The sequence below is a fragment of the Alnus glutinosa genome, chromosome 1 (genome assembly GCF_958979055.1).
Source record: "Alnus glutinosa chromosome 1, dhAlnGlut1.1, whole genome shotgun sequence".
Classification (NCBI taxonomy): domain Eukaryota; kingdom Viridiplantae; phylum Streptophyta; class Magnoliopsida; order Fagales; family Betulaceae; genus Alnus; species Alnus glutinosa.
The window spans coordinates 24353852-24425940 of record NC_084886.1 but is presented as its reverse complement, the minus strand read 5'-3'; the positions used below and the strand labels follow the sequence as shown (position 1 = coordinate 24425940).

Here is a 72089-nt window from a genome sequence, read left to right as displayed (position 1 = left end):
CTTAGGGCAAAGAGTGAGCACACTCACACATCAAGATCGATGCATTCTCTCCCCTACAGCGCCTGCTCACAAAGATTGTTTTACACAATCTATAGCTCACAGGTCGTAGGAGTGAGCTAGTACTGAAGAGGGCTACATTTCTTTATGCCCTGGTCATGAGGATGCCATTTTGTCTCTGCAAGCACATTCTGCAGACTATGCTTGAGATGAGAGACGAGCACTCTACAGGTCTTCCTTTTGCATGCCTTGTCACGAAGATCTGTCTCCATTCTGTGACGGATATTGCTGAGACTTAGCCCAAGGTGACAGTTTAGGATCCTCTTAGGAGCTAGACTCTCATGAAGTCTAATGCTCAACTTGGATTTGAGGGTCAAGGCGAAGCACCTTAGCCTCTTCCAGTAGAGGGTGATCAGCATGCAGCTGCCTCCTCCTCTCAGACTGCTCCACCTGCTCCATCTTATGATGCTAGCTTTCATTAGATGATGGATATTTTGCGTTCTCTTCAGCGAGAGGTCAGCATTATCGGTGTCAGAGTTGAGCAGTGCTAGATTGACATCAAGGAGTGCCTCTAGCACCATCATCCACAGAATGATGATGAGGATTGAGTGTTGTTGTCACTCATGTTTGTTGTTTTCTTGGCTCTTGTTTGAGACAATTTACTTTTATTCTAGTTATTTTAAATATTAGTAATTTCGCTACAATGGATTTTATATACTCTGTTTACCCTTGTCCTTTTGAGACAACAAGGGGGAGTATTTTTTAACTGTGGTTTTTCTATACTCTATTTACCCTTTGTCCTTTAGAGACAAAAAGGGGGAGTATTTTTATTTTTCGACGAGGATTGTATTTTTAAACAGGTCAAGTGATTTTTGTCCCAAAATGACCAAAGTGGGAGTTTGTTAGTTTTATTGGCTTTATTCTGTTGACAAATTTCAGTGTCACAAGCTTCAAGAAGGCAATTTCAGAGTTCTAGGAAGATTCTGTGAAGTTTCCAACTCAGCCAAAGTCAGATCCCTTGTTCCTGTCCGGACGGCCTAATGAAGCTTCCAGACGCTCTTCTGTGTCAAGAAGATTCTGAGCAGCTCAGCGTGCATCCATCCAGACGTCAGGGCAACACATCCAAACACTCTTCAGTGTTCGAGAAGGATCCATATTTCCTTTACAAACACGGATCAGGAAAGACAATTTGCAACTGTCCGGATGCTAGGGCAACATCGTCCAAACACGGCCCTAATATGGAAATGCGTAAAGCGTGTTATGGAAAGGCGGTTGCACAGTTCATCATCCGAACACTCTATGACTCCGTCCGAACGCTGCTTAGAGAAATTCAAATCAGTGGCGATTTAGGTCTTCTAAGCCTATAAATAGAGGCCTCTAGGCATGTATTATTTATAGAATTCGGTATTGAATTCTCTAGAGCTTAGAGAGAGTGTTTAGGTAGAAATTGTAAAGATTTGCTAGCTCTCTAAGTGCTGCCCAGTGTTTGGTTCTTGTTCGTGCGAAGTCTAGCTTAAGGAAGAGCCTTAAGCTAAAAGAATCTATTGACGACCCCTTCAGGTAGGAGACCTGGTTGAGAAGCATTCACGTAGGGTTACATGTCAGAGTGCAAGGTACGATCGCTGCATGAAGGTTATGAGAGTGTTACTGCTTTGTTACTAGCTTTGTCTTCTGAATAGTGGAATTCCTGGGTTTGGCTGTCCTGGAGTGATTTTTCTTTTAATTGAGTTTCCACTTCGTTAACAAAATATCTGTCTTCTTTAAATTCCGCATTTAGATATTTTGTTACTCATTGTTCACACACACACAGTAAATTAGGAGTCTATTTATTTTTCAGTGGTTATCACCACAAACCTATAATGTAATCAAGTGAGTCAACTGCCTTCAATAATATAATAAAATACAGATTTATTTAACTATACACGATGCAACAATATGATGTAATGACAGATTCATATGCACAGTCTCATTTATTAGTACAGTCTTGCTTATTTAGAGATGTTGTGAGCCTCTAACTCATAATACCCTCTTATCATTATAGATGTTGGAGCCTCTAACTCGTTATACGGTCTTATCATTTATAGATTCCGTGGGGCCTCTAACCATCTCCGGTCTTATCATTTATAGCAGTAAAATATGCAATGAGATTTTATCAACAGGCTCTCAATTCATAACAGTAATATATGCAACGTCCCAAACAATTCGTATACAATTAAACAAAGAACAAATCACCATATTATGGAAACCAGTATCACTCTCAGTAAGTATTTTAAAAATACTTACAGTTTTTGGCTTCAAAGAGAGATCCACATAAATGATAACTGCACAATTATATACATGCAACAATGAATCAACATATTAATATTGTTCTCAACTTCCAACTTGATTATGACCGCATATAAAATAGACCGATTATATGTCCACATATTTTTATGCGGGCATTATTACGGCATATACTTAATTAATACCTAAAATACCCTCTAAGTAAAATAGACATCATAAGAACTGTGTATATTTTATATACAATATAAAATTGCAATAGCTATATATACATTTTGTTATCAAATAAAGCGGATATCATGACTGCTATAATAGTTATTTATAAAATAGACATAGTGACCTCATTAATATAAATAATGAGTATAGTATTTTTAAAATAAACGGATGGCACAACGGCACAAATAATCATATTTCTCATTTTATCTTTTTATAAAATTTGGCAGAATAACAGTATTAATATATCAAATGCCTAATAGTATTTAAAAGTATTTGAACAGTGCAACAACGCTTTTATAAAACATTTCTTTTTACTCGGGCATCATAACGGTATGTTTTATAAATTAAATACGCCACTTGAAAAACCCTGTTTAAAACACAACTTTAAACATTAGATAACTTATTAACTTTAAATAATCTAATAACTATAACCATATAAAATAAATAACCAAAGTCTTATTTAGAAACTTACCCAAAATATCTCAAGATGAGATATTTAAAAGCACTCCAAACACACACAAATAGGTTCGGCCAAGAGAGACAGAGCTGAGAGGATCCTTTTCTTTTTCTTTTTTTCTTTTTCTTTCCGTTTACTGCTAACCTGAGAGTGAGATAGAGAGAAGAAAGTGATCTTACTTTTCATTTCTTTTCCCTCCAACTGACTGAATACCCAGAGAGAAGAAAGGATAGTTTTGAGAGCACTTTTCCTTTCCTTTTTCTATGCTGGCCGAGCAAGATAAGAGCAAAAAGGGAGAGAGTGTTCTGGTGAGTTTCTGCAGAAAACATAAATAGAGAAGAGACGCAGATTCTTTTTTTTTTTTTTTTTTTTTTTGGCTTAGCCGAGAAATTCAACAAAGAAGAAAGGAAGGCTTGAAGCTTTCTTCTTTCTTTCTGGGTTGCTGTGAACCAAGAGAGAGAATAGTTTAGAGAGCTTACTTTCTGGAATTATAGAGAAACAGAGAATTCAGAAGTAGGAGAAGAGAAGTGCATAGAAACCATGAAGGGAGCCTCTCTATTTATAGAATACTCGGACAATTTGGATTGATTGTAGTGGGAACTCATCCAATGGCTGGGGAAGACTCCTTGCTCAGTAAGTTGGAGGTCTGATGCGCTGAATAGATGAGTCATGAATATAATCATGACTTTGCAAATATCTTGGACAGCTGGTGCGAGAATCTGTAGAACAATGGTGATCGATCGGTAGGAACTAGAGCTCAAGCGACATGTCGATCTATCGTCGGTCTTGGCGATCGAGCGTTTATTCAATCGATCGATGGTTTTTTAGGATCAAGCGCCCTCGCATGAGCTTCTATCTCTATTGTATTCTACTGCTTAAGGTTTATTAAACCCGTCTAGTGAAATAGATCAATAAATATATCTCAAATGAATTTTCAATCTAATAAATATTCATATAAAATACTGATGAATATTTATTCCATAAATATTCATATTGTTTTATTACTATTACTAGGTCTAAAATTCTATTTTAAGACATTCTATTTTATGCCTTAAAATCTGGGGGCACTACATTCCTCCCATTTAACGGAATTTCGTCCTCCAAATTCGTAAACTATGCTTCGCATAAAGTTTACACTAAAAGAAAACTTAACTTCTAAGTTTTTGCTTAGTGACACACATTTTAAGTATAGTCTCTGATTACTGAACATAAGCTATTCTAACCTTGATTAAAAAATATCTCCTGAGAGAAAATGATATCTTTTAGATAACATGATCTGCATAATGTTTGTGGGTATCATTCCTTGCAAACCCTCACAAGACTTCACTCGTCCACTAAGGAGTCTTAGGGTTTAAATGGCTTGTTGCATACGTTAAATGCAATCGTATATCTCACGAAAGACGGATTTATCTTATTGTTTTTCATTTTATTTTTAGTTTTATATTGTTAAGAGACTAGCAATATGTAAGTTTGGTGGTGTGATAAGTGTTGAATGTTACACATTCAAGCCCCTTAATTTACATATGTTAATCTCTTAATCTTGTTATAGTTTGATGTTTTGTATTATTTTTGTGTTTTCTTATATTTTACAGGTTTTGAAAGAAAATCCATCAAATTCCAATATTAGAACGAAGTCGGCAAACTCACTTTTGGAAAGATTTAACTCCAAATCAATTTTTAATTTAAGAAAAGAGAAGTCAGGAAGATCCGTTATTTTTGTTGCATGTCAAATTGGTTGGATGGTTATTGGACATTTCTTGACATACAGGTTACTTGGATCAGATTTGGACATTTCTTGACATACAAATTACTTGGATGAGATACCAGTCTGATTTGCATGTAAGATTGGTTGGATGGTTATTGGACATTTCTTGACACACCACAGATGTCAAATATTGATATACATACATATCTCAAACTACAATTCATTTCATAAGTGCAACATAAGCAATCAACAGTATGGTAAACCATGACAACAATAAAGCATACATCAAAAATTTCTCCCTTGCCCTGTAGATGTCATTTTCCTTCTCTAGACACTTGATGATTTCCATGTATTTATCATCCCCCTTCTGCACTTGATTAACCTTTTCCATGCAACTGTCATTTTCATTCTCCAGTTCTTTAATTCTTGCCATGCATCTGTCATTTTCATCCTCCAGGTCATTAACCTTCTTCGTAATGTCAGCTAAGACCTCCACACCCCTTGCACAAGTTGGTTTGTCCAGCCATCTGAAAAATTGGCATGCAGCTTTTGTCTGTATGTTGAAGTATAACAAGGCAGTCAGTAAGAACTCACCCAAAACTACTCAGTAAGAAACCACCCAAAACTACTCACTCTTGAATCGTATTTGGCGCAACCCCAAAATCTTCTTCCAAGGTTTTCCAAAACTACTCAGTAAGAAATCACCCAAAACTACTCACTCTTGAATCGTATCATATTCTATCACATTGTTTTCATTAACTAAGACTTGTTTGATCTTATGGGCAAAGAGGTGAGGTAAACCGTTTATGAACTTTTCCTTTCAAAACGGTTGGTTACTATCATCTCTTAGCATGACTCTAGAGAGGAATACATGATCTTTAAGTAACCAACCGTTTTGGAAGGAAAAGTTCATAAACGGTTTACCTCACCTCTTTGCCCATAAGATCAAACAAGTCTTAGTTAATCAAAACAATGTGATAGAATATGATAATCTCACTTACAGGAATGTCATAAGTGCTATCCCAAAAGAAGGTCTTAAGATGTGTTTAGATATGAAAATATCGAACCAAGCCAATAAGGATAAGAAAAAAGCTAAGTATGACATGGGTAATTTATGTGAGTAGTATGGTCTACCCTCGGTAGCACCATCAAAGAAGCATAAGAAGTCTCGTAAGCATGAAGAATATAGAAAGCATAAGAAACGGTTTAAAAGATTCAAGAAAAGAAGCTTTGAACCAAATGATTTCTATAAGAAAGAAAAGAGGAAACCTAAGAAAGGAAGATTTAAGAACAACAAACAAGGTTGTTATAAGTGTGGTAAGTCAGGTCACTTTGCAAAGGATTGCAAAGCTAAGGAAACCATTAAGTCCCTAAAAGTCTCTAACGAAGAAAAGGAAAATTTAATAAGAATGTTAGAGATAAAAGACACTGAACCCAGTGACTATGAGTCTGAAGTAAGTTCAAGTGAAAGCAGCTACTGCTCTTGCAATAGTGATAAGTCTAAATATGGTCCCAACATAAGTTTCGGTTGTAATGACACTTGTTGTAAAACAATTGGTGTTATGACCAAAGAAGAAGAGCAAGAAGAATTGTTTCTTGATCTTATAAGTAAAATTGAGAATCCTGAGTTAAAAAGACAATACTTGGAAAAATTAAGAAAACTTCTCACAAAAAGAGAGGTCAATAAGTCTAAAAGTCTTGAAGTAAGCTTAAGTAACACACTTAAAAGATTTGATAAACCCAAGGAACAAATCACAATAAAAGATTTGCAAAGTTAATCAAATTAAGTCTGAGATTAAAATACTTAAGAAAGAAAATCAAGAGTTAAAACAAGATGTTAACTTCTTAAAAATTGAGCACAAGCTTAAGTCAGCCGCTAGCAGTCAAAGTGATAGCGAAGCCGAACCTGAGCCTAAGCCTGAAGACACCACCTCACAATTTGAAGAAAATTGTATAAGTCTGATTAACCAAATCCATATTAGGAAATGGTATTCAAAGGTTAAGATTAAGATACAAGATTTTGAGTTATCTGTAGTTGTATTGATTGATACAGGTCCAGATCTAAACTGTATACAAGAAGGACTAGTTCCTACAAAGTATTACAATAAGTCAAAAGAAACTTTGCCCTGCCAATGATAGCAAGATGCAAATTACTTTTGAAATAAGCAAAGCCCATGTCTGTCAAGACAATGTTTGTTTTAAAACAACATTTGTCCTGATTAAGAATATGACTGATAAAGTCATACTAGGTTTACCTTTCATTACTCTGTTGTATCTTTTTACGACAGACCATGATGGTTTAATTACCTATCCCATGGATGAAAAGGTCAAGTTTAAGTTTTTGGCAAAGCCAGAACGAAGCCAATTGAATGCTTACAAAAGCAATTCAATCACTAAGTTTGTTAACCTTATCAAATCAAAGACTCAGCAGATAGAGTTTTTACAAGAAGAGATTAAGGTTAAAAGAATTTAAGAACAATTAAGTCAAAAGGTCCTTCAACAAAAGATTCAACTCTTTGAAGATAGGATCGAAGATCTCCCTACTGCCTTTTGGCATAGGAAGAAGCACACAGTAAGCCTTCCTTATGTCAAGGGTTTTGACGAAGGAAGAATTACCACTAAGGCAAGGCCCATTCAAATGAGCCAAGAAGTCACGGAATTTTGTCGTAACGAAATAGATGACCTATTATGCAAATAATTTGTAAGAGTAAATCCCCCTGGTCCTGTTCAGCCTTTTATGTTCAGAAGAATGCTGAACTTGAGAGAGGAGCCCCAAGATTAGTTATTAACTATAAGCCCCTCAACAAAGTCCTGGAATAGATCAAGTATCCAATTCCAAATAAGAGAGACCTAATCAATAGGTTAAGCGGATCTATGATCTTCTCTAAGTTTGACATGAAAGGTGGATTTCAGCAAATCCAGATTCATGAGAAGGATAAGTATAAGACAGCATTTACCATGCCCTTTGGACAATACGAATGGAACGTAATTCCCTTTGGTCTTAAGAATGCCCCAAGTGAGTTCCAGAATATCATTCTCAGTCCCCTAAGTCAATACTCTATATTTTGGAAATGTTTGGGTTTGTTTTCAAACACTTTAAATAAATCATTATTCAAACATGATGTTATTATCTCTGAATTCTGGATTATTACTAACATTTACATTTTTCTGGATAAAATGACTCCTCCTAAGTTTCTTTCCTCAACTGAGAAAGGAAAAGCTAAGCTAACTAAGTTAAGTAAACATGCAGAATTTCCACCAGAAATTCAAAATCCTAAGCACCTTGCTCCAGCGAAGAAAGGGAAAGCTAAGGTGAATGAGTATGCAGAATATCCAGCGGAGAGTCTGCAGAAAGTTTCCCAACAAATTGAGTTTCCTAATCAGGTACTTAATCTGGAAAATCCGAAGCGCCTGACTCCAGCGGAGAAGGGGAAAGCTAAGGTGAATGAGTATGATGAACCTCCAGTGGAGATTCAACAGAAAGTTCCACAACAAATTGAGTTCTTCAATCTGGAAAAGACTAATAGTATTATCCTGAAAGAAGTTCTTCAAACTTCAACCAAATATTCAAAGGGTGATCTCACAAATTACCCTCTTCATATTCAAATACTATTAGATAATTTAACTCAAGCTTTCTTAAAGCATCATAAGAATCTTCATGATAAGTCCATGAAAGCTACTGAGTATCATTTAATCTGTAATAAGATTTTGTCACAATCTATTGCTTCCGCTAACTATCAGCCAGCGGCAAAGATCGTTAATTGGATTCGATCTCCCACTGAGATCTACCAGATCCAAAGGATCAACCCTAAGGTAATGGGAAAAATCCGACAAAAGGTTCTCGACCTTCCTAGCGAGATCCAAAACTTAATTTTCACAAGTCCATCATACACTGAATACTTTGACAGGTGGATTTAGAGAATGATGTTAATCACCAATGGCAAAGACCTTGAGTACAAGAAAGTTTATGGAGCAAAGACTCTCAGAGTTTTTGAGCCCCATTGTGAGTTTCCAGGGTTAATCTATGTCTCTGACAAAGAATATGGTCTTTCGAGACAACGATGGGATGGTGACTAGGAACATTTTGAGATCGGATGTCCTGAATTGGGAGCACAGCTCTTCAAAGAAGGATTTCTATCTTATTATCCAGTTAAGCACCTAGAAGAATTACGTGACTTCCCCACAATAATCCGTAGTACTGTTAAGAGTATCCTAGATGAGCAACTCAGAAGAAAGCTGAATACCAACAGCCCTATTGTCTTAAGGATCTGGAGCACAATTCCAGAATTTGACCTAGAAAACTTCATGGAAGTTAAGCCTGCCAAACATTGCATTCTCATTAACCCATCAGCCAATGATTATGCTGTTGAATTAAGAATGGCCAGAATCCCTTTAAAGTTTGAAGATCCTCTAAGTGTCATGAATCTCTGGAGAATTGTGAAGAAATGATTCATGGTTAATGCTGTTCATGAGTTATCAAACAGACCAGTCCTAGCAAAAAATAATAGGATAATTATTTTTGGCGAAGATATGTCTGTCCTAGGAACCTGGGGACAACTCCTCAGATTAAGTGACTATGGTACAGCAATGGAAGATGGTGGAGTAAAACAGATAAAGACCCTAAAGATCTGATTGATCATAGCATTCTCTCAGGATCTGAAGGAACGTGGCATCTAGAATAATGCACCACATGTCAAGAATGGGGACATGATTCATGTGATTATGAAAAAGCTTGGGAACCAATATCACCTGATCCTTATGATCCCTTTGATGATGATTACATTGATGATTGAGTCACTTTTAAGTCAACAATGCATTAAGAAGGTTAAAAAGGAGCCTCTACAGTTCAACAGTGCCCACTCCCGTCGGCACAAGTTGACAAAAGTGAAGAGTGTTTTGTCGACCACTCAACAAAGTATTATTCATGAATCGTGATTTTTTCACTATTCACCAAAGTTTCACCCTGCTTTCGGTGCATTTTACCTAAAGTAAAAGCAAAAGAAATCTGCTTTCAAGCTACTTTCGGTGCGCGCCTGACAGCACTAAGCCTGCTGGCATCCTGTGATTCTAGCAACCAAGTCATCCTCTCAAGTCTATTTAAGAAGCAGAAGTCTGAAGTTGAAGGCAGAGCTGGTTACGCAAAGTTAGAATCCCACTACTCTTGTAAATCATAACTTGCCTCTCATAAGCCAAACACTTGTAATGTTTCATTCCAATGTTTCTAAGCCTAAGCTTGTAATTGTCAGAACATCTCTGGCCTAAGTTCATTTGTAAGTTTTCATTCAAGCTTATTTTGAATTTAAGCATTACTTTGAAGTTTATTCATGATCTTTGAGTATTCTGTTATTTTATACTCTGATTTTGAATTTGAAGTCTGTATGCTTATTACTATGTTCACATATGCTCACCACTTCTCTGTCCACTCCACCATCACTACTTCTTACTTTTAAGTACACTCTGCTTCCGCCCCCTTTTATATATATATATATATATATATATATATGATTTATTATCTAAATCCAAACTAAACAAATTTAAACAACATGGGTGAAGAACCAACCTTCTCTAAACCACGGGAAACTTCATTCCCTTTAGAATTTCGTAGGCAACTTGATGCCATCTCGTCCGGTAGTTTGAACGGAGGAACAGCTGGTATCGTCCACGAGGAGCTAAAATCGGCCTGATCTGCTGCAAATTTGGCATTTGGTTTGGGGAGAAACAATCGTACCAAAGCTGGTTAGGATTCGACGATTTTCAGCATTTTGGGGGAATGACGGCGGAAGAACAGCAGGTATCATCCAAGGGAAGCTAAATTCAGCATGATCTGCTGCAGATTCTAACTTAGGGTTGGGGAGGAACGGTCAACCGGAGCACTGGAGCTAGTTACGATTGGTTTTGCATTTTGGGGGAAATGGCCGATGAAGACGCGCGTTGGGGTTAACTTATGTGTCTTTTTTTCTCAATTGTATGGAATTGATTTTACACATAAGAAAAATGAGATGGTGAGCGGGACAGGTGTCGTGATATTAGGAGTGTTAAGTGGCGTTGATATGGCAGTCCGTTAAAATTTAGAAGGAAAAATAGACGAAGGTACCAAATCCGTCTTTTTATAAAATCGAGGTATCATTTATGATACAAACTAAAATTAAAATATCAAAATATAAAATTTTTAAATCACATGTACCAAATATAAGTTTAACCTTATATTTTTGAATTGCTAGCGAATTTCTGTCCAAAGTTTTGTATTAGTAAGTCTCTCCCTAGCCGATTTGACAGATTAGACCGTTGATGTTGGATTTCATTAAAAAGGTGTATCTTTTGAAGATTGCATGGGGACCAATGTTTGAGGAGTCGGGCAAAGGACTAAAGGGTGGTTTTGGTTTGTCCTCTTGCAATGGTTTTTCAAGCCTATCTATTTTTCTGCCACACAAAGTGTGTCGGCCATGTGGTCTGCTAGTCAAGGCCACCCATCACTTTCCAAAGCCAAAGTCTATATATGTTTCTCTGTTCAATAAATGATCATCATGCCCCCCTTCACATGGGCCACATGGCCAGGTGCTTGCCTCAGCAGTGCCCCTGGGCTGGGCTGGGCTGGGTTGGGCTTAGTGCAATGCCTAAAAATGGCTCTGCTGTACGTGGTCCCCCCTGCATGCCTTAAAAAAGATAATTTACTTTTTATTCCAAAAAAAGTAGAGTCAAATCTAAATTTTCTTGGAATCTGACATCATGCGCTTCGCGTGGTTTACGAGTCCCACCAAATTTTTTCTTTTTTTCAATCCCGTGAGGCTTTGTCTGAGCCTCCACCCTCCAGGCTTCAACACAATCTTAATCAAATCTTCAATGTGGACCAACTCTCACGACTTCATTCCACCAAAGTGATAAGTCATAACAAATAACCGTCTCATGGCTCACCCTCTTTACTTTCTCGCTTTCTGCCAATAATTTTGTTACATCCTCTGGGATCGATGGTCATTCATCTTCGAATCAGTAAATGTTTAGATAAATTTAATTATAAGTTTCTTTATATATATCGGTTTTATAAAGTTTCATGCCGTGCAAACAAGTTTGTTGGGAATAAGCACACTCTCACCAGCCCATCTGAAAACGATCAGGTCTCAAGACCAGCATCAACCTATGGAGAATTGTGGACTTTAAACCAAGACAATCCTAGGAAATAAACATCCAAACTAGTCATCCCCGAAAAAAGTTATTTTTGTGAATACGTGACATGAGGTACATTCCGATTTAGTCCTGAGAATGCAAACATTATGGGACTGAGATTCAATTCATTCAGCCAAGGCTCGGGAAGTAGGTCTCGGGAGCTCAGATATCAGTGTCATCCTAGGAAATTCGAATTAGAAGTTACAATTCGGGTCAAATTAAAAATCCTTGAAGATCGAGGACCAAATCTCTGAAGATCCAGAACCAAAACTAATCCATGAAGATCTGGACCTTATCTTGTGTTTGATAAGGAATTCAAGTCCAAATCAAACTCTCATGGCACTCTTAGATTAAATTGGAGCAGGAGATCTAATTTAGGTTAGCATCTACCTCTTAGCCTATAAATAAGCTCTTATACTAGGTATAAACTGAAACTGAATATTTTATTAATTGAACCTACTTTTCTCTTAAAATTGGCTTAGACATCGGAGTGAGATCTTTGAAAGAGTCTCTTAATTTGAGTTGTTTTGCAGTGTTCTTGAAAACATAAAAAGCATAGAACAACATGCCGTTCACTATACCAAAAACTATCCTAACAAAGTTTATCTCCCCCATTGATGATTTAAAAATGAGGAAATATATAATAGCGATTGAGCCATAAATTGTCAATAAGGATAAAAATCAAGGTTGAAATTGAGGGCATCGGATGCTCTCTTACCCTCATAGTCAAGGAGGAGGCCCTGCCAACATGATTTCTCAAACCTAACGAAGCAAAGATACGATATGCATATATTCTACTACAGACAAGACCAGCTTGGGTTTCTCTTCAGCTTTTGTCATTTTTGAAGGTTGTTACGTACGTACACACAATTAATCCTTTGACTAGCTCCCCAACTCCTCTCTTTGTTTCCTTCAAAGGGAACCATGCATTAACATTTCCTAAACAAAAATTAAATCTATTGCTTAGTAAAACACATTGAAATGATATGATTTATATTGCTGAAATAATTTTTATATTTTATATTTTTTTTTATTGAGAATGGCACGTGTCATTATATAATTGGACCTGATGTGGCACACTAATAAAATCCGTCAAAATTTTAGACGAAAATCGATAGTAAAGGCTTACTTGTTATTTTTACATACCACAATTAATATGAACTCTCAAACATTATTATACCACGTAAATCAAGCTTATTGCAAATCAGTATAACCTTATTTTTATGCCCTAGCTAGGTGTACCAATAGATTGCAGATATATACGATTCCCATTCTTGATTAGTGGATGTTGGTGATTTTCACTTTGTCTTAATTTTATAATTAGGATAGATATCATTCTACTTAGCACTTGATTATATTTTAATGTAATCGTTGATAATTAATGTGCCAAATCTTAATTGTTTTATAAATGACAAATTAAAACACGATCGCGTTGCTAGTCAACAAGGTATCCATATATCTTCGTACCAAAATGCATGCAGTGGGTCCTTCCATGAGTGGAAATGGCAAGTTTTGGACAAGGAAAGGAGATGCTTAATATTCACGAATAAAACATTTACAAAGTAGAATTAATGCATGCACAGAGACAGAGCCATGAATTTTTAATTTTGGGATCGATCGAGTCAAAGAATATTGTTGTGAGGAGAAGGGATCGGAACAGATCGATTTGGGAGACAATTTGAAAGTTGTAGAGAATAGAGAAAGCAGACGGCCCAAGAAGCTAGGGAGAGTTGAAGAAAGTAAGGGGGAAAATAATTTTTTATCTTTTCAAATTTTTTAAGAGATAGAATGATTTTTTATTTTTTATTTTTTTAGATTTTTTATAAACAACAATGGGATTTTTCTTAAATTTTTGGGAGAGCCAAGTAGGGTATTTTCATATTTTTAGAGAAGGATAGGGGATTTTTCAAATTTTTGAGAGGGCTATCATGAAGGTCAAGGATTATTTTATTTTCTAATTTTTTAAGAAATTAAATGACTTGTTTAGATTTTTAGAAAAGATAGCGAAAATTTTCTTAAACTTTTGGAACAATCAAATGGAACATTTTTTTATTTTTTTTATTTTTGGTGAAAGACAGTTGGGTTTTTAAAATTATTTTAAGGGGTGCATTAATACTATTTTTGAAGTTGATTGCATATACGACTTTAATGAAGGAATCCCATAATAAAAGCTCTAAGCATGATGGCAATTGATGTTTACATGCAAATGTATGTATAATGTATGAATATATGTGACTCCAAATTGTGGGGAGAGGAAGCTAATTAGTATCAGAGCACAGACGTGCGTACTTGTGCAAAAAAACATTACAAAAAGATTTAGGTGCAAGTATTTTTTATAAATTTCATTAAATTCTAAATATAGGTCTTATAGTTTGTTTAGATTTGTGATTTCAAATAGTACGATTTGAAAAAATAATTTTTAAAAACACAGTTAAGTATTTAGCAAAATCGTAATTTAGCCTTTAAAATTCTGCATTTGAAAAAAAAAAAAAAAAAAAAAAAAAACCAACTTGTCTGCGATTTGAAAAATAGTTTTTTGCGTTTTCAAATCACAATTTTTTAAAAATGCAATTCCACAACGGTTTATTTTATGTGATTTGGTTTAAAATTACATTTTTTTTGTCTGCGAAATCGCAATTTCAAACATACCCTTAATCTTTACAATTTTTTTCTTTTCTTTAAAAAAATAAAATAAAAAGTATTTTAATAATTTTAACATCCATTCGTTAAAATTTAACTGAAAAACCTCCTAATCTCACTCATGCAAGTGGGTGCTTAAAATTACAGCATACTGTACAAAAGGGCTAGCATTGAGCTCGTACGTTAATGTCTAGACATATATATACTACCTGTGGGATTTTGTGACTTGTGCACTGTAGTTGCTAATCATGTTAAGTGTTCGTTTGAATTTGCGATTTTAAAATGTGCAATTTGAAAATAGTAATTTTAAAATGTATAATTTGAAAAAGTAGTTTTTAAAAACGTAATAAGCGTTTGGCAAAATTGTTATTTGACCTTTAAAATTGTAGGTTAACCTTTTAAAATTTTACGTTTTTAAAAAAGCACCACATTGCCTGCGATTTGAAAAAATAATTTTTTACATTTTCAAATCGTATTTTTTAAAAACACAATTTTTAAACCGTGTAATTTCTACAATTTGATTTAAGATCATATTTTTATCTATGAAACTACAATTTCATATATATATATATATATATATATATATATAATGCATTAGAGTAGAGAAACGCGTTAAGCAGGAAAGGATTAAGAAAATGTAGAGCATACCTAACTCATTAGTCAAAGCGGAATAATATCAATCGTATTGATTGTGATAAGATTCTCGACACCCAGAGTTGAGATTTCACCCACCAGTACTGCCTGCGCAAATCAAATCGGGTCAACTTTGTAATGCTCGTCTGAGAGAAAAAGATAAATAAAAAATAAAAAATTATTGAATAAATTAGAAATATAAACAGTACTATCTTAATTAATTAATAATGGAATTCATCTGTGGAACCCCCTCTATCTGTCTAATTTGTTACATCTTTAATTGGGCTGCCGTGCTTGTGTAGGCCAAGGCCAGTCTGAATATTATCCTCATTATGTTTTGCATCAATTATTAATTTTTTTTTAATGTCCACACAAAAGAGGAGGAAGAATTTAAACTAGTGACATCCGCTTCATGAGACGTAGTCTCCAACCAATTGAGCTACCCCTTAGGAACATATCAATTACTAATTATTAAACTAGATGATACTCTCACAAAATAAGACCCAGTTATTAGCCATTGTCACGATGATAAAAGCGAAATTTAAAATATTTTAAGTTTTTTGTTTTTTCATTTTTTATATTACATCAATAATTTTTTGTTACTATTCAAATAAAAAACTTATTACAAAACAAAATTTTTTCACTTTTATGTACAAAAGAATACAAACTTCTTTCAACTTTATATCATATTAATCACATGTTATTACCATTAAAGAAAATTTACTCCTAAAAAATAGGGATAACTTCACTTAAGTACTGAACTATCAGCATATTTGACTTGAGGGTACTTAATTTCAAAACGTCTCAAATTAGAATATTTGATTTTTCAAATGTCTCAATTACAGGTACTCTGTTAGGTAGGATTTGCTATTAAATCCTGCCAAAATTTTCAAAATACTCATCATTTTTTTTAAGAAAAAAATTTGTTAGGATTTAAAGTGTTGGTAAGAATTTAATGAAATTTACAAAAATATCCATACCTGAATCTTTTAAAATTTTTATAAAAAAATTACTACGATTTATGGCTATGTTTGGTAACCTCTCTCCCCACCTCCACTTTTCTTTAAAAAACAAAAGTAAACTTTAAAATAATCCATTTTTTTTTTTTCACTTTTTATATCACACCAATCATTTTTTTTATTACTTTGTAAACAAAAAATCCACTAAAAAAAAATAAATTTTCCTTGCAAAAATTCATAGCTTATTTTCACTTTATATCACATAAATCACTTTCTTACTACTATTAAAAAAAATCACCTAAAAAATCTTTAAAAAACACATCCTATGAGACTGGCATGCAACTTGACATCTCATCATGTTAGAATTATAAGAACGTCACCCATAAAATGTCTGGAAGGTAATAATTGTAATTGTGACATAATTAGGAAAATGAAATAAAGCAAATATAACACTAAGTATTTTTAAAAGTTCAAGAATAAAATGAATTGGTAGTTCATGAATAAAATTATATATGTGTGTATATCAAGATCAAAATCCTACCTTGACCTTGTTATACTCTTCACTTTTTAGGAGCTTCATGTGCCCCATTGTATGGGGATAGTGCCATCTAGTTTTGGCAATAGGTTGAGAAAGTTAAGAAAAGAGGTAAAATTGGCACCGTTTGATAAACAAGTCCGTCAATTTCCTTTTTTTCACTTCTTCTAAAAAAAAAAGCCAACTTCAAAATATTTGAACTTTTTTTTTATTTTTTTTATATCACCTCAATATTATTTTTATTACTATTCAAATAATAAAATCCAGTATAAAACAAAACTTTTTCACTTTTTTATACCAAAAATTATAAACTTTTTTCTACTTTATATCACATTAATCACTTTTGATTACTATTCAAAAAATATTCTTCCTAAAAAATATTTACCAAACCGAGCCTTCAAATGCATGCAACTGTCAAATTAACCATGTAGTATATATTATGAACCGACCGACCGGTTCATGTACACAATATGATTTTCTTATGCAAATCCTTTAACTACTAACCAACAAAAAGGGGATTCTTATCAAAAAAAAATAAAATAAAATAAAACAAAACAAAACAAAACAAAAAGGGGACTATTTAATTTATCGGAAAATACATACATGCATACTCTCTTAAATTACGAGGCAATCCGTAATGTTGCTCAAAACTTTTAATTAAATTAATATTTCTTTCAAACTATGAAAATTATAATGTAACTCTTTAATTTTTATCCAAAATAACAAAAATATCAATTATAAAAAGTTTAGAAAAAAAAAATCAGGAAAACATAAAAAATAAATAAATGGTGACCCACGTCAGCCGAGGTGGGTTTTTCACAGTGGGTTTTTTTTTTAATTTATTTTCTAATGCTATTTATCTTTTTAAGAAATTTTAAGAATTTTTTTTTTTTTTGTGGGACACAAAGATTACATTGCAATTTTTTAATTGATAGTTTGAAAGTACATTAGAAATTACCTGATATTTGCAAAAAAAAAAAAAAAAAAACTTTTAATCACATATGTTTGCTTTATTAATATTCTCCTCTCTTCACGGGTGTCCTTTTTATTTTATTTTTTGTAGGTATCCATTTTATTTGAGTAGACAGTGAATAATCTCCCATTCTGGGCAGACATGTACTTACGCTGCTGATGCCCTAGATGGTCTTTTCATCTCACAATTTTGTCATCCGTATCAGCATGCATGAGGGGGGTGACCGTAACCAAATTCCCGGGGGGGCAAAGCTATTCCTGGCTATTATTCATCCCCTCATGACTGTCCTATCGTATTCATTTCACTGTTTAACGTAACCTACAAAACAAAATGCTCCGTACGTTTCGCTTTATTTGTACACGTGTGGATGAATTTTCTGGAGTTTGAAACATTAGAGATTTAGAGCCCAACCTCAAATCTAAAACATAAAACAATTTGTTGAGAATGGGCTCGCTTTTATAATTCGGGCTAGTCCAACAACACAACAAGCTGCAATTTTGGTGCCTATATTAATCTTTTGACCTTGCTTTTAGGGGTCCAAAACAAGATCCTACTGATTAAATTGACTTAGGCCCATTTTTAATTTAAGGATGATGGTGGATGGATAGTGGGGTTTGTATTAAATTGACTTAGGCCCACAATGGCAGGTGGGCCTTATAAGTGCCCTCTCACACTCGTATGTTCAAATTGCTAATAATACGGGCAGACAATTGCACTGAATCTCAATTTTTACCCCGAATGCTTTCTATTTTCACACACTTTCTTCATCCGCAACTTTGCTTCGCCGTCTCTCTCTTCCTCGTAATTCTTAAGATTATATGAAAAGTAATACTAGAAACCACATTTTTATCCCACAGTATTGACCTGACAGTCTCAATCAACTCTTGATTTTTTTTTTTTAGTTTTTTTTTATTAATATTTTTATGTTGTGAAAAAAAGTTGATATTTATACGTTAATATGATTGAGTGAAAATATAATTTCATACAAACCAAATGCAGAAAAATGATTTTAACTGAAAGCATTTTCCTAAAAAATTATTTTAGCTGAAGATATTTTTCCAACATAAAATATTTTACTCTGAATTTCGAACAAACGAGGTTTTATTTAAGAGTAATGCTACACATCATCCCCTTGTCCTCCTTTTGTCCTCCCAAATTTGATGTGGCTCTTAAAATCACCATTGAATTTATGATAGATTATTATTGAATTTTAATCCAATGGTGATTTTAAGAGCCACATCAATTTTGGGAGGATAAAAGGAGGACAAGAGGATGATGTGTAGCATTACTCTTTATTTAAACATGGAAGAACATACGTCTTTTTCTTAAATTTTTAAACATATTAAGAGGAAAAAAAAAAACTATTTTTCTTTGTTTAAAAGAACTCAATGATTTACAAAACAAAATTTAAGGATATAACAATAATAGATTATATAAAATATAAGTATGTATATTAATTATATTACACATATCTTATACGTAAATTATAAGTATACTACTATACTACTATATAAGTATATTAACTTATATAAATATGTAGCATGTAACTTAGTTATTTATGCCTACATATCAAGTAAACTATAGACTATAGTTGTATACTAATTACTTGTCTACATAAGTAATTAACCTATATAAATATATAATATGTGGTTATTAGTGCAAACATATTAACTTTTTACGTATTATGCTGCAATAATTATTGTAGAATATGTACTTATGTACAATGGTGGAGCTACTATAATACTCCAAAATAATATAAATAAATAAAACGAATATTCGCTTTAACCACATTTATAAAAACTAACACTCGTTATTATTACTTTTAGAAAGAAGAAAACCCAATGAACGTCTTAAAACAATCTATTTTTCCAAATCTAAATAATTTACACTTTCATACACTAGCCGAACTTTCGATGTCTTTCTAGACCGTTCAATGATTACCCTAGCCGAACATTCAATATCCCATTAGAATAATCGAGCTGTCATTTCTTTTACGAACGTTTAGCATCCCACTGGAACTTTTGAGCTATCGTTTTCCCGAACATTCGATCACACCTGAAAAACACGTTAACTTCTCCGTCATCTCAGCCAACCTTATCCTTTCCCCCACACCTATAAATACCACACCATGACGCTCAACCTTCATTCTTACACTTCAACAAACCTTAGACTTAGCGAGAGAGAAAATGTGTAATGCCCCAAGAAATTAATTAACTGGCAATTAACTTCACGTTTCATCTCCCAGTCCAATTCTACAAAGAATAAGACTCAGAGATCTACTACTCCTCGAAAGGAGAATACTGCACAGCGCAAACATAAAAGATTTTACCAACATTGAATACAACCAAAGTATCTAGCAAGAGTCATCACATTAACTGGAATCACACTATAAATATCGTCGATATAAAAGGTCAATATTAAACCTTAATACACAATCAAGCCTCAAATGCTAAGCCTACAACATTACCCTAAAGTACTAATTACCATGAATGATCTTTAGAATTCTGCAGTCAGTCCTCAAGTTTAACCGGATCGATATCACTACGTCGAACCGCCGCAACTGCTACAAGGTCCATCTCAAATCCAACATTTAAAGGTAGTCCCAAAATAAAACAGCATATGTTTCATAGGTGGAAAAGATACAAGCATAAGTCTATGACTTAATAAGTAATAATACACATGATGACAAGTTATCATGTGGTGAACTCAGTTATTTATAAATCACATTCAGCAATGTAAGATCACAGTTTATCATATGACAGTGTCATCATGGATGCAGTATAGATATAATATATGCTATAATACGATAATCATATCATAGCTCAACATCATATGGTCTACCTAGGGCTTTAACCCCTTATTAACATACCATTTTGAGTTTGTGATTTATCATGCATGGGGTAATTAGATTTCCCAATAAATTATGAACTTGTCCTTATTTTTCACGTTTTATCACATTGATGTGGGTTATTATGTTTTTATAGAGTAATTATGAGCCTTGGCTAAGCTAGAATATGGTATGGTTAAAAGTTTTGAGTTTTTCATGTATTCTAGTACCTATCGAATGTTCACTGTTTTGACTGAACGCTCAGTTTAATGTTTGACAGTGACCAAAAATGGATTATTAGGTTTTAATGATAAATTAGAATACCTAGATTGTTATTTGGGTTTTTACATGGATGGGTTATAACTCTTAATGTATTATGTTTAATATTAGGATATGTTTAATTCACAGTAGCGAGAGCTCAAGATATTCGATTTTGTGTATGAACAATTAAGGTAAGTAAATGTTTACATAACAGATTTTACTTTAATGTGCAATATGTTAAAGGCCTGAGCATGTTTTACTTTTCAAAATAATATATCATGAGTCTACTGATTTCATAACATGTTTAGACTACTTCAAATGAATAAATGCTTATATATGATTTTCCTAAAGTAAATGAAAACTATTTGTCTAGTACACCAGTTCATACGGTATAGGCTTACTATTATACGGGCTTGACCTTATGGTCAAGGGATTTACCTTTTTGTTTGGCCTTGTACCTAATGGTTGTTTGTGACCGACGCACTATGTACAGATGGAGTCGTCATTACGGCTTTGCTAGTAGCATGGGTGACTCGAGGTTGGACTCGGTTAGGTTGCTAGTATATGACGGTATGCGGCAATATTCAAGGCACCGCTATTTTACTATGGGTCCCACGGGACAGTGCACACCTATCAAAAAGGGGTTAAAGGCTTGTATAGACCATATTAAGGGAGGAAAGCTATGATTATATATATTAAACATTAGTAATTGTTATTGAGAATATGTCAACCCTCTTCAAAATAAACCTAAATTTTTAGATGATATATTAACGAAGACAACACATACAATTTTATGAAAAATTCATGTCTAATAAATTGAGTATTAGTCACTTAGGTTTCACTGCATAAACCGGCTCTGTAATAATTTAGTTATCAAGTCTTAGACTAACGTAATTACTTATTTTCTACTATAAAACACCTAGGTGTTATGCAGTCTAGTAGGTTGTAAGGAGGCAGAATGAGAAATTCGCTAGGACGAAGATGCCAAGTGAATGGCTCGCATTGTCAGGTGAGTTTAGTTAATAGTTATCTGTTATTGTGATAGAAATGTATGTTTGGAAGCTTTGAGTCTATAATTGACGATACATGTTATGTTTTCAAGATTTATTATTAGAAATGTTAGATTATTTGATTCCGCTTTCCGCTATAGTATACTCTGATAATTAGTGTAGCATGTGTGGATTCAGTCAATTACCAATTAATTGATTTGATGACATAATGAGTAACATTTCAAGTTAAATAAATATAATTATTTAATTTTGAGGGCGTTACAGTGTGGTATCAGAGCGTTCGGCTTTATCGACCACAAAAGATTATTTGAAAATAGGAATTGATTTAGTGGTCTAAATATATAAAGACTATAGCATATGATAGATTTAGGGCTTTTAGGTGTTATGACTTGATTGATGAGGTGTAGGCTAAGTAACAACCTATGTTTGATTCTAGTAGAAATAAGTTTGGCGAGTATTTGGGTATGAGCTTACCAACCACTAAATTGCAGTTGTTTGATTCTGCTGCAAAAGTAGATTCGCGACCGGTGCAAGCATAAGGTAATTTTTTGGGATTGGTTGTTAGCATACAGACCATATACACCAAGCCATAAGCCCCTTCTTGTGCCACGCAAGTTCGAGTGCATGATAAAGATTCATAGCTAGCAACCTAAGGACGTATCATATGGAAAAAACATCGAAGTTGAAATTGTTGGAGGAGGACACCAAAAAAAGGAGGAAAGCATAGAAAAGGACTTCAATGATGACACTACGCCAGCAAAGTGGAAGCGTCGCAATGTAATTGCAGTAAGAGATTTCCCATCAATTATTGGGAAACACAATCCAAGCCTTAGCCCTGAAAGAAGGCATAAGATAGCAGCCCACATGTCTTGTGTGGCAAATAAGTATGCAGAGATGGGACAAAACGAGATACAATTGTTGAAGGCTAGAGCACTTCGAGAGGGGACACGTTGCCAGAAGACAGTTTTTCTCCTAAGTATTGAGAAGGATTATGTTGCAATGATCAAAGAGGAAGATGATTCGTCCGAGGACTCTATTAAGGATGATGCTGTTGGGACTGGTATCCAAAACTCTAATTGCATTAATGTTGTTTTTCTATAAATTGTATAATATTGAACATTGAACATATATATTATTACTTTACACGTACATATATGTTTGAATATTTCATATGATATACATATAAGGTTCCTAAGTTATATTGTATTTGACTAAGGTGTGAGTAATAAGATTATCACACATAAAAGGTCATAGTCATAAGTCCTTGTAATTTATAAAAGATTGTTCGTAATCAAAATAGAATTGAAAAATCCATCTAAGAAAATTTTCTGGAATCAATATTCTGCTACGCAAAATTTAATTAGCGCATTATCCCCCACACACATCCTCCAAAGAGGAAATCTGAAATCCCTAGGGTGTTTTGGTCTTTTAACTCCTTTCAAGGATTGTTATTGTCTAATGCTTTGTTTGTTTCGGCGTAAAATGATTTCGACGAAATCATTTTCAGAAAAAATGATTTTCTCGAAAATATTTTTCGGTGTTTGGTTCGCACGAAAAAATTACGAAATGCAAAAATAAGAGTTTGATAATTGTCGCCAGAATCCGACAACGTCCGGTCGCCGTTGCCGGATTCCGGCGAAAAAGTTTGACCGGATCCGGCCAAAATGGCCGGATTCAGGCCGGAATCTTCCGAATCAATGGCCGGATCCGTCCAGATCCTGCCGGATCCCGGCCGTTTGGACAGATCCGGCTGGATCAATAGCCGGATCCGTCCAGATTCGGCCGGATCCCGGCCGTTTTGGCCAGATCTGGCCGGATCCGTCCAGATCCGGCCGGATCAATACCCGGATCCGTCCAGATCCGACCGGCTTGGCCGGAATCCGGCGATATCCCGGGCGGAATTTGGTTTGCCAGTGCCGGATTCTGGTACCGGCAGAATTCCGGCTGCCTGATTCCTGCACCGGCAGAATTCCAGTGGCCTGATTCCGGCGCCGGCGGGTTTCCGGCGACTGGATGTTGTCGGACTCCGGCGCCGACTTGATCCCGATGACCGACAATTGCTAAATTTTAACGATCGGATATCAAACATGCGTGTAAGGACAAAGAGCTTAATTTCGGAAAACGATTTACGGTTTTAAAAATCGTAAATCGTTTTCCAAAAATTAAAGAAGCTTTTACGGTCAAACCGAAAATGATTTTCGTTGACTGTTATTTTCGCCCCAACCAAACACCGGAAAATGCCGAAATCATTTTTTAGAAATCATTTTACGCCGAAACAAACGGAGCATAAATGTATTTTGGTGTTTGAAGCTGATGTGGCATGGTGTTATTGGGCTTAAAGTACGGGCATTATAGAAGTTATTTCTTTCTTTTTTTTAGGTAGAAGTTAAATTTAGAAAAAGAAAAAGAAAAAGAAAAGGAGAAGAAAATCTATTTTAAGTACGTCCAATCCTTGCTTTGAAAAAAAAAAAAAAAAAACATCCAAACGTTCATTCCACGCAGATCATTGAAGAGGGAGTCAACAGGGGTTGCAGCCTCTGTTGAGGTCGTTTCACAGTACAGGATTAGATTTTACCAGAAGCCGTGTGGGCCCATTTTTAAGGTACCCTCAGGTTCTGGGCCTCGTTGTCCTAGTGCCTTGTGACATCAAGCAGGCCACTATCTTCCTGGATTGAACATGACCAACACTATGCTAAAAAAAGGGAGAACTCAAAAACAAAAATCAATGCCTAATAAAGAATTTGTTAAAAGTCTCCGTTCATTAAGTGTTTCTGTTTCGAGTAAAAAAATAAAAAGTATTAACAAACTATTTCCAGTAGTCTAGTTAAACTTTAGTATTTAAAATAATTAAAAATTACTTTTTTCTTTTATAGTGAACCACTTTTTTAATGCACCCAAACAATTTTACCATTTTAACTATTCTTTATCACTATTATATTTAAATAATATTTTTTCATATTTCTTTACTCTTTTTCTATTTAATATTTTTTAAATGTTTTTTTTTTCTTAACGGTCATATTTTTTAATATTTGTCTTATTCTAATAGTCATATTTTTAAGAAATTTGTATTATATAATAATATTCTTTACTATATTTAAAATTATGAATACTGAGAAAATTTGTTTTTTTTTTTTTTTTTAAATTATGTATGGATGGTTTAAAGAATCCGAGAAAAAAATTAAAAGAAAAAATTGATCAAATTTGAGAAGAATTTGAATTTAAAACACCTACCCCAACATGTTTTTAAAAAATAATAAAAAATAAAATGATACCCAAACATGTCCCTTCAATTCTACAAAGCCCGTTGGAATATGTGAACAAGAAATTTGTACGGCATTAGATGTCTAAAGTGTGGAAATATTGTAGTCTAAGAGAACAAAAAAAAAAAAAAACTCCTTTAGCGTAAAACATTACAAAACGAAATAAAACTGTACGTGAGAAAAAAAAAAAAGAAAAAAAAAAAGAGAAGAGAGAGAAATGACTAAATTTTTATAGTTTTTTAATGATTTGGTGAGTGAATATTCACCTATCAAATTTATATGGTTATAGTAGTGAGGCTGCTTTAAATGATTTTTGTGTGTTTTTATCAAATTACCTAGTTAAAATAGCTAGGTTGCTAGAAATGCTATGAATTACAAAGCATCGACAAAATATTCAAAATTATTTTTTTTCTTATCTTATGCCAAAATATTTTTTCAACCAAAAAAATAAATTGTGAAATTAAATATTTTGTTTAATCATTTTATCCATTATAAACTGACCGACAACTTTATAGAAAAAACACTTGGTGGAGGACTCTATCACAAAATACAAAGGCAAAGGGGAAATGCATGTGTGGCTCCCTCAGCTGTATTGGGTTCACAAGTGGGAGATGGAGGTGAGAAAGGAGCTTTGTGTAACTCAATAATATTGGAAAAGAAATCAAAAAACAAAAAATATTTGGAAAAGAATCTGACCCCTTCTTTTTTGAAGTGGAGGATAGGAGAAAGAGCACTGAGCAAATAGACACTAAACTTTGAGAGCCTTTTTGTGGGGACCTTATTACAGTGAGTACTCTTTGCTTTCTCTGTCTCTTCTCTTTGTATGCTCTCTCTCTCTCTCTCTCTCTCTCTCTCTCTCTCATTGAAGACTGGTGTAGCCCACAAAATTCAACAAGATAGTGATTAACTCTGTTATCTACTTTTTCTCTGACTTCACTGACTTCCCTGCCATCATCATCCCCCATCTCTCCTACCTCTGCTCTCCCATAACCATGTACCTCTCTCTCTCTCTCTGTCTCTCTCTTTCTCTCCCTCCATTTATTCTCTTTTAGTTCCTCCCACCCACTCCTTAAGTGGTGAAAACTAGGCTGTCTTGTTTTCTGGTACTGATCACTCTCCCAAGTAAGCAGTAAGCATAACACTGAAGGCTGAAGCATAGTCTGCAATATTGGAAAACTGAGTGAGGAACTCTTACTACCCATCTAATCAGCTAGAGATTTTGATCCTCATACTAACTATTCTATGCTTTTCTTATGCCTTGTGTTGTTATATATGTTTGCTCAAGGGTTCCCACTTTACAATTACTCTAGTGTGGATTTTTGAGTTTGTCTGAGCCTCTGTTTAATCGTGTGCTTCTCTCATGTGTTCTTATAGGTTATCTTTTTTAGACTTTTGGTACATATCGAATTTGAATGTGTAACTGGGTGATCATATTCAGTCTACTTTTGGTTGATTACTGAGATCTTTTCTAATATCCCTATACTGTGATGCAGGGTTTCGTTTCTTACATCAATTTTTTTACTGTGTTTTTGGTGCTGGTGAGTTGTGGTAATTTCAATTTTAAGTTATGATGAGCTAAGAAGGGAAGATGCTTGGCTTTAATCCCAAGTCGGAGACAAAGAATTTCAAGTGCCTTTCGGTAGGTGCTATGGGAGTTATTGCTTGCATAAAGAAAATTGTAATATCATTAGACTTCTCCCGAGAAAGAGTAGCGCTTTACCAAGCTGACCCAGTAATGATTCTTTCATATTAAGGTATAGTCAATCATGGTAAAAGATAGGAAATTCATTTGTATGAAAACGTGTTTGGAGATCTTCTTTGGGCCTTTGTCATGTCAACTTAACATAATCGAGAATTTTTACATTGTGAGTTATGATCTTTAACCTGGACAAATTCATGGGGACTGAAATCTTAATGGAATGAGTACATACATAAATTTCCTGCTACAACCTAAGTTGTGCATATTTTCTGTATAATCGGGGCGTCTTTCCTTCATGGGCGTGGGTTTTTCATCATTTTAGCTGCGTTTGGCACATGGCAGAGGCTTATCCAAGATACTTCTAGAGCCCTCCACTGTTGTTTTGCAATAGTTTAGTACATTGCTGCTACACATTGAAGTTCAGTAAACTGGAGGTATTCTGCTTTTTTTTCAAATAATTTAGTTAGAACTTAAATGGTGTAATAGTTTTGAATCCTTGTTCAATAGAAGGTTGTTGTGGCATCCATATAATTTATTAGAAAGATGGTTTGAACATGTTAATGCCTCTAAACCAGAGACTTACTTTTGGTCGTCCATGGTCAGAACTTCCCATGGGATAATTTCAAGTATCAACTCTCATCGTGTCAAATCGAGCTGTAAGAGTGAAAAATACCTAGGATATTAATAGTTTAGACGATCTCATATTCTAGGAAGGATGTATAGTCTATGGAAATGTTTAAGTGAAGAACATAATACTGCTATGGTCAAATAGTTCATCTACAATCATTCAAATTCATATATGTTTCATTTCTGATATTAATGACGAGGGGGCCTATTATCTGTCCACATTTTGCACAAATTTTGATTCTTGGATTACTGTATTGTTTTGATATGCTGCTTCTGCTCAATCCTTTTGCCTTTTGGTTGGTTAACGTAGTGTATGCCTTTTGCCTTGTCCATCATGTACTCTGTAGAGTTATTTCGCATGATGACTGGTCAGGATTTATGTTGAGCACATACTTTTAGTTTGTTATTGGTGTGCACAAGAATTCGTTGTACTAATTTCCTTCGCTTTTCGTTTTGGATATTTTTAATTCTCTTATCATTGTTTATCAGAATCCATGTACTGATTTTTTTTTTTTTTTTTTTTTTTTTATATGATTTCAATAGATTCATCTTGATCTGGATTTATATTTATACTTGTGGTTTTTTATTTTTGAACCTTTTTCTTTATTTTTTATTTTTTATTTTCCAGAGATTTCAGTAGTGACCTCTTTAAATTCTGAAATCCAACATTTTTAGACTTGCTCACTCTAATGTTGTTATTGTGGTTTTAATTATTTTCAATATAATAAACAACTAAGGCAAACATCGAACATGAGCAACAACACAACTAAATTATGCAATAAGACTATCAGAGTTACTATTTTCATTCTTATTCACGGTGACATTTCGTAAATACTTCAGCATGAAACTTGTTTTACCATTCCAGTCTTTCAAACTGGCCCATTTTGTTAAGAAAAGATGGTTGTATCTGTCAGCTTTGTTTTCCCCAGTTAGAGCATCTTCGATATGCCATATCTGATCATGAGTGTTATCTTTTACTCTTTAGAGCATAAATGAAGTAATGAACTACCGCAATCCCATAGTAAAAGATCCCATAACTGAAATTGTTTTTCTTTTTCTTTGTGATGATCCTGGAGGATCCCCTTCCTACTCAGAGAATTTACAATGACATATTATTGTTGTAAACTACCTAATTCTGTCTGTCACTTGGATGCAATTCCTTTGTCAAATTGTGTTTACAGGGATTTGTTTTGTCCTGATTAAAGGCAAAGAGACAACTAAAGAAATACTACACATCATCCAAATTGATTTTTCATGCTTACTTTTTAAGCCGAAAAATGGACAATGAAATGAACAGGATGAGATGTAAGCCTTGAACCATGAGGAATATGCCCCTCATACACCTGAGACATTATTTGCTTCAGAAAAAGAAGCTTATGTCCAGGACCCCTGTGTCTTTATTGGAAAATACTTCCTATTAAATCAGAAATTTCTTAATTGACACAGATAGAGTATCCACTATGCAAATACGTTTGCATGAGTTGAGGACATGAGGAAATAAAAATTTGCTGCCCATCTCACGTGCTCTGATGGCATGGTATGTGGCCTCCAAAATTATGTGAAAAACCCTTCCCTCAGTCTAGTTCTTGTAAAAGTGAGTACTAAGTAGCACCATAACTGTTGATCTGATATTTCTCCCAAATTTATGGGTATGACAAAGTTGTTGGTGTCATGATACTGATTTGATGAAAACAAATTCTCAAGTCAACATCTCTGCTGCTTCCCTAGAGCTCCTTGTAAGGTTTGTTGGAAAACCCATTGTCGGGCTTGATTAATCACACTTTGTTGTTCAGAATAAATAATTTCATTCTGGTAATTTTCTTGTTATTCCTGAGTTTATTATGGTTCCCTTTTCTCTTCTAGCCTCAGCAATAGAGATGAATGAACGTCATAGGCTAGAAGTTTAGATTCAAGAATTTTTCTTTCTGTTGTTTGTGTTGAATTTCATGAATGTAGATCCAAAACCCTGAGCGACTTCATCGAATTGCATTTGTAGTAAATAGAAGTGGAAGAGCTTTTTGTTTCCTTTTTAGAATCTCAGGAAAATTATACTTAATGTTCTCAAGTTGCTGGTGTCTCAAGTTTATTTGGGGGAATAGAGTTGAGGTTTATATGTGCAAGGGTGATGCAAGAATATTTTAAGGGTTGGAAGGAAAACATTGGCCCAAACTTCAAGTAAATGCATAGTTGAAGCATTTGCATGTGGCAAAATCGATCTGCTGGGTTTTTCGTTTCAGTCTTCAAATACTATGTGTAGCTTGTTCTCCATGGTCAAACCAAGTAATTCACTGTGGCTGATTGGAGTAATGTTAAATACCCAAGAGTTCCAGCACACCCATATTCTCCCCTGGGGGACGGATTATATTTCTGGATTATAACTAGAAGTCCCTTTTTTCTTCTGGAGTCCCCCTCGCATCAATAACTCAACCCCTACCACCTGTAGGTTGTTTTAGACAAGTTTCCTTTGAAGAAGATACCTGAATGCCATGTATAGCTACTGCCTGCTTATTTGAACAGGAAGCAAGGGTTCTTGCAGATCAGTGTTCGTTGATGATTGATCTCTTGGGGCGACATGGTGTGTTTTTTGTTCTTGTGTTAGTGTTTGAATGGGAGTTTTACACTTCAACACAGATATAGGTTTTCAGTACACTGTAAACTCCAAAATATAGAATAGCTAGGGGGGAGGAAAAAGAAAAAGAAAAGAAAAGAAAAACCCAAAATCTAGAGTTCGAAACATGGCAGAAAATGTGCATGTCTAATTCATTTGTATTATAACCATGTTTTTGTGTGTTTGTATTTTAGCACATGGATAGAGAACACATAATGTATTTGTGTGTATGGAAGAATCAGATGGGTGCATTCAGTAGCTAATTTGATTAGTATTGGTCACTGTTAAAAACTGCAAATAAGTTGTTTCATAATACATGCAGGTGAGGAGCTAAGTGACTGCTGTCAGAAATCGGCTCTATCAGTCTCTGACTGCTCTTTGTTGAAAGAAACAAGCTCTCAACCTCACTGCACTACCCAGATATGTTAACACCAAACTCAAACTTGGAATCTGGAAATGAGTCAGGAGTCGGTCGCCAAGTAGCTTCAAATGTACATGTGCAAGAAGCATCCCCCGATCCTTCCAAAAACAGCACCACCAATTCATCCTGTCTGACAAATGTCATAGAGATTCATCCAGATCCAGAGCCTGTTTCCCTCGACTTGACACTCCACTTCAGCACCATTGATGCTGACATGAAGGACATGGGTGAGAGAAGTAAGGTAGCAGCCCATAATTCAGCAGGAACAGTTCCAAGGGTTTTCTCTTGCAATTATTGCCGTCGCAAGTTCTTCAGTTCACAGGCGCTTGGTGGCCATCAGAATGCTCATAAGAGGGAAAGAACAATGGCAAAGCGTGCCATGCGGATGGGAATGTTCTCCAATAGCTATACTAGCTTGGCTTCTCTGCCCCTTCACGGTTCTGCATTTCGGTCCCTTGGTGTTGAAGCTCATGCTGCAATGCACCAAAGAATACCACCATCAGAAAGGCCACCTAGAGGTGGAGCAAGGTTTGAACAAGGCTATTTTGGACCGCCAATGTTCATGGAAGACGATGATGTGGGACTGTTTTGGCCTGGGAGTTTCCGGCAGGTGAGTGAGCCAGAACGATCATTGGCTTTGGAATTACCTTCAACTGCAAACATGAATTTTCCCATGACAGCACCGTCTCTGAGGACAAATACATCTTCACCTGATCTTACTTTGAAACTTTAAGACTTTTTTCGTTTAAATTTCATAATCTTTCAGAAAGAGTTCGCTTTGTACATGAGATATGCACTGGCAACGGCTATGCGCTTTTTAATTAAAACACTTTCGCTTTTGGTTCTTTAAAGATGTTTTTGCTGCTGTCGTATAAGGTCTGGAGGATGAAATAATTCATAGATATTGCCAAGTAAAGTTTATATTTTTTTGAATTATCGGGATAAGTTGTTAACTCTACTGTTTCATCCATAAACTTACAATTTCATAATTTTACTTTCTTTTCTTGTGGGTGATGTCCTTAAGTTTACTGTTGTTAGATTCAAATGGTAGTGTCCCTTGTTTAGTCTCTCAATATGCTGGAACAGATGTTTTTTGGATGAATATATCTTTTCATTCCACACAACTGAAAACAATTGTCTCTCCGGCAAGCAAACCTCACTGAGTCACTGGAACAAAGTTACACGGAGTAACTAACACAAACAACAATCAAAAGCACTTTCCAATCTTCTGGGAAAGCCAAAAAATCCACTCAACTACAACTAACAATCTGCACAACAACAGAAACTATACAGAGAAAAAAAAACCCAGCCAACTCTGCCCAAAAACCAGCACATACACTTGACCCAAACTGTCAACCAGCAGCTCCAACACAAAACCTGCATAGCCAAAGCATCTAGAAACCAACCCAGCACTCCAAACCTCCATTACAGCAAGATGGAAGAAGGAATGCCCCAATTAAGACAGATCTACTCGTTGATATCAGAAGCTTTAAACCGATCCTTGCAATTCCCTACTTAAGATTAACTGATCTACTCGAGGGCAGCCACAAATGTTTATCAATTAAACCAAAAATGCTGGAACAGATTATTTTGCATGTAATGCTGCATAAATCAGTTAATCTTATATATGTTAGGTTGTCTCTCGAGGACATGTAATTGGGATGTTATTTTAAAAAAAACTGAACATATGATCCACTGCATAAATCAGTTTACTGTTGTTAGATTGAAATGGTAGCCCTTCCACCATGCATTTTCTATTGTTCTTGTCATTTTTAGCTCTTATTCTTTTCATGTTGTATTGTGGACGATGGAGAACAGGCCTGATATCAGTTGCTGTACTTTAATGTTGTATTGATGGAAAGCGATTTCTGAAATCCAATCCATGGGCTACGGCTCTTTGGACCATTTGGATTTTGCTGTTCTCAATGTTTGAAGTTAATTCGCAGCGAATGATACTAAAAAGCTCTATATTGGACGCTCACACTGAGCTTCAAAGGGTTTCTATTTTCATGCTCTCTCTCACAGCTCTTTAGATTATATAAAAACAAAAGAAATATTTAATAATTTTTCGTAGGAGCCAAACATTAAAAAAAAAAAAAAAAAAAAAAAAAAAAAAAAAATCTAATAATGAGAGGAAATGACAATTTAGGGTACCGGTCAACTACCAAAAATTAAAAGAGCAATGCATGTCAATAATTCAAAGTAAGACTGCTTCCTAGATACTTCTGAATATCATGATAATTCCAGATATGATATTGAGAGGTTGCAGTATTCAAAGTTGTTGAATATACACGTACCACTATAATAGGCTCATGAAATTATTGATGGACTCTTTCTGTTTTTTATTTTTTATTTTTTTATTTTTATTTTTTAATGCATCATTGTTTTCTTCTTTTGTATCTTTAAAAAACTTAAATAAATAAAGACTTAGTAGTGTATCAAATATATTATATTATAATTTTATTGAAAGACTTATAATGTCTGTTGGGAAATATTCCCAATAGTTAGTGAATGGGCCCGACAGTCCAAGTCGGCCCATTCACTATTCACGATCCCAAGGAAAGCTAGCTTTAGGGCCCCTTAACCGGGCTCATCAATTCACCAAGAAGGCCAGGCCGCATGATCAACCATGTGACAAATTCAAGCTCACCCGAAAACAATCCACAAAGAGCCCATGGAGAGATCGAGCCCTCGACATACCCAGAGGTATACCGGGATGTCGAGGCCCACGTTCCAGATAGATAGGCACCCCATGATTTGGAACGTGGAGGCACACGTTCTTAACGTGCAAAGGAACACAACCCGGACGTGTGGAGAACCCACGTTTGGATATTGGAAGACCCATTAGCCGGACGTGTGGAAACCCCATGTCCCAGACACTAGGAAACCCACGATCAGAAGATCAACTTCCCCCATTTCCGGGAAAAACCTATTCTCACCCTCACTATAAATACCCACAGAGATCTAGGTATACTCTAGCTGAAATTATTGTGATTAAACCCTTGATTCACATTCTCCTAAGAACTAACTTAAGCATTGGAGTGGGACCAGTTGACACCCCAGCAAGTACCCTTACCGACTTTACTATTTTGCACGAAAAAGCAAGAAAAACTTTCTAGAAGCTTGTGCTACCGAACCGGAAATTGTTTTAATAGCTTGGCGCGGTCTGTTGGAACGAGTTTGTATTTGTTTCTCATAATAAAAAATCCGTAATGGTGCGCACAAGAGCCATGGATCCTGGAAGAAACAACCCTCCACCCGAGGCAGGGGGACCATCAAACAACAATCATGTAGCTGCCCCGGAAGCCTGGATCGCTCAACTGTCCAAGGACATGGAAGTTCTTACCGAGCAAAACCTGCGATTGTTGGGGCGATTCCCCGAGGGACGAATCCCAGAAGAATCGGATGAGAATGATGGAGACAAAAGTGATGCACATGTTGATAGAGACATGAATGTAGGGAGCCGAGGGGGTCCTCTGGACAACCAGCTCGAGAATCACTCTCAAAACGATGGAGGTGAAAGGAATCTTCATCGGAACAAGTATAAAAGGTTAAGTGAGGTCATGGCCTCCCTTGATGAGAAGTACAACTACCTGCAACAGGAAGTCCACCAAAAGGAGAAGGGCAAAACGTCCTTGGTAGATAACTTGCTACATGGCACGGCCTCGCCTTTCACCGACTAGATCTCCCGCTCGAGAAGTTCAAGATCTTGAGCATCGCAGCATTCACTAGGATCGAGGATCCAACTGAGCACCAAGATAATTATTGGGCTCATATGGACCTTCATGGAACTCCGTCCGAGGTTGCTTGCTGAGCCTTCCCTCTCACTTTGTCTAGGAGTGCCTGAGATTGGTTCCGAAAACCCCTTACAATGTCTATCGTCAGTTTTGAAGACTTGGGGAGAAAGTTCCTGACCCAATTTCTGGTAGGACATATAGGGAAGAAGCCTTTGGGTCATTTGATGTGATTGCGCCATCGAGATGATGAATCCTTAAGAGACTACATCATGCAATTCAACCAAGCCAAACTCTCTGTAGAGAGTCCTATGGATGAAATGGTGTATGCTTCTCTGTACCAGGGGTTATGACTCGAGGGGACCCTGATGGCCGACCTTGCTCGTCGAGAGCCAGAAACTTGCTGGAGTTTATGGATAAAGTGGAGGAATACATAAACTAGGAAGAAACTCTCCGAGCCATGATGGGCTCCTAACAGACTCAAGTCTTGGTTCCTATGAATCTTGAGAAGAAGAAGAAGAAGAGCCCACAAGCAGAGCAAATGACCGAGGCAAAACTGTACAAGCAGTTCAAGGACAACAACTTCACGCCCCTTAACGCGTCAATCCATGAGGTTCTGATGGAAGTTAGAAGGGATCCTAACTATGTCCACCATAATAAGATCATGAGGGAGCTGCTGGAGAAGAACAAGGACAAGTATTGCGCATTTCATGACGCAATGGAGCATATTACTGAGGGTTGCATATCCTTGTGACTCATGATCAAACGGTTTATCGGGAACGAGAAGCATGTCTGTTTCCTTATGGATAACCGAGCCCAACCCAGACAGAACCAAGACCGACAGCCTCAGGATAATCCTCCCTGGGACCATACACATTGGGCTCCATCCCCCAGAAGGCGTCAAGAAGATAGGCCTCGAGAACATGACTAGAGAAGGGAGGAGTCATGAAGGGAAGAGCCCTGGAGAGAAAGAAGTAGGAGCAGGAGTGTGAGGAAACCTAAACCCCGAGATCATTGTGTCATAGCTGAAATTCAGACAATATCTGGAGGGTTTGCCGGAGGTGGAGAGACTAGTGTGGACAGGAAGGCCTACACTAGGTAGAGAAAGAATTAGAAGGTCCTGGCAATTAACCGACCTCACAAGTCCCAGAAGAAAGAATCTTCAGTGGTGGGATTCTTAGACGAAGATTATGTGGGAGTGTCCCTCTCCCATACTGATGCACTGGTCATCACCTTGCAGGTGGCCAACCATATGATCCACAAGATAATTGTGGATAACAAAAGTTCAACCGACATCCTATATTGGTTGGCATTCACACACATGGATATAAACGGGGATAGAATTGTCCTGGCCAGGTATCCTCTAAAGGGCTTCGAAGGAAAGCAAGTTTTCTCGGTCGGCTCTATCGAACTCCCATTCACAGTAGGAGAGCACCCGAGATAAAAGACTATAATGGTCAAGTTCCTGCTGATAAACCGTCCCTTGGCCTACAACGCCATCCTCGGAAGGACAACTCTCAACGAGCTTAAGGCCATCACCTCCATGTCTCATCTGAAGATGAAATTCCCGATCGAGCATGAAGTCGAAGAAGTTAAGGGGGATCAGTGGGTAGCACGACATTGTTACAACATCATGCTGAAGGATGTTCCAAGGAGGACAGCTTCTGGGGTCAAAATAAATGAAGTAGAAAAGTAGCAATCACAGTTGGGGGAGCTGGTCGGATCCCAATTGTCTCCACCGATCAAAGAATCCTTGGTGGCCTTCCTCCGTGAGAATGTAAATGTGTTCTCTTGGAGTCACAAAGACATGCCAGGCATTGATCTGTCGGTACTGATCCACAAGCTGAATGTTGATTCGAGTCACGGTTGGTCAAGCAGAAAAGGAGAAGCTTTGCTCCTGAGAGAAATTAGGCGATACACAAAGAAGTAGAAAAGCTCCTACAAGCAGGGTTCATCCGAGAAGTCGATTATCCTGACTGGCTAGCAAATGTAGTATTGGTGAAGAAGGCAAATGGCAAATGGAGGATGTACGTTGATCAGAGTTATATCTATGCAATGGAAAACATAATGATTTAATTATTGTCTCAACGGAAAAGCAAATCTATTAATAAACCTGTTGATTATACAAAAGAGCCATCAATAGTCTATCTGTTTAATACTTAAAAAAATTTACATCATATACCAAAAGAATGGCTACAAAAAAGAATAAGTGACATGCAGGTCACGAGCAATATACAAAATATACAAAATAAAGGACCCCATAGTCCAACATATTACAACTGTCGCGGTAGGCTTCAATTGTAACACCTTAGATACAACGCATCTAGATCATCATCCACCTCTAATGTACTTACAGCTAAAGGAGTAGCATCTATACGGTTATGGTGGTAGCCACATCCGTATAGGTGAAAGAATTAGTTCACCATCTCAGTATAAAATATACCGAGACCTCAGTAGTATAAAAATCACAAAGTTTTCACAAAGAACCGACTTTTTCCTTTTATCATACATTTACTATACCACTACGTTTTGAGGTTATGAAAATCCATCCCTTGAAAGCAACATCGTAGTTGGTAAAGTAAACATCGATATATCAGAAAACATGAAAGTGTACTACGTAGCTGCAAACATATATAGAAGTTCCAGTCATCCAACCTTGGAAGCTTTTAAATATAGACCCATCTACAATATAATACTTTTGCTCGGTGGCTCAGACATACATGCACATAGTTACTCTATTACAGATTCACGCATACACATAAGCCTTAAGTGGAAAACAGTGGCATCTTGCTTAACTATATAAAGACCTTAGCATTACTAATAGTGGTCAATGCCGTATTTAGGTACATTAAAGCTTAGTGCCTTTGATGCAACAGTTTGACCATGCATGCACTTGAGTTAAACTCTAGGATACAAGCACGTCTCTGCTGATGAACAAATGACAGTTTGCCTATCTATATAAAGATATTAACATCTCCCAATTCTTAACAATGTAAACATCCATGCACGTTAAAGCTCAATGCTTTCAAATCATGTAACCAGTCGATAGTAGTATGCATATGTTCTTATTCATTAAAACTCATATGCATACCAATACGTCTAGCATAAAACCACTACATATCATGAAAATAACTTAAACACTTCAGTTAAATAATGTTATGCATGCTCATGTTTGTACTTTATTTCACTTTGGGACTTGTCTTGATATCTTCAAGGATATCCTTTCGTGTACACTTATTCAACAGTATGGGGCTTGCCCCGAGATAGTGAGAGCTTGCAACTTACTCCTCCCGAGGACTTGTCCTCACAATGTCATTAAGATTCTCTTAACAACATCGAGGGCTTGCCCTTATGGACTTGTCCGTTTGTATAATGCTGGAGGCTTGGCTCGATTCTTATCGTGTCTTATGCAATTATCTCACATCCATGCTTATGTTTTATGCTTTCAATATACCTTTAGATTTCATGATCATGTTTTGTTAGTTTTATTGGCTACATTTTGTTGAAAAAATCACTGTCATGTAAGTATGCTGCTGAAACAGGGACGCCGTAATTATTCAGAGTCTTCAGAATATTCAGAGATTAATTCTCTAATATGGAAAAGGCCTTATTATGACAAGTTTCAGTGTCATAAACTTTAAGAAGGCAATTTCAGAGTTCTAGGAAGATTCTGTAAAGTTTCCAACTCAGCAAAAGTCGGATCCCTTGTTCCCGTCCGGATGGTCCAATGAAGTGTCCGGACGCCCTCTTGTGTCGAGAAGATTCTGACAGCTCAGTGTGCATCCTGTCCAGACGTCAGGGTAACACCGTCCTGACACTTTTCAGTGTTCGAGAAGAATTCAGATTTCCTTTGCAGACACGGATCGGGAAAGACAGCTTGCAACCGTCCAGACGCTAGGGCAACATCGTCCGGACGCTGCCTTAATAAGGAAACACGTGAAGCGCATTTTGGAAAGACGGTTGCATAGTTCACCGTCCGGACGCTCTATGCCTCCGTCTGGACGCCGCCGAGAGAAAACAGAAACAGTGTCAATTTAGGTCTTTTAAAGCCTATAAATAGAGACCTTTAGGCATGTATTATTTAAAGAATTCGGTATTGAATTCTCTTGAGCTTAGAGAGAGTGTTTAGGTAGAAATAGTGAAAATCTGCTAGCTCTCTAAGAGTTACCTGGTGTGTGATTTGATCAACTTTGAAGTCCAGCTTAGGGAGGAGCCCTAAGTTAAAGGAATTCATTGAAGACCCCTTCTGGTAGAAGACTTGGTTGGGAAGCGTTCGTGTATAGGTACACGTCAGAGTGCAAGATACGATCACTGCATCGAAGTATTTGAGTGTTACTGCTTTGTTACTAGCTTTGTCTTGTGAATAGTGAAATTCTTGGGTTTGGCTGCCCCGGAGTAGTTTTTCACTTAATTGAGTTTTCACTTCTTTAACAAATATCTGTCTTCTTTAAATTTCATATTTACGATATTTTGTTACACATTGATCACACACACACGGTAAATTATGAGTCTTTTTATTTTTCATACTTAATACTCAAAACACTATTTATTTGCTTTTCAAGGACTATGCCTTTAACACATGCTTTCTTCATAAAACAATAGACAGTTCAACATGTCATTTTCTCAAGCAATTTGCGTAACTTAAATTTCCAATTGTAGCAGGCATCAAATACATAAATTTAAATCCCAACCGCAGCAGGCAATCAAACACTTCAAATCAATTCAAATCACACTTTTCATTCATGCAACAATTCTCATAAACATCATTGCTATTTCTCAACATAATTGAAACTACTTAAATCATCCAAAACGTATAATTAACATAATGTCGGTTCGGTAATAAAAACACTTATCAATTCACTTTTATGGAAATACTTAAAAGTAGTAATTCTATCTTATGTATAGTTCAGTCAACTTTGGCACTGAGTTCATGATATGGAATGGAATGAAATGAGCACTTTTGGTGAGTCTATCGACTACTACCCAAATGGAATGTTGGCCACTGGGTGTCTTTGGCAAACCTATCACAAAGTCCATGGCAATTTGATCCCACTTCCATTCAAGTATGCTTAGGGGTTGGAGAGGCCCCACATGGGTCTTTGATGTCTAGCTTTTACTTGTTGACACACATGGCAATGGGCCACATATTCGGCAATATCTCGCTTCATGCCGTGACACCAAAATTTCTTCTTTAAATCTTGGTACATCTTGGTGTTCCCCAGATGTATGGTATACCTGGTCTTGTGAGCTTCATCTAGAATATCCCTTCTCAGCTCTGCATCATTTGGTATGACAGTTCTGGCGTCTCCAGTTCTCAACAGATCATCATTCGTGAAATGGAAGCCAGGGGCATCGTCGCGGTTAGCTTTCTCGATGAGTTCTTGTAACTCGAGATCATTTTTCTGAGCGACTTTAATCCTATCAACAGTTAAGGGTTGAATTACGAGTGTCGCAAAAGCGGGTTGTTCTTCAGTCGGAGTAATATCCAACTGAATCATTCCTATTTGTTGAGCAAGTTGATCTGGAGTAGTCAAAGCATTAAGGGTGACGCTTTGTGACTTCCTACTTAAGGCATTAGCAACCACATTTGCTTTTCTTGAATGGTACATGATATAGCAATTGTAGTCTTTTATAAGCTCTAGCCATCTCTGTTGCCTCATGTTTAATTCCTTCTGCGCAAAGATGTACTTCAGGCTTTGATGATCGGTATAGATTTCAACCTTCTCTTGAATAGATAGTGTCTCCAGATCTTCAAAGCATAAAATATTGCTGCAAGTTCTAGATCGTGAGTAGGATAATTTCTTTCATGATTTTTCAGTTGTCTAGACGCATAGGCGATTACTTTGCCTTGCTGCATGAGTACACAACCTAGTCCTTTGTGGGAGGCATTGCTATAAATAACTCACTCCCTGGGAAGAGTAAGGACAGGTGCAGACACTAACCTCTGCTTGAGTTCTTGGAAACTTGCTTCGCACTCGTCATCCCAAGCAAAGCGAGCGTTCTTCTTTGTCAGAGCGGCCAAGGGACCTGACAGCTTAGAGAACCCTTCTACGAATCTCTGATAATATCCAGCTAGTCCTAAGAAGCTTCTGATCTCATGGACATTTGTTGGACGCTCCCAATTTGTTACTGCTTCAATCGTGCTTAAATCAACACCTATCCCATCCTTCGAGATTACATGGCCAAGAAACGACACTTCTTCCAGCCAAAACTCTCAGTTCTTAAGTTTAGCGTATAGCTTCTTTTCTCTTAAAATCCCTAGTACTGTCTTCAAATGTTCTCCGTGATCTTTGTGATTGGTGGAATAAACCAAAATGTCATCTATAAACATGACTACGAACCAGTCAAGGTACATGTGAAATACCCAGTTCATTAATTCAATGAATACAGATGGTGCATTGGTTACCCCAAATGCTGTCTTTTGGATGTCTTCTTCCTTCACCCTGAGTTGATGATACCCTGATCGAAGATCAATCTTAGAGAAGATTGTGGCTTCCTTGAGTTGATCAAAAAGATCATCGATCCTTAGTCACCCAATTCAGCTCGCGATATTTATGCATAGAACCATCATTCTTCCTTACAAACAACACTGGTGCTCCCCATGGTGAGACACTAGGGCGAATGAAACTCCAGTCTAAAAGCTCTTGAAGCTGCTCCTTCAGTTCCTTTAATTCTGACGGCGCCATTTGGTAGGGAGCTTTGTGAATTGGCTGGGTTCTTGGTAACAAGTCGATGGTGAATTTGATCTCTCGGTCAGGATGTAACCCTGACGAAATTTCTGCAAAAATGTTAGGGTAGTCACACACTAAAGGTATATCTTCTAGCTTCTTCAACAATTCGGGTTTAGCCTTCACATAAGCTAAGAACGCAGGTGCGCCTTCACGTATGCTTCTCCTTGCTTGAGTTGCCGAGAGTAGGGATGGAGTAGCTTGTACACAGGACCCACAAAATGGGAACTCGTCACCATTAGGGGGTCAGAAAATAATTTCTCTCTTTCTAGTATCAATACTAGCATAATATTTTGACAACCAATCCATTCCTAGAATAATGTCAAAACCTAGCATTTAAAATACAATTAAGTTTGCTAATAAAGTTCTCCCTTCTATAATGATTGGACAATCTTTTACTGATTTCCTACAGGTTATTATATCACCAGTGGGTGTAGCTACATTTATCTTTTGTTCAAGGGGTTGCGTATTCATACCGCAAAGTTTAACAAATGTAGATGATATGAAAGAGTGTGTAGCACCAGAATTGAAAAGAGTGCATGCTAGGCTACCAAATAAGAAAATGGTACCTGTCACCACATCTGCATACTCTTCTTCTTCTTCTTCTTCTTCCACACCTCCAGGAGTAAGTGAATATACCCTTGCTTGGGCAGGATATTGTTGTTGGGGTCCACCTCCTTGCGATCTTGTTCCTCCAGCGGGGTTCATAGGGCAATCTCTTATGAAGTGGCTAGTTTTACCACACTTGAAACAATTTGCGCTTCTTACCCTGGAATCTTCTCCGTGCAATTTTCCACATTTGTTAGAGGAAGTTTTCTGATTTCTAGGTGCAAGTGGAAAACTTTTGCCTATGGAAGGCCTGGAGCCGCTTCCCACTGATGGCCTCTTTGTTGGGTACGAGGTTTGTTGCTTCGATTGCCTCTTCAGGTCGTAGGATGCTGCTAACTCACGATTCCCTCTTTTAGCAAAGAGATGAGACTTCTACTAGTCTGGCATAGTCTTTAATTTCGTGGCAAAGGACTCTCTCCTTGATTTGGGGGCTTAGGCCATTCTTAAACCTGGAATCAGGTTTGCAGCAAACCTAGCTAACTCCATAAATCTGGATGAATATTGCTCCATTGACATGCTGCCTTGAATGAGGTTTTGAAATTCAACAGCTTGGAGCTGTCTCTGAGCCCTATGGAAAAAGCGCCTATTGTACTCCGTCTTGAACAACTCCCAAGTAATGGTAGTTTTGTTCCTCGGTTCTGATAGAAACATCTTCCTTGAGGTCCACCATTGTCTAGCTTTGCTCGTCAGATTCAATCCAATATACCATACCTTTTGTTCGTCGGTACAGCCGAAGGTGTAAAATAACATTCCAATGTCTGTGAGCCATGCTTCCGCTACATTGGGCCCTTCATTACCTTCAAATGATCGGAAGTGGTGGCTAGAAAAGTCATGTAGTAAGCAACTTATATGTTCGCCTCTATCAGTAGGTTGTGGAATTCGTGCAATCGCTTCGGCGAAATGCCTATCAGCCATGAATTGTGCCAAGGCTGGATGAATTCCATCGTGGAACAGTGGAGGTGGAGGCAGAGGAGGTAGTTCTCCATCACCATTTTCATGGTGATTTGCCCCTTGATTGATATCGCACAGAGGTCGGCGTCTAGGTGGCATGATGTTGTTTATTAAAACATTTATTACCCACAAACATGATAAGTTTAAAACCAATAAAACTTAAGGGAAGTTTATATTAGAAGCTATCATATATTCTTCAAACAAAGCAAGTTTTAATAATTCTTCCTTTAGAATATCTTTAAATTTTCCTTTGTTCAAATGTAGTCTATTAAGCTTTCATACATGTTAAGTTAAATAACTATTTATTTCCAAAAGCTCTTGTATTAGTTCTAGACTCCTAAGGTCAAGTAACGATCCGCTTTTTACGAAAAAGCGTAAGTAATTATATCTACATAATTACGTGACATTACTACCTCAGAGACGATAAATCTTGCAGCGAAAAATATGAATATCTTTTTTTTTTTTTTTTTTTTTTTTTTCTCCCTTTGAAACGATAGGGACAATTCCCTTATAACACATGCAGAGCTCTGATTGAAATACCTCATTATGCATAAATATAATCCAAGTGTCCTACATAATAAATACACACTAAAAACGATAACATAAATGACATATGCAGCGTTAACTTTACATAATTATTGTCATATTACAAATCATAAAATAAAATACTACTTATCAAGGAATTTGTAAAATAAGTCTAACATTATCACATAAGGTAGACTATGCAAAAAGTCCACCATACAAAAGGAGACACTAGATGGCCTTATCTATATAATCAGGATCAGCACAAGGATCCTGGTAATCCTGGTATTCATCGTTCTCAGCTCCTGCACAATCGTCTGTGAGATAGTGGATAACACCACAATCCTAAATACATATAAGTGAGTTAACCGTTTTTGATAACATGATGTTTAATGCTTTATTTAAGGAGAGAGATAACATGATGATGAAATGATAGTTTTATATGCAGAGCATTAAACATTTCAATTTAGTTCTTGTACACCACTCATTTTGAGCTGTTACTCGATTAGTGGTTATCCTTGGAGTCGTTCCTCCCACATTACTTTTTTTATTAGCATATTTTCAAACTAGTAGAGTACGACCCATGTCCCTCTCCTAGTACTTTGAGAGCCGTTCCTCTCAATATTAATTATTATTGTTCTCGGTTCAGGCAAACATTAATATCCTGAACCTTTGGGATATGTTCAACCCAATATTAATAAGTCCATTATTCATGGTGTGCAATATCCATTCACACGCATCCAATTTAAATAAAACATAAACATAACATTATAGAAATCAGTTTATATCAAATGGACGACATAACGACATAAATTAAAATATTCCTCATTTTGATTTTATAAAATTTAGGCAGAGTAACGGTGTTTGGAAATATTTTCACTTTATTACAAACTAACCCAACCACACACACACATATATATGGAATCTGGTATACATATATATAGCATTCAGTAAAAACACATCTTTAACTCACACACACACACACACACACACACACACACACACGTTTTCTTCATAGTCACACACACACATTTTCAACTTACACACACACACACACAACTTACACACACACACACACACACACACACACACACACACACACACACACACAAGTATATGTATATCACAGACATGGCTTTAACTCCTACATACACGTTTGCATCACTGGCCGAGAGACATATAACACGTTTTCTTTTCCTTTTAAAGGTTTGAACTAAACAATAAAAGAATAAACAAAAGACTTACCAAAAGAGGAAACCTTCTTTGTTATGCTACTAAACCAAACCACACCAAGAAAGAGAAAGCTTTCTTAAAGAGAAAAGAGTGGCTCCCTTTTAGATAATGCAAAGGTATATTGTCCCTAAAGAAACCGTACTTATACTTGTGTGTGCTATAAATTTGTTCTTAAACTTGTCCCTAAAGAAACAGCCAGTGACCATATCATTGCGGAAATAGATGGTCACTAACGGACTAAGTAAAAGAAAAGTATTGTAGCTTAGGGGGAGTGTATCAGATGAGGGTGGCTAGGCCCTAGTAAAATAAGGTTTGACTTTTGACTGATCTATCATTGATTTTCTCTCTTGTTTAGAAAATTCATTTTCTTTAAAGTCATATCAGTGAACTTCATTCCTTATTGAGAAAGTCTTCACACACTCACACATTGCATGAGTTAAGTAATCTGTTTAAAATTTCTATTTACAGGGAATTTGTGCTAATTGAACTCTTAACTCTCAATTATGTCTTTGCAAATTTTTGAAATGCTATTTGATTGTTATATCAGTTGATTATATATGCATGTTCTAAAACTATTTTTAGGGAAATATATTGTTTTTGCAATAAAAAAGGGGTAAAATTTGACTTAATTCTAGAAAAACTCAATAATGCAGCCGTTAAACAATCCCCGGCAACGAAGCCAAAAATTGATGTGGTCGTTTTCAACTTTCAATAATAATACCACTCTCAATAGCACGAATCACTGTAGGATAGTGTTTATATTGAGGGTGTCGATCCACATGGATTGTATTGATTGTATCTATTAAGCTTCAATAAAATCAATTCTAATTTATCCTTAGAAAATGATTTTTTTTTTTTGTGATTTTTGTTTTATAAACTAACAACGAAAATTAAGTGTTGGAAAATAAATTATAGTTGAATTAAATGAGTTGGAAAATAGGGAATTTATTTCACCACTAACCTTGTACCAATGACTATCATATTAACATGGGACATTTGTAATGTTCGAGATATTATAGTAATTAAAATACAAAATTTCGGTAAATAATTGATAAAAGTTAATTTAATGTTATTAAAAAGGGATAATTGCACCGTTGGTCCCTGTGGTATGCCATAATTATTTTTCACTCCCTATGGTTTAAAAAGTTCATGGGAGGTCCTTGTGGTTAGCGATAATTACAAATCGATCCCTACAGTCAAATTTCGTTAAAAATTTTAACAGATTCCGTCAAATGCCACGTCAGCGCCACGTGTCGCCAATAAGATAGTGACACGTGTTCATCTAAATAAAAAAAATATAAATTTATTAAAAAAAATTATTTAAAAAAAAGAAGAAGAAGAAGAAGAAAAAAAAAGGCAGCAAAGGGGTGGCCGCGCACCACCCCCAGAGGTGCATGTCAGCGCCACGTGTCGCCAATAAGATGGCGACACGTGGGGCTTATGTGGCATTTAACAGAATCTGTTAAAATTTTAACAGAATTTGACGCCAGTGATCGATTTGTAATTATTGCATACCACAAGGACCTCTCATGCACTTTTTAAACCATAAGGAGTGAAAAATAATTATGGCATACCACAGGGACCAACGATGCAATTATCCCTATTAAAAATACAAAGAAAATATAAAATATAAAATTATAGAAAATAAAGAAAAAGAAAAGAAATAAATAAAATATAAAATAAATAAATAAAAAGAAGAAGAAGAAGAAGAATGAAGGGTCGTATGGCCCTTTATTTGAAGCACATGCGATGCACCCCGTTTTGGGGTGCATCAAAAGAAAAGGAGAAGGGCCACGCGACCCTTCTCAAAAGAAAAAAAAGAAAAAAAAAGAAAGAAAGAAGGTGAGGCGCATGCTGGTGCCTCACTTAAAATAAAAGAAAGAAAAGAAGAAGGGCCGTGCCCTTCTTCAGTGAAGAAAAAAAAAAGGGGGGGGGGGGGGGGGGGTGGTTGTTTTTTTTTTTTTTTTTTTTTAGGGTTTTCCAAATCTACAAAGATTTAAGCCCCCAATCTCAAATCTAATTTCGGAAACGTGATCTACATGTGTGGATCTACATTTTGACTGATTGTTTTGAGGTAAATTTCCCATGGTTCGAGCTTGTCACGAGAATTCAGGATGGTTGTTCCAGTCCAGTTTGTAAACATTGGAATCGTAATCTAATCTCAGGCTGGAGAAATTGGTGTTCATTTGCTCATATGAAAAATTTAAGGATTGTCCCCAGGATGAACAATTACTAGTACAATGATAAGGATTGGAGCAATATGAACATGGTCCATGTGGGTAGAAACTATAAGGGTAGTTGGTTGGAGTAGGTATCCTACCACTAGGCGAAGCATGTTGTGCAGAAAAATTACTATAATTGTCAAAATAAAAATCCATACTTCACTCACACCCTATAGCATGCAAATATCCCAAATAAAATATGAACCAAGTTTTTTTTTTTTGACTAAAATTTAATTTAAATAGAAAATGCAAGTGGGGTAAACAGAATTCTCCAAGGATTTGGTTCGGTCCCAGGAAATTAAGGGGGGGTCACAAGGACCTCTTAAGTCCCAAGACTTTCCTAGTAAGAATTTGCCTAAACACTTGATAGCACCGTAAGACCACACTAGCATTTTTTTTTTTTTTTTTCTTGAAGATAACACAAACAAAAATAAATAAAAGAAAAATGAAAACTAACACAAAAACGTAAGATGAAACGAAGATACCAAAAAGGTAAAAATAAAATAAAATTAAAACTTACAAGACTTATAAGACTGGACCAAAAATAAATTTTTAGCAAAAATTTCAGCTACTGAACTTCCACAGGTGATGCCCCAAGTGTTGGTGCGCTCAAGCTTCAATGTTCTTGAATTTCTTGGTACTGGCTCGAGTCGCTGGAGCGATTGAGATTGTTGATCGATCGACTTCGACGATTCAGCACAACCTGGAACAGAAACTGAAGGAGAAAACCAAAAATTCGAAAAATAAAAATAATAATAATGATTATAATCTTTTTTTTTTTTTAAAAAAAAAATAATAAAAAAATAAAAAACAAGTAAAAAGAGTAGGAAAATTATATAAAAAAAATCTAGTACAAAAATAAAATTAATTTAAACAAAACTTGATTTTTTTTTTTCTTACAAATCAACACTTCCCCGGCAACGCGCCAAAAACTTGATGTGTAAATTTTACTCGCAAGCGCATAAGTCATATGTAGCATAGTGCATGCAAGTGCGAGATCGTATCCACAGGAAAATATGTGCAAACAAAAAAAAAAAATCAATTTCTATTTAGATTAATTCTATTTTAACCTAGAGCCGTGTTTTGGATTTTTTTTTTTTTTTTTTTTTTTTTTTAAGAACAAAGAAATAAAAATGAGTAAACAAACACAAAGAAGAAAAACACTATGGTATCAGAATCCACCAAACCAAATCAAACACTATACTCTTGCATTCTATTCATAAATTCGATTCAAAGGAGCTTGATATTCAAGTTCTTAAACAAAGCGTGAAACCATTTGATGAATCCAACTCAAAAACAAATCACAATGATTATCCCTTAGAGTAGAAATCATCCATTGTATCTGTTTATCAGACAAATCACAATGAATATCCCAAGCGATGTATCCATCAGTTGAGACATAACAAATATCAAATTAAAATAAATTCTCAATCTAAAGAAATAAATCCATAAATTAAAATAGAATTCGAATATAAAATGATAAAAAAATCGAATCTACGAACATCATGGCAAGAGTGCAGGTGTTATCATTGATGAGATTTCATCCTCAACCTTAGTTGAGGATTTTAGCCTCTCATGACTAAAAACACCGAATAATCTTGAAATAAAAATATGAAATAAAACTAAGACAGAAAATTAAAAGAAATGAAGAAGGTAGAATGACAGAAATTAAACTAAATTAAACATAAAATAAAAGAAACTAAAGAGATGGAAAAGATAAAAAGACAGAAATTAAAGTAAAGTACAAAAGAAAGAAAAGAACTTGTAATGCAAACATAAAAATAAAAGAAATGTAGAATAGAGAAGACAGAAATAAAGAATTAATCTGAATTAAAAAAGAGAAAAGAGCTAAAAACGATGCTTTGAAAAGAAAATGTGTATATACAATGGTCAATATGTCCTAAGTGGTGCCTATCATGGGGTTTTTATAGCAAAACATTAGGTTAAACCCCATATTTTCAAAATGGTACCTCTACCCCTCAAAACCCTAATAAGAGAAAAAAAAAATGCTAGGGTTTGAAGCCATACTTTCAAAATGGCACATCTACCCTTCAAAACCCTAATAATAGAAAAGAATGATAGGGTTTGGAGTGTCTGCAGCCGCTAGGAGCAAGGAAATTCGCGTTCTTATATTGTAGGGGACTTATAACATAGCAGACGTTCGAATTAGGAAAAATCATATTTCACAATGATTTGTATTATTTTGAATTTTCTTTTCAACGCCACTAATTTCATCTTAATCCGATACTTGAGCTGAAAATTATGGTTGAAATACTATGACTTATGCAGAACTTGAAATTTAATCCAATTCGATTTTAACTCTAATTAGAGAAATTTCGATTTAATCATTTATTGATTTGGTTAAAAATAACCATATCATTTTCGTCTCCTCAAAATGTGCTTTCTTCCAAACTTTGCATTTTTCACTTTAAAGTTGCTATTTTCTCTCAATGATTTGCAAAATACCAAAATACAAAAACTAACAAAAAACATTAAAAAATAACAAAGCTAAAAGTTTTAACAAATGTGAGTTAAGGGGTCCAAATATATAATATTTGTCACTCATCAGAAAGCACATGTATAATGATATTCGACTAGTTTGCATTTGCATTCTATGAGATGGCATGCATTTGGAGAGCATGTATAGCATGAGTTCCCCAAAGGTTCGGAATGCCATGTTTGCATGTGTGACAAAGTAATGACATTGAGTAGATTTCATGAGATGGCATGTATTTGGAGTGCATGTATTACATGAGTTCCCTAAAGGTACGGAATGTCATGTATGCTTGTATGCTTGTATGATCGAGATATGACGTTCATTGAATTGATTGTGATGTACTGTTTTGGAATGTACGTATGCATGTATTCCCCAAAATGAAAAATAAAAAGACTTCTAATTACGGTGTGTGTGTGTGTGTGTGAACAATGTGTAACAAAATATCAAAAGTGCGGAATTTAAATGGGACAAATATTTTATTAACGAAGTGGAAACTCAATTAAGAGAAAAACCACTCAGAGGCAGCCAAACTCAAGAATTCCACTATTCAAAAGACAAAGCTAGTAACAACATAGTAACATTTACATACCCATATGCAGCGATCGTATCTTGCACTTTGACACGTAACCCAACATGAATGCCTCCCAACTAAGTCGCCTACTTGAAAGGGTCTTCAATGAATTTCTTTACCTTAAGGCTCCTCCTTAAGATAGACTTCAACACAAGTAAAGTAACAGCACACCGACAACCCTTAGAGAGTTAGCAGATCTTCACAATTTCTACCTAAACACCCTATCTAAGTATAGAAGAATTCAATACTGAATTCATGATTTTTACATGCCTAGAGGCATCTATTTATAAGCTTAAGAAAACTTGATTCGAGTCTGAAACAAACTTCTCTAGGTCGCGTCCGGACGAATAACTACAACTGCCTTTCCATAACACACTTCACGCTCTCCATATTAAGGCCGCGTTTGGACGGTGTTGTCCTAGAGTCCGAACGGTTGCAAATTGTCTACACATAATTTCCTTATCAAGGACTGTGCCGGACGGTGTTGCCTTGTCGTCCAGACGGATGCAAACTATCTTCCCAATCTGTGTCTGCAAAGGAAAACTAGAATCTTCTCGAACTCTGAAGAGCGTTTGGACGTGTTGCCATGACGTTCGGACGGATGCAACCTGGAGCTGTTCAAAAGCTTCTAGACACTGATTGGCGTCCGGACACATCACTGGGCTGTCCGGACGGAAACAAAGGATCCGACTTTTTTTGAGTTGAAATATTCACAGAATCTTCCCGGAACACTGAAAATAACCTTCTTGAAGCTTGTGACACTGAAACTTGTCATAATAAGGCTTTTTCTGTATTAGAGAAATAAACTCTAAATACTTTGAAGATTCTGAAATATACGACATTCCTGTTAAAACAGTAACATTACATAATAATGATTTTGTCAATAGAATGCAGCCAACAAAAACTAAAACAAAGGTTCGGAAGAAATGCATGCGTATATTGCTAAGATACTATGTCGAATGTTTTCCTTGCAATTTAATATTGGGAGTGCACGTATGCTTGTATTCCCCGAAAGTTCGGAGTAATTGTATGCGTGTAATGCCGTAATATTATATCCTTTACTTTTCCTAAGATACCATGTTTGAGAGTATTCGTATATTGGAATTCCCCAAAGGTTTGGATGACTTGTATGCCCAAAAGGCCGAGACATAGTATCTATTATTTCTTTAGATATCCTTGTATGCTTATATTTCCCCAAAAGTTCAGAAAGATTGTATACGAGAATATCTGAGTCACCTGATATATATGTATTGATGTGTATAATGTAGCTATTTGATTTATAAACCAAATGCCATGGTTTTACTTTATCGGTTAAAAATATTTTATGCAAAATTATCAATCCTCAAGTAACCGTTATTGTAAACATATGGTAGAATAGAAATGGTTGGCTCATTGCATGTTACAACCAATGTGTATTATATTATTAAGTTGGTAGACTCATACTTTCACTTATGCGGATGTGGCTAACACCACGACCGTGTAGATGTTGTTGTTGTTGTGGTTCCACGTTTAGGCGTCGGGTGTGGTAGATCGTGTGTGAGCCTAGTGGTCATCGAAGGGACTCATTCGTGGTGCTTTTGGGAGGCACTGACTTTGTCTAAGTCAGTCTCTCCTCATTATGTAATGATTTGTATATTGTATTAGCAATGTGAGGTGTAATGATTTTGTATAATGATATAGATGCTCTAGTTAGTTTTAAGAATATTTTTATTTGGTCCATTCAAAGACAAAATTTATTCAGGCTTTCTGTTGCGATAATTATTTAAGGATTTAGAAGAAACGTCTTGTGAATAATTGAGAAAAAGTTTCCAGTTAGTCCTTGAATTTAGGATGGGACATTACATTGTTTGTGTTGAATTTTGATTCAACTGCTCCGAGAATTTTTTATTGATCGTTTCAACTCAATAGGAGCAAGTTTGGTATTTTTTATTACTTATATTGTACCAAACTGTGTTGCTGTAATTTTACAAAAAGAGCTGTTGTAATTTCAATTTTTTGAGGATGTTTTAAACAAGTCCTAATATTGTTTCGGATTGTTTTCTAGTTGGAAAAATCGTGATTGACACAATGGTTCAAACAGATTCAAGTTCCAATGAGATTCGAAAGAGATATGATTCGCTTTTCATTCGTCAATGAATCTGAAATTCTGAATTCCAGTAGCAACTATTTGATTTCGAGTTTTTGAGCATCAATTGTGATTGTTATAAATTTGAAGTGACAATTGATTTCACATGTAAAAAGGTTGGTTAACACATTGGAAAAGCCGAAACGGTGTTTTGAATTTTTTTCTCAAGACATTTCATTATGTTTTCTAATGTACACCAAGTCTGGAATTTTTGAATTCCTGGTACATGTTAAGAACTTGTATGTTTTCTTGTTGATGCATAATCAAGGAAATAAATTTATTTGATTATGGAATATGTTATATAAGGTATATAAAATGTTATTGATCAAAAGAAAATATGGTTACAAGTTGCTTAGATGTGTTTTTTAGAAGGTCTTGGAATTAGATTTCAAGTTCTTGCGATAAAAACACATGGAATTAAATCAATCATGTCTAGATTTATAAGTGCATGGTATTAATGTTGTCAATAATTTGAAAAGATTTCATATTATTGAAACATGATTTGCATTCATAAATGTTTTTGGATGCATTGTGATTTGATCACTTATGAGTGCCAAATATTGCATATGTGAACCCCTTAATTTGCATTTACTAAACCTTTAGCTTTGTTATTTTCTAATGTTTTTGGCTAGTTTTGGTATTTCAGTATTTTGCAGGTCATTGAGAGAAAACAATAGCTTTAAGGTGAAAGAAAGCACACTTTGAGAAGACCTAGATGATGTGGTTATGTTCAACCAAATCAAGGAGGGGACTAAATCGAAATTTCTCTAATTGGAGTCAAAATCGGATTAGAATTCAAATTCTGCACATGTCATAGTATTTTGGCCATAACTTTCAGGTCAAATATTCAATTGAAGTGAATCAAGCGGCGTTGGAAAGATAGCTCAATTTTCTACAAATACTTGTGAAATAGGATTTTCCTAATTCGGACTTCTGCTATGCCAAAATTGCTCCGAAATAAAAGACCGTAAATCTGGACGGATTTGGAGTCCTTTTCCTTCTTGGATTGTGTTTTAAGTTTCCAACTCAAACTAGGAGACTAACCTCCGATTTTTCTAGGAATTCTAGGGCTTCTAGGATTTGTTTTCTCCCTATAAATAGACCTCTAAGCCTCAACAAAAAGGGAGAAAAAGTAAGAAGCTAGAGACCAAATCTATTCTTTTCTTTTTAGTTTAGTTTTTCTTTAGTTTAGAATTTATTTTTCATAGTCATGTGTAGTTAATTTTTCAACTAAGGTTGAGGATGAAGTCTCACCATTGAAGAGCAACAATATTTTCATGTAAGTTTATATTATCCGATTTTATTTGGTTTAATTTTTCCAATGTTTTACTTCTTTTCAATTTGTGGAATGATTCTTAGATATCTATTGTGATTTACGGATACATGTGATGATTTGAGATAGTTTCATTGAATTGATTGCTTGGGTTTTTATTTATCAAAACGTTGGATATTCATTGTGTTTCGTTCTACGGATACATTTGATGATTTGGTTTAAACCGGATATCTTTTGTGATTTGTGCAAAGAACGGATTCATTGAATGATTTAATGATTTTTTTAAGCATAGTAAAGCATACATAAGATTTGTATGGTGAGAACTTCGGATGTGTATTGATGAACATGATAATATGTTGCTATGATTTGGTGGGTGTGGATTCCAAAACCTTAGTACCTTTTCTTTTGTTTTATTTTACTTTATTTCGTTTATGTTTTTTTTTTTTTTTTTTTTTTTATTTATCAAAAATCAAAATCTCTTAATTTTTGGAACTAGGTTACGATTTGATTAATTTAGTCATAAATTTGTTTTCAAAAACACAATTCCCTGTGCGATCGACCTCGCACTTGCAAAACCCTTTATTGCAAACGATTCGTGCACTTGCGAGTACAATTAAAATTCACATCAAGTTATTTATTTATTTGCAATTTGTTTTTGTTATTCCTATTTCTTAAAAAAAAAAAAAAAAAAAAAAAAAGAACCAAAAAAAAAAATTGGTTGATGTTTTATGTGGGATATTTGCATGTTAAAAAGTGAGAACGAAGCATGGATTTTTCTTATAATAATTATAACAATTTTTCTACACAACATGCTTTGCCTAGTGGTAGGACACCTGCTCCTATCAACTACACTCACAATTTTTACTCACATAAACCATGTTTATATTGCTCCAATCCTTATCATAGTTCTAGTAATTGTCCATCATGGGGACAATTCTGCAATCCTTCTTATGAGCAGATGAACACAATTTTCTCCAGTCCGAGTTTCGATTCAAATTCCAATGTTTACCATTCGGACTGGAGGAACCATCCTAATTTCTCGTGGCAAGCTCAAGCCATGGGAAATTGTGCTCCCCAATACCATGATCTGCACCATCCCGAGTATCCGCAGATCAATCACCAATCTTCTTCTCCTTCATCCTACAATTATCCGGCACAAGAATTATCATTGGAAGACACAATCAAAGCATATACAGAAAAGATGAAACAGAATATACAAGAGCTCAGAAGTGTTCAAGCTAATTTCTCCAACACAGGGTTTGATTCAAATTCTAGTTTTTACAACCCAGATGGTAGCAACCATTCTGATATCTCATGGCAAGATCAAGCCACAAGAAATTATGCTCCCCTACACAATGAACTGCATCATCTTGAATATTTGCAGTTCAAAAACCAAGTCCTCCATCCTTCATCATATGATCCCTTTCCTAAAAAATTATCATTGGAAGAAACACTCCAAGCATTCATACAGACAAGCAATCGAAATATACAAGAGCTTAAAAAGGTCACCATGAGCAACGACCAGATTATGCAAGAGCTTAAACAGAGTAGACAAGAGCTGAAGAATGCCACTATGAGCAATAGTCAGGCTATAAAAGAGCTTACACATGAGATCAGGGATTCAACTCAGTTCACACATCAAGCTTTTGCCAAGAAAGAAGAACAAATCGATTATCTGGTTGTTGAATTCAACAGAATGGAGGAAGAAGAGCTTCAAAGTCAGCTGATGGCTGAAGGGCATTACAAGATTGATGAGGATGATGTTAGCCATTCTTGTCATGAGAATATTCCTGACACCAGCATACTCGAGAGTAATGAAATTGATAACAATGAGGAGGAAGGAAAAGAGGAGCAAATTGAGCACAATGAGGAAGAAGGAAAAGAGGAGCAAATTGGGCACAAAAAGGAGCAAATTGAGCAGATGGACCAAATTGAGCACATAGAGGAACAAGAAGAGAAAGATGAGCAAATTGAACACAGAGACCAAATTGAACAAATGGAGCAAGTTGAACATAAAGAAAAAATTGAGCCCCCAGCAGATACAAGTCCATCCAATGACAAGGAAGTGAGTACTGTAGCTCATTCCTTCATCATTGTCCCTCTTGAGACACATCATGAATCCAAAGTTTTAATTCTTCAATGTCTCAAAGAGCCATCATATGCCAAGATTCTCAAAGATTTATGTAGACAAGCACACAAATCTAGGAATCATCGGCCCAAGAAAATATTTCCAAGCAAGCAAATTGGCTTCCTCAGATGGAAAAACATTCTCCCAGAGTGCTATCAAATTTTAAAGAAGAAAGGGTGGAAGGGATTGGTTGGACACCCACATGATCGGGGCAGGTATGGTAATTCTTTTTTCTTTTCTATTTTCTGCATTTAATTTCTCATTTCTTTTTCCTTTTTCATTTAATTTCTTGTCATTTTATTTTTTGAATTGACAGCAATTAACCTTTTGATGTTTGTTTCTATGAGAAAATATTGCTGGTAGTTTTGTTAACAGGTGTTTAAGTTTGGAGGACGCCCTGACCTTTTTCACACCTTGATGTTTCCCTACTTCTGGTAATGTATTTCTATACTACACATTGAGGGCAATGTGTAATTCAAGTTTGGGGGTATGGAAAAACACTCTGTCTATTTGTTTGTTTGTTTATTTATTTGTCTTTTTTTTTTTTATCTAAAAAAAAAAAAAATTGCTAAAATATTGCTTACTTGTCTTTTTATTCTAGAAATAGTAAAATAAATAAATAAAATAAAATAAAATAAAATAATTTGTGTTATGTTGTTGTTTGAGCATGATTACATCCCAACTGTGGTTTGCATATCATTGGTTTGTTTAACATGTTGAACACTGCATATCTTTATAAATCTGAATCTTTTGACTCATCTGTTGGATTTGAGAGACATCACTTGTTTGAATTATTTTTCACAAGCACATTAGCATTGGTTTTGTGAGGTATGAGATTTGAATTGAGGAATGTGTGTCTTGACATTTGTTGGATGATTTGTTGATAAAACCTTGGCTTAAATTCAAAAAAAAAAAAAAAAAAAGAAGAAGAAGAAGAAGAAAAAAAAAAAAAACAATAATATCATGCATAAATTGACATAAGTTTTACTTATGATCAAGCAAATGATGAGATCCTGGGTCTTATCCATAACTATGGTATTGCTTGGTTGTGATCACCGGCCGCCACTCTTGGAGTGCAATACCTAATCCTAATCTTAATTTATAAATTCTAAAAGTATAGATCCATAAATCTATAATGAAATATTATTTATCAATTCACTGCTTTAAGTTGTGAGTCCACACTCATGGTCATATTCAGTCATCAGAAAGAAGATTTGGGGTTGAGTCAAGAACACGAAGAACACGTTCTTCATCATTCAGTATGCAAGGAACAAATCAACTGGCCTTAGTAGCCTATGAGAGGCCGATTTCGAATGTAAGTACCTTGAATATGTTAGTTTAATTAATCTAGCCTTGTTTATATTGAAGATTTTTTTTTTTTTTTTTTAACATCAGTATTCCGCTACGCATAATTTGATTAGCGCATGATCACCAATAGCTTGAGCCACCCCTTTCTATTTTTTGTTATTTTTTTTTAAATTTTTTCTTGATTTTTAAATTTTTTTTATGGAATATATGACACATGGCGAGGGTATTATAGGAATATTTTGACAAAATGGAGTTTTTTTGGCACACTTTGGTAGTTTGATGGGTTACTTAACATATTTGAAAATTCAAGGGGCTATTTTTAAAATCAGCTGTTAGTTCTGGGCTTTTATATATATATATATATATATATATATATTTCCAAAAAGAAAAAAAAAAAACAAAAATGAAAATCCAAGGTGGTGGCCCAAACTGAGAATTATATAAAACAAAATATATAAAAAAAAAAATTAAAAAAAAAAATCATTTTTTATTTTTTATTTTTTTAATAATAATTTTTTTTTAGTTTTATTTTTTAATATAATTTTAAGAATTTTTATAATTTTATGAAGGGTATTTTTGTCAATTGCGGGACATATTGACATTGTCTTTTAGTTTAGGGAGGCATTGAAACAATTTGTAGTTTAGGGGTACATTGACAATTGGGTAGTAGTTTAAGAGAGCATGTGCACTTTGTTTCCTTTTTTTTTTTTTGTTAAAAAAATTGTTCTCATTTAACAACACAAATTTTGAAAACATTGTTATTAGGGTATCTCTAATGAAATCTGAGATAATTAAAATAAACAGAAATGTGGCTCTTAAAACTTCTTCCCCAGTCTCAATAGCTAAAGAATAAAACTTCTAACAGCTAATTTATTGATTTGAACAGATTCCTTTAAGGTTCATTTGGTTTAGGGACTTTAAAATTTTGGGTTTGAAAAATAACGATTTCATAATGTAATTAATAAAAATGTGATTTTTAAAAATGTAGTACGAATAGCAAAATAGTAAAACCTCAACAGCTAATTTATTGATTTGAACAAATCCCTTTGAAGTTTATTTGATTTAGCGATTTGAAAAATAACAATTTTAAAATGCAGTTAATAAAAATAGATTATTAAAAATGTAATTAAGGGTATAGTAAAATCGTAATTTGACCTATAAAAATTATGCACAACATTATCTATAATTTGAAAACTTAAATTTTGCTACGTTTTCAAACGCATTTTCAAAACGGAACACTTCTTGCAATTGTTTAAAAACGCATTTTTTTTCTTCAACTTGCAAATTTATAGGGCCAAATGGACTCTTACAATCGGATAAAAAGAGTTAAAAGAGAAATTTTCTACTTGGGGATCATTCAAATGTTTAGCCTACTATTATCATGACAATAAAAGGGAGTACTAAAAACAACCCATTTCAAATGAATTCATTATTATCTGTTTATCTGAGGTGACAGCAAAGAATTTAAGAACCTGCACCTCAATTAAAAACCTTAACCCACTTTTACGTGTCCAGATCATCATTTTTAAACCTCACAGTCACACCCCCCTAACCCCCACACCTGGGCCCCACACGCCTGTGCCAGCCTATTTCACTTTCCCCAAACGACACTACCAAAAAAACACACACCCATCGTCACTGTCCGATTGCAATCTCTCACGTGGGACCCAGCTCTACGAGCGGCTCTGATCAACACAAAATCTCTGCATGTCTTTGAAATGCACGCCTTTATAGCGGCCCCTCTCTCCTCCATCTCCGCCGCTTCTTCTTCCTCTAATTCGCTTTCATGGAAGGAAAGACGCTTTTTTGATGTTTTTGTTATCTTTTTAAGAACTCAAACGATCAAACCTCATTACCTGCGATGCCCACATAACCCTAGAATCCACCACCACCGCCGCCGCAAAAACCCAGCAGAGCCTTTTTTTTTTTTTCCCCGGGAAAGATGATGGGTCCTCGCCTTTTTACCTTTTTTCTTCCTCTTCTCGTCCTCTGTCTTCCCGTCCACTGCGACGACGCACAATTGCTGAACCTCCTCAAGCAGAACATCAAGAACTCCGGCTCTCTCCCGTGGTCCGGGACCGTCCCCTGTGAATGGAGGTACATTACGTGCGACAAATCGAATCGGGTCCAGAAGATTCAACTCAAGGGTCTGAATCTCCAGGGCACACTCCCCGCGCAGCTACGTGACCTTTCGTCCTTGATGGACCTGGAGGTCCAGGATAACCAGTTCACCGGCCCGTTCCCAAGCTTCGCAGGCCATGGCTCGCTTCTGACAATCATAGCCCACAACAACAGCTTCGAGTCCTTCCCCGCCAATTTCTTCACCGGCATGACGTCCTTGCAGTCCATAAACATCGACTACAACCCCTTCTCGGCGTGGACGGTCCCTGCCAACGTCACGGACGCGACGTCGCTCACGGGTTTCTCGGCCAACAACGCCAACCTCGTCGGTAAAGTCCCTGATTTTTTTGGAACTATGGTAGGTTTGCAAGTGTTGCATTTGGCTATGAATAACCTCGAAGGCGAATTGCCGTCGAGCTTTTCGGGTTCGGGAATTCGGAGCCTTTGGTTAAATGGGCAAAAAGGTAATGATAAGCTTAATGGTACAATTGCTGTTTTGGCTAATATGACCTCCTTGACTGAGGTTTGGTTGCACGGGAACCAGTTTACCGGTCCGATACCGGACCTTTCGAAGGCAACACTGTTGCAGAATGTTAGTCTTAGGGATAACCAACTAACGGGGATTGTTCCGGCGTCGTTGGTGAATCTTCCGAAACTTAACGTTGTGAAATTGTCGAATAATTTGCTTCAAGGGCCTGAACCCAAGTTTGGTAATAACGTGGATTTAGATATAGCAGGGCTTAACAGTTTTTGCACTGGTGTACCTGGTAGTCCTTGTGATTCGCGTGTTACTGCTTTGCTATCGGCTTTGGAAGACTTCGGTTACCCAAAAACCTTTGCGCAGAATTGGAAAGGAAACGATCCTTGTGCTGGTTGGAGGGGGATTGTTTGTGCCAATGATGATATTTTGATTGTCAATTTCCAGAAGATGGGTCTGTCGGGTACGATTTCGCCCAACTTTTCTGTGCTTAAAACGGTGGAAAAATTGCTTTTGTCTGATAATTATCTGAATGGTACTATCCCGGCTGAGCTTACAGAATTGCCGAATCTTAAGCTGCTCGATGTTTCGAACAATCAATTGCATGGTAATGTACCATCTTTTAGAAATGGGGTGACGGTGATTACGGATGGGAACCCTGATATCGGAAAGGAAGGTAATGGCCCTTCACCGCCTGGCTCACCTTCTGATCCACCTGCTGGTGGTGGTGGTGGTGGAAGCGGCAATAAAAAATCCAAAGCTGGAGTGATTGTGGGGGCTGTAGTTGGCAGTGTTGGTGGATTGGTTTTACTTGGGGCTGCGCTTTTCTGTCTGGTAAGTAAAAAACACAAGCGTTCTGGAAAAGTACAAAGTCCACATGCCGTTGTAATACATCCTCGACATTCTGGGGACCAGGATGCCGTGAAGCTCACAGTTGCAGGAGGTAGTGACGGTGCAAATGAAGCTTTCAGTCCCAGAAGTGATGGACATGGTGACATTCACGTTGTGGAGGCTGGGAACATGGTCATTTCCATTCAGGTTTTGAGGAATGTGACCAATAATTTCAGCGAGGAGAATATATTGGGAAGAGGGGGTTTTGGAACTGTTTACAAAGGGGAATTGCACGATGGGACGAAGATTGCAGTGAAGAGAATGGAATCGGGGCCAGTGGGTGAAAAGGGCCTAACAGAGTTCATGTCTGAGATTGCGGTTCTTACAAAGGTTCGACACCGGCATTTAGTTGCACTTCTTGGGTATTGCGTGGATGGAAATGAGAGGCTTCTTGTTTATGAATACATGCCCCAGGGGACCCTTAGTAGGCATCTATTTAACGCGAGGGAGGAAAGCTTGAAACCTTTGCAATGGACAAGAAGGCTGACCATCGCCTTGGATGTTGCCAGGGGGGTTGAATATCTACATAGTTTAGCACATCAAAGCTTCATCCATAGGGATCTTAAACCGTCCAACATTCTTCTTGGAGATGATATGCGGGCTAAAGTGTCAGACTTTGGATTGGTTCGGCTTGCTCCGGAAGGAAAATTCTCAGTTGAAACTAAACTAGCTGGAACTTTTGGGTATCTCGCACCAGAATATGCAGGTAACTTTCAGATCATAAGTATTTAAAATGTTTGTTACCCTTTCTTATGCTCAAAAAAATCTCTAGTTGGTTATCGTTAAATTAAACAATGTTGTGGACATTAGATTTTAATTATAAGCAAAACAGGAGAGGATGCAACAAGTTAAAATTTGATTTGAATATAACATGAATATATAGTCTTCATTTGAACTACTTTTTGTTGTAGAGGAGCACATAGACAGGAAAATTTATGGGACTGTCAATAGCAGATTTCACTATTTACGATTTAGCTGCCTTTCTAACAAGACAATCGCTCCTATGTTACTGACTGAAGATAACTTTGATCTGAATGAAGTAACATAATGAAAATTGATGGAGCTTATGATAATTAATATGTAATATGACTTGTGAAGGCACCATCTTTGGACTTAAAATCCTATTTTATCTGATTAGATGGGACTTCATTGTGCCCCTCAAAACATAATACTACTGCACAGCTTCCTTTATTGGACTACATGCCTTACAATCCTTGGTTTGATACATGGATTTCAGCTTATAAGTTTAATGTTGATATTGTGGTGGTGGTGGTGCTTGTGCCTGAAAAATTCCGTCATTTTCTGTTTCTTCTATGTTTCAAATTGCTGTCACAGTTCCATTTGTTAAATACAGATACGTATTTATTCTTTTCTTTAATTAGTTTTAGGTAGTACTAGAACTTTTCCTTACTCAAATGCCATGGAAACTAAACAGAAGCACTATTTTACATTGAAACTCTTCTCATGGGATGTACAAATCCTAAGTAGATGTTTGTTATTCATAATGTACACAGGTTTGTCTAAACTAATTTTCTCCCTTCCTTCATGCTTGGTACCTCACCATAGTCAAGTAAAAGATTGTTCTGAATTTGGTTTCATGGTACTGACATTAAAATTTCATGGATGACTGGGCAGTGACTGGACGGGTGACTACCAAGGTTGATGTGTATAGCTTTGGAGTGATTTTAATGGAGCTGATCACAGGTAGAAAAGCACTTGATGATTCTCAGCCTGAAGACAGTTTGCACCTTGTTACGTGGTTCCGTAGAATGCAGCTTAACAAGGATACATTTCAGAAGGTCATCGACCCAACGATTGATCTTGACGAAGAAACCCTTGCCAGTATTACTACTGTTGCACAGTTGGCTGGCCACTGCACTGCAAGGGAGCCCTACCAGAGGCCTGACATGGGTCATGCTGTGAATGTGCTTTCATCTCTTGTTGAGCTCTGGAAACCAACAGAACCAGATGCTGAGGACATGTATGGTATTGATCTTGATCTGCCCTTGCCGCAAGCACTCAAGAAGTGGCAGGCTTTTGAGGGAATTAGCAATTTGGATGAATCTTCTTCCTCATTCCTTGCTAGTGCAGACAATACCCAAACCAGCATCCCAACTCGCCCATCTGGGTTTGCAGAATCATTTACATCGGCCGATGGACGTTGAAGCTTTTGGGAATTAAGTTGGATTATTCTTGATGGCTCCCAGTGGTTTAACTTGTTTATTCCTTTTGCCCTTTTCTCCTTATCTCTTCTTTTTGTGAGCTTTTTCCTCTTATCCCTCATTCCTAGTTGGAGATGCTTTTTCTTCCCACCCACTCTGGCGTTTGAACAGTTTTTCATTGTTCTGTATTTCCGAAGCTCTGGATGTGCAAATTAGACAAGATACACTTGAGAAAGAGGTGATCTTTGACTGATGTTCATCCCTTTCGGGCTTGACTTGGATTACCGCCCATCCCCATCGTGTTTTTTTAGCATTACAAGCATAAAGAAAGGATTAAGTTAATTACTCGTCATGTGTACACATCGCTGATAGATTTCGATGACTTGAACCAATTTCATATCGGCCTAAACAAAATCCTCGAAAGTTGTCTTTCATTCGCATTAAATTCTATACAATTATTCTGCATTGAGTTGATCTTGTAGAACAATGCTTTGGCACAAGATGCTTGCTTATGACTAACAGCTATCAATTGAAACAGGGTTAGAGGGAATCTGATAGTGCGTATTTTATTTGGGTTAACTATTTTGACTCCTTGATTTAACGACTTTATTTTTTGCTCTTTATGTTTCATTTCGTATCACATGTGGTACCTTGTTTATTGCTAAAGACGAAGATAGTAATTCCGTCAATCTTTCGTCAAAAAACTTAACGGAAGTTCATGTCTATGGCCTTAAAAAATTGACACTACTTATGCTTAGTTAAAAATTAAAATATTAAAAAACTAAAAGACTAAAATTAATTAAAACTAGAAAAAACTACAAAATCAGTCTTTGTGTTTGGTCTAAATTACAAATTGCTTCTTGCGGTATACAAAATAATTCAGTGGTCTTTAGGGTAAGCCAAAATAACAATTGAGTTTTTGTAGTCAAATTGAGTCAAAAAACTTAACATATTATATTAGTGTGCAACGTCAGCATTAATAGAATGATGACACTTGTCATTATATATATATATATATTATAGAAATACAAATATATAAAACCTTAAATTTAAAAACTTAATTTTTTTTTTCAACAAATAAAAACAAAAAAAAAAGACAAAAAAAAAAAAAAAAACAAAAGAAGGAGGGGGGGGGGGGGGGGGGGGGTGTTTAGGGAAGGGGTCGCTATTAGTGATGGCCAATCCCCTTTGGGAGAGGGGCTGGCTTGCGAGCCATCACCGAAGGTGGCGCCAGCCACACTATGGGCCGGGGGTGGCTCGTGAGCCATCTGTTAAGGAATATTTCTTAACACTTAAGGTGGGGCCAGATTTGCCCTCCAAGTGGGAGTCCGGACCTCGAGTTTTGGTCACTGGCAGCTTCCCGGATTTATTGGACCAATCAAATCAAGTTAGAGAAGACATAAAACGTTCACACAGAGCTTCGTGCTTGACAAGGGCAAAATAGGCATGTGGCATACATGGGTATAAAAAGGGAGTATCAAAATTATTAAAGGCAGATCTATTATCTCTGGGAGATCCTCTCTCTCTCTCCCTTTCTCTCTTCTCTATATAGACACTTGACTGACTTGATCTTCGGAGATCGTTGGAGGAGGCCCCGCCGGCCAACCCCCGGTGGGCCTTTCTTGTTTTGCAGGCCATGGCGCGGGCGAAGGGGACGTCTCTGATCATGCCACGTCACCGGACCAAAAAATTACATCAACACCATCCTTGATGTGGCCGGCACAACCTCTAGGGTGGCTTGAAGGCCATCCACTGTTACTTAGGGGCGTAGGCCACCCTTTTCCCTAAACCCTTTTTTTTTTTTTTTTTCTTTTCTTTTTTAAATGATTTTTTATTTATTTATTTTTATAGTTTTTAATTTTTAGGTTTTAAATATTTGTATTTTTAATATATTAATATTTTTTTGTGTATTTTAGAGTGATAAGTGTCATTATGCTATTGATGCTGACGTGACATACTAACAGAATTTGTTAACTGTTTCAACGGAATTTGACTATATGCACTAAATTGTTATTTTGGCCAACCCAAGGACCTTTGAATTATTTTTTATACTACAAGAAGCAAGTGAATGGGATGATAGTGTAGTATTTAGTATTTTTCTTTAGGAGTAATCATAAATACTCAACTTACATCCTATTTCAATCGTAATGGACCGATGTGGCAGTGCTCATCAACCTTTAATTTTTATTTATTTTTTAATAAAGGCTAATTTAAGAACTAATAAGTACTACCACAACAGTATGATTAATCCATACATTCTCCACATATTACATTCAGGAAGCCATCAATTATACTCCGTTTGTTTCGACGTAAAATGTTTTTCATCGTAAAAATTTTTCAACGAAATCATTTTTCAGGAAAAAATAATTTTCCTGAAAATATTTTCCGGCATTTGACTCATACGAAAAAATCACCAATAGTGTAAAACAGAATCCGATGACGTCCTGCCTTTGTTGCCGGAATCTGGCCAGTTTGGCAAGATTCCGGCCAGTTTTGCTTGAATCTGACCTAGTTTGGGCGGAATATGGCAGAAATTTTCAGATTCTGACATTGGCCTGATTTTGACAGCAGTTGCCGGATTCCCCCGCGACAATCGCCGGAATCCAACGAGTGCCGTCGGATTCCAACAATTAGATACCAAAATTTCTGGAATCTTTGGCGGTAGAGCCAGGCTACCAACAGATTCCAATGCTCAGCGGTAGCAGATTCCTACAAATGTGCGTGTAAGAATGAAAAATTTAAATCCATAAAACGATTTATGGTTTTCAAAACCGTAGATCGCTTTCCAAAAATTAAAAAGGCTTTTAAGGTGAAATTGAAAATAATTTCTGTCGACCATGATTTTCGCCTTCACCAAACACCGAAAAATGTAAAAAATATTTTTCAAAAAATATTTTACGCTGAAATATACGGAGCATTAGATTGCAAAATATATACACCACATGTTAATTAGATATGTGAGTGATTTGTCTTTGTGGTCAATGAAAATTTTGTTAGAGGAAGAAATGGTTATAAAGTAGGGAATAAGAAAACATATTAAAAGCTCATTCATTTCTATTATATCTGTGTGTGATGATGTATCAAAAGAAAAAAAGTGTTTTGGTACTTGTGATTTAAAAATTTTATTTTTTGATATTTTAGTTTCATTTCGCTTCACAGACAATACCTGGGTTTTGAGAAAAGATTTACTTAGTACCTCTGCCTTTTTTTTTTTTTGTCTAAATTTTAACTTCTTGCCATGTGTCAACCTCTGAGGGTTGACACGTGGCAAATATAAAAAAAATTAAAAATATAAAATAAAATCTTTAAAAATTAATTAAAAAATTAAAAAAATTAAAAATAATAAAGCTAAAAAAAATATAAAAAACAAAATAAAAAAAAAACACAAAAAAAAAAAGAAAATTGAAAAAAAAGAGGAACCACCCCCTTGAATGATCTTGGATGGCCAAAGAAAAAAAAAAAAAAAAAAAAAAATTGAAGAAGGGGGTTTTGGCCCATGGGGATGGTTCGGCCTCCCCCAAGGGCCAAAACCCCATCTTTAATTTTTTTCTTTTTATTTTTATTTTTTTTGACCCTTTGGCCACCCCAAGGGCCAAAACCCTTTCTTTAATTTTTTTTTTCTTTGGCCATGGGTGGACGAACCACCCACATGGAGATGGTTCGGCTACCCCATACCAGTTAAAAGCCACCCCTTCTTTTCTTTTTCTTTTTTTCATTTTGTTTTGTTTTTAATATTTTTATACGTTTTATTATTTTTAATTTTTTAATTAATTTTTTTAAATTTTATTTTATATTGTGCCATATGTCAACTCTCATTGATTGACATTTGGCAGTTTGTTAAAATTTGAACGAAAAAAAAAAACAAAAATACCAAATTAGTTTTTTTTAAAACTCGAATACTATTTATGAAACGAAATAAAACTGAAATATTAAAAACTAAAATTTTAAAATTATATATACTAAATATGTCTTTTAACCCTTTATTTAATACTACAAGAAAGGAAATGGAATACCATTTGGCGGAATCCTCGTGAGAAGGACGTTAGAAGTTTGACAGTTCAGCCTCACCCTCACCCATGATGCCTGCATGTAAATCCTATGCTATTTAGTCTCTCACTGAATGGGTGGCTGGTTGGATATGCCTGCCAGCTGCATTCCTCGTTTGAGAATATTTTCCAATTCCGACAATGATTGCGTGAGTACATCATATATGTCTCTTTTTTATTCAACAAACGTAATCATCGTAGCATAATTAGCGGATTTCATGACGTGTAAAAATTACTTTTATTTTTCTTTAATTATTATTATTTTTTTTCAATTTCTTTTTAATATTTTTTTAATTTTTGTAATGTTCTCTCTTTCGGTCGTTGGAGTTTCCGTGTCTCTCTTCCGCCTGTCATGGCAAAAACGAAAAGATAGCAAAAAAAAAAAAAAAAAAAAAAAAAAAAAAAAAAATCCTAAAAATGAAATAAAATAAAATTTTAGAAAAAGAAAAAAGAAGAAGAAGCAAACAATGGTATATTTGGGGTATTACTCAAAAGAGCAAACAATAGGAAAGAATTGAAATTGCGAAATTACTCGTAGACTAAATTTAATTCATATTTTCCCCAAGTTTTAATATCTAAATTCTGAGTTTTGCACCTTTTTTTTTTTTTTTTTTTGTAAAACAAATGATCAATTCAAAATTCAAGCTCCAATTAATCAAACATGTTAGAACAATTTTCGGTATGGTATGAACACCACGTTTTTTTGATGTTTTTCACATTTTCACAATTGTTGCAAAACAACTAAAATCAGAGAGAACTCGTCGACGTGCCCATGGGGATCTCACGCCGATGCCTGAGTCAGTCTATGAGAGAAAAGCATTTTCAAAGAATAATAAATCAATCTAGGGGTCATACTTGGTATAAAACCTATTTATAGGTTACAAGGTGGAGTTAGACTTGAACTAGGCTTTCTACTCCATCTTGAACAAGGGGGTGGGATGCAAGGAATCCGACTTGGGTTGGGAATCCTATTCCTTGGGTAGGCCCACCCGAGGGTCTTGCTGTCTTGGTCTAGGGCTCACAATTCTTCATGGGCCGATTTTAGCCTTGAGTCCTGGGACTCTTCAATTAGCTGGTGCTGGCTTTAAGGCCTGAGGCTTCCCAGATAGGCCGGTTTGAGTGGGATTATTCCCACCAGTTATCCCCCAATTCCCATATTTGGAACATATTCGGATAATGAGAATTTTATGTCTCAAAAAATTCGAGGCCTAGGTTATTCTGAGGTTCAAGCAGACTCTAGCCCCCAACCCCGTGATGTCTCAAATTTGATAGTTGGGGCTTTCGATTATGACAAACTTCATTAATTCCGAAGGTGGAAAGCTTCTTGGTTCCAACATCTATTGCAATGCGTCCATTTCCACTTGGGTCTGTACTCTGCGATTTTCGGGGTCGTATGACACCAAAGCACGCTTGAGACACACGTCCTTCTCTGGTTAGGCGGTCCAGCACGTCTTTTGATGGGCCATTAAGAATTTTGTGTGTTACCCATCATTGCATTGTCCTTACATCCACGTGTCATTTCCTTGGTGTTCCATCTGTTATACTTCTTGGGAATTTCATGCGAGTGGATACACTCGAGACACGTGTCTCTATTCTAATGGTTCTCAGGGTGCTCCTTTTGAGAGACAGTCAAAGATTGCCTCTATGACGACCATTTTTTTTTTTTAGTACAAAACGGAATCCTCACGGTGGCATGACAAATTAGTCATACACCAACTCAACATATATTCCCATAATATGTACCTCACACATCAGAGTTAATAAATAATGCAGCGGAAACTATTATTATAAACTTACAGGTGTAAAGTACAATATTAGAATCGTATATTTGTCTATCTGTTTAAGGCTTAATCAAAACATTATATACATCAAAAAATGACTATACAAAATAAGTGTCACATCAGACACAAGCCATATATAAAATTCTATACAAAATATGGACTATCCTCAAGTCCAACACATACAATCGTCGCGATAAGCTTCAGTCGCAATACCCCAAATATAAAGCCACTGGGTCTCTGTAGACATCAGCGGTACCTGTAGCCAAAGCATCAACATCTACATGGTCATGGTGATAGCCACGTCCACATAGGTGGAAGTATGAGTCCACAAGCTTAGTAGTATAAAACTCACTAAGTTTTGCAATGAGGCAATTCTTTTCTTTTCTACCTTATGTTTACCATAACAGCTACTATCAACATGATGTTTTCTTTTTAAAACACTTCGTAGCCGATAAGGTAAACATAGGCTTGTATAGACATGTAAAATTGTATGCATGTGAATAAATCCTGAGACTTAGCTATACTCATATGCAAGCATTCCACAGCTTCGAGGAATTACCGTCATATCTAAGCATTGGGACACATGACTTCATAACTAGGATATACTCGTATACCAACTTTCCACAATCGGGGGTCACTAGTATATTATCATATCTAAGAGTGAAACCATGTCACCATACATTGACACAACACTCAGCTCTATGCATATACTAGTACTTCACAACTTTGGGAAATACAAGCATACTGGCATCTCTAAGCAAAAAAATCAGTGACTTCGTAGCTTGGTTATACAAGCATACAAATATTCAACTACTTCAGAGAATACAAGTATACAGACACATCCAAACATGACATCGCTTAAATCATCATATGCAATCTAGTCGAAAAGAAATATACATATGTTGTTTCCCATTGAGACTCATAGGCATATTAATACGTCTAGTATGAAATACCTCATAAAACGTCATCATAACTTTTCATAAACTTATGTCATGCTTATCATCATAATAGGAGGCAACTTCGGCTCATATTATTTACTATGAAGGTAACTTTGGCTCCCTTTACTTTCTTAATGGAGACAACTTCAGCTCCCTTTATATTATATTGTGGAGGCAACTTCGGCTCCTTAATCTCTTTATACATAATGATGCTCATGCTTCATACTATAAAACTTATCATACTTTTGCTTTCATATTCATGCTTTCAACAACATATCACTTTCATAATTGAACAAACATTTCATGAAATCCTTCATTCATCATAAATCTCATAAATCATATCTAATTCTCATTTTTATACTCATATCCTAAATCACATAAACTATCATCAAAGCATATCTCAACATATTTGAAAGTATTGAAAGCATTCTCAAAACACACATCATTGTAAAATATTATTGGCTCGAATTAAAGCAAATATATCATTTAGTAATATTATAAAACCTCAAAACTTAGTATTTTATCTCAGTGAGTTAAATACTCACATTGGCTACGTGGTAATTGGCTTAAATAAATCCTCCTTGTAAGACACGCAATGTATCTCTGTCCAATACATTGTGATGACACATTAATATTAACACATAATATTTTCAAACTATAAATCCCCACTTAGCTCTTGAATTATTCAAGAACTAAAACCAATGGAAAACCCATAAATTTCTAGGGCTCCCTTTGACAACCTCTTAACTAAAAACAATAACCCATAACATTATCTTAGGGTTAGACACACAAATTGCTAATTTTACAACACTTAGTAAAAATCTAGGGTTTTAGGTTTTACCTTGATTTCGCACAAAAAATGCAACCCAATGCTTGGAATTGCTAGAATACTTCAAGAAGACCAAATACCTAAAGAGATTTGAGATATTAAGCTCAAACATCTAAGGATTTACTCAAAATCTAGCAAAGTTAGGAATGTTCAGATTTACCTCAAAACAATTGGTGAAAATGCAGATCTTGTAGCAAGGATCACGTTTCCGATGCTGGATTTGAGTTTGGAAGCTTCAATCTATTGAAATCTAGGGTTTATTATCAAACCCTAGGAGAGAGAATGGAGAGAAATTGTTTGGAAGGAGAGAAATGAGTTGAAAATTCACTTCCAGCAATTTCTACTGAGGCCTATCCCGACATGTTAGTGGGTTGTCCGGACATGCGCTGAAAATGCAACTCTCTGCCAAGCCCATTTGGGCACAAAATTTGCCCATCTGAACACGTGTTGAGAAGTGAGCCCATTGCCTAACCTGTCTGCGAGTCGTCCAGACACACTAGATGACACGATTCTAAGGCATGACCCATCCGAACAGAGAATTGGTCCGTTCGGACGTACAACTGAAAAATTCAATTCTAAATGTTTCCTAAGTATTTTTCTTTCTCATTTTACCTAATTAATCACTTAATTACTCTTATTCATGTTTTTAACACTTAATTAACATCTTGGGTGTTACAGCCTCGGCTAAAGCTTCCAAGCCATCACATCTTATTTAATGTGCCTGTTGGTCTTCACCAAGCTTTCTCCTACTAATACCTACCTCATCCCCCCTTTCCTTTCATTCTAGCTTTCGTTTTCAGAAACTTGAACTTCGAAAATTCTTAAGTCTTCTTCCTCTTCTCTCTGCAACCCAACCTTCCTTTTTACAAAAATGTCTTCTTCCGCTGATTCTTCTAACTTCGATGACCAACTCTCGAACGGTTATAGCTCGTCTGCTTCTCTGAAACATGGTGGAGAGGCTCAGTTTGTTGAGATCCATCTTAGCGTTGAAGCCCAAAATCCCGTTGAGGAGATCCAGCCAAACTTAGATTATGCCCATGGACTTCGGTCCATCTTCGTGACGGTGGACGAAACGTGTGAGACCCATTTTTTTTTTCTTATACAAAATGGATCATCATAGTGACATGACAATTAGCCATGAACCAACACAACTCAAACACATCTCATAACATGTGCATAACATATAAGAGACTATAATATTAAGTAAAAGGAATAATTAAAACTACAACATCCAGAGCCATTTAACCATCTATATAATTAAGGCTTATCACTGTATTAATTACATAAGAAAAGAATGGCTATACAAGAAGTGTCATACACGACACAATGCCATATACAAAAATCTACACAAAATTGGACTATCTTCAAGTCTGAGCCACAAAACCGTTGCCAAGAGCCTTAGATGTAGTATCCCAGATACGAAGCCACAGGGTCCTCACCAACGTCTGCGGTACCTGCAGCCAAAACATCATCATCTATATGATTGTGGTATTTGCCATGTTTGCATAGGTGGAATAATGAGTCCAGAGTCTCAACAGTATATAACTCACTAATTTTTTGTTATGAGCTGGCATTTATTTTTTTTCTACCATATGTTTACAATAAAAGCTACATTTGGTATAATGCTTTCCTTTAAAACGTTTCGTAGTTGATAAGGTACACCCAAACATTTCATAAACAAGTTAAACCATACTACATAGCTGTGGATATATATACAAGTTCCAATCTTTCGCTTGGAAGCATGCACATATAAACTCATCTACATCATAATGTGTATACATACATATATATATATATATATATATATATATCATATGACTCAGCTATACTCGTATACAAGCTTTCCAAACCTTCGGGAAATACAAGCATACGAATACATTTAAGCAAGGAACAAGAGACATTATAACTCAGCTATACTCGTACATAAGCTTTCCAGACCTTTGGGAAATCCAAGCATACGTGTAACGCTCTGCTTTTTATAAAAAGCGTAAGTAATTAAATCTGATTAATTACATGACATTACTACATGTCACGCCTCCAATTTGGGATATAAGGGGAACACGAACTTGAGCCTAAAAAATACATTTACATAAAGCACACATCTTCAAATATAGACCTTAATCATCTATTTTATTTATATGTACATAAGAGTAGCTCTTTACAAAGCTATAAATCTCAAAAGGGAAACATACTATACAATACAAAAGTCACATCAGTCCCCCAACAATTTTATTGCTCTTAGCGAGGTCTACGCCATTACAAAGAAATGACTCCGTCTTATTGTGTTATCTGAAAAGATTTTGGGGAAGAAGGGGTGAGTTCGACAACTCAGTAAGGAAAGTACAACAAACAAGAGCATGATATTTTTCAGAAATTCTAAATAAAGCTCAAATAAATTAGCAAGTAAATAAATAAACAGTTGAATGATATATAGTAGATCAAATGTAGAATGAATGGTGCATGAATCATTTATGCAGAGTGTAAGTTTTAACCTCCCTTGGCCCAATTCCGCTTTTAATCATGAGCGGCGCACGTTTGGCTCATCCCAAAGGACAACTATGGGCTCATCGTGTTGTCACAGGGGAGAGTTGTACCAGGTTGGGAACTTTCCTAGGTGAAGGCCACCTTGCCGGTAGCCCACACTTTAGTCCTTCCGTGTGGTTGCCATGCTAC

The 72089-nt window shown here is 35.9% G+C and overlaps 3 protein-coding genes and 1 long non-coding RNA gene across 7 annotated transcripts in view; 3 read left to right on the top strand and 1 right to left on the bottom strand.

Annotated features, from left to right (window-relative positions):
- The first annotated feature begins 25743 nt into the window (after window positions 1–25743).
- On the top strand, window positions 25744–31120 carry LOC133877695 (zinc finger protein 7-like). 3 transcript variants are annotated; one of them, XM_062316093.1, is made up of 3 exons: window positions 25744–26094; window positions 26408–26553; window positions 30171–31120. In XM_062316093.1, the coding sequence occupies exon 3, from the start codon at window positions 30271–30273 to the stop codon at window positions 31000–31002; it is 732 nt and encodes a 243-aa protein (XP_062172077.1). In that variant the 5' UTR covers window positions 25744–26094; window positions 26408–26553; window positions 30171–30270; the 3' UTR covers window positions 31003–31120. The 3 variants fall into 3 exon arrangements, with proteins under 3 accessions (XP_062172077.1, XP_062172069.1, XP_062172062.1); XM_062316085.1 differs by having other exon boundaries at window positions 26408–26668; XM_062316078.1 differs by lacking the exon at window positions 26408–26553 and having other exon boundaries at window positions 25745–26094.
- Window positions 31121–53791: 22671 nt separating this feature from the next.
- LOC133857991 (uncharacterized) lies at window positions 53792–55028 on the top strand. Its single transcript, XM_062293429.1, has 2 exons — window positions 53792–54799; window positions 54885–55028. Exons 1-2 carry the CDS (start codon window positions 53792–53794, stop codon window positions 55026–55028), a joined length of 1152 nt encoding a protein of 383 aa, XP_062149413.1.
- A 2855-nt stretch (window positions 55029–57883) lies between these two features.
- Window positions 57884–62236, top strand: LOC133877688 (receptor protein kinase TMK1). The gene is made up of 2 exons (XM_062316073.1): window positions 57884–60366; window positions 61296–62236. The coding sequence occupies exons 1-2, from the start codon at window positions 58113–58115 to the stop codon at window positions 61823–61825; spliced, it is 2784 nt and encodes a 927-aa protein (XP_062172057.1). The 5' UTR covers window positions 57884–58112; the 3' UTR covers window positions 61826–62236.
- Window positions 62237–70587: 8351 nt separating this feature from the next.
- LOC133858725 (uncharacterized) overlaps window positions 70588–72089 on the bottom strand; it is a 3741-nt gene continuing 2239 nt past the window's right edge. Inside the window, exons 3-4 of one of the 2 annotated variants that reach the window (XR_009898558.1) lie at window positions 71609–71705; window positions 70588–70870 (exon numbers count right to left, since the gene is read on the bottom strand). This is a non-coding gene — a long non-coding RNA (uncharacterized LOC133858725). Of the gene's footprint in view, window positions 70871–71240; window positions 71706–72089 lie in introns of those variants that run through there. The other variant, XR_009898557.1, reaches the window with a different exon arrangement.

Excerpts from the sequence above, each read along its gene's own strand:
- LOC133857991 (XM_062293429.1), top strand. The coding sequence starts at position 53,792 with ATGGGAAATTGTGCTCCCCAATACCATGATCTGCACCATCCCGAGTAT. Across the intron at positions 54,800-54,884 it reads GTCCATCCAATGACAAGGAA|AGCCATCATATGCCAAGATT; the intron begins GTGAGTACTGTA and ends AATGTCTCAAAG.
- LOC133877688 (XM_062316073.1), top strand. The coding sequence starts at position 58,113 with ATGATGGGTCCTCGCCTTTTTACCTTTTTTCTTCCTCTTCTCGTCCTC. Across the intron at positions 60,367-61,295 it reads TCTCGCACCAGAATATGCAG|TGACTGGACGGGTGACTACC; the intron begins GTAACTTTCAGA and ends ATGACTGGGCAG.
- LOC133877695 (XM_062316093.1), top strand. The coding sequence starts at position 30,271 with ATGTTAACACCAAACTCAAACTTGGAATCTGGAAATGAGTCAGGAGTC.